General features: G+C 54.1%; 3 protein-coding genes across 4 annotated transcripts; 1 reads left to right on the top strand and 2 right to left on the bottom strand.

Annotated features, from left to right (window-relative positions):
- Window positions 1-16185: 16185 nt before the first annotated feature.
- Window positions 16186-19430, top strand: MARCKSL1 (MARCKS like 1). 2 transcript variants are annotated; one of them, XM_044424962.1, is made up of 2 exons: window positions 16186-16291; window positions 17920-19430. In XM_044424962.1, the coding sequence occupies exons 1-2, from the start codon at window positions 16199-16201 to the stop codon at window positions 18571-18573; spliced, it is 747 nt and encodes a 248-aa protein (XP_044280897.1). In that variant the 5' UTR covers window positions 16186-16198; the 3' UTR covers window positions 18574-19430. The 2 variants fall into 2 exon arrangements, with proteins under 2 accessions (XP_044280897.1, XP_044280896.1); XM_044424961.1 differs by having other exon boundaries at window positions 17917-19430.
- Window positions 19431-26320: 6890 nt separating this feature from the next.
- HDAC1 (histone deacetylase 1) lies at window positions 26321-40579 on the bottom strand. The gene is made up of 14 exons (XM_044424935.1): window positions 40470-40579; window positions 38002-38114; window positions 36613-36730; window positions 35748-35822; window positions 34770-34908; window positions 34046-34187; window positions 33050-33142; window positions 32336-32444; window positions 31853-31993; window positions 31038-31146; window positions 30782-30912; window positions 29054-29206; window positions 27771-27819; window positions 26321-27581 (listed from the first exon to the last, which is right to left on the bottom strand). The coding sequence occupies exons 1-14, from the start codon at window positions 40516-40518 to the stop codon at window positions 27554-27556; spliced, it is 1449 nt and encodes a 482-aa protein (XP_044280870.1). The 5' UTR covers window positions 40519-40579; the 3' UTR covers window positions 26321-27553.
- A 385-nt stretch (window positions 40580-40964) lies between these two features.
- LCK (LCK proto-oncogene, Src family tyrosine kinase) lies at window positions 40965-66395 on the bottom strand. Its single transcript, XM_044425101.1, has 13 exons — window positions 66212-66395; window positions 61170-61276; window positions 60612-60693; window positions 59702-59792; window positions 58932-59030; window positions 56324-56427; window positions 52947-53096; window positions 52299-52451; window positions 50746-50925; window positions 47968-48044; window positions 46628-46778; window positions 43854-43985; window positions 40965-42472 (listed from the first exon to the last, which is right to left on the bottom strand). Exons 2-13 carry the CDS (start codon window positions 61269-61271, stop codon window positions 42270-42272), a joined length of 1524 nt encoding a protein of 507 aa, XP_044281036.1. The 5' UTR covers window positions 61272-61276; window positions 66212-66395; the 3' UTR covers window positions 40965-42269.
- Between the last annotated feature and the right edge of the window lie 2464 nt (window positions 66396-68859).

The following is a 68859-nucleotide window of genomic DNA, read 5'->3' as shown; positions in this document are numbered from 1 at the left end:
TTTTCTGGTCTGAGAAGCAGCAGTGCAGAGGTTAACCACTTTGACACTTGGAGGCCGGCTAATTAGGCTTTAAACTTAACAGCCCATTACGACGGAATGAAGGAACATGGAGTGGAGTTGCCTGGGCTGCTGTTTCAGCTGGTTTTGGTTAAAGGCTGGAAAAAGGCAGCAACAGGCAAGGGCTGCCTTGTGGCCTTTGAGCTCTTCGCCTGCAAATCGCACGGCCACGGATGAGTAGTGAAAAAAGGGGGAAACGCATTGCCAAAAAGGAAGATGCCCTTTCCACAAAGGGCCCGTGTGTCAGTGACACGCACAGCTGCACATTTAGACAGAGTGACTGCACACAGCACAGCCCGGAGCGCCGCAAGCAGGAGACCTGTGCACCTGCCCGTGCTGCCGGGTGCCCAGTGTGGGCAGGCAGACTTTCCTGTTCCGAAACTCAGCGGGACGGGCTTTGTCCTTCAGGGCACCCTTCAAATGGAGGACCCAGGGCCACGCGGGCTCCCTGAAACAGAGTGGGCGCCGTCATTTCTTGAAGATTCTGGGGTAGGCACAAGGGGCAAGCAGAAGCAGCAGCCAAGAGGAATCTGTGCCGGGCCTCCCTCTGGCCCACCGGCCCTCGAGTGCTGTGGACTGCCATGCAGGGTTCAACCAGCTGCTCTTCCAGCGCTTGCAGCAGCAGCTGAAATGCCGAGCACAGTGGCCTGACAGGAAGAGGGTGCTGAGCGGGCCGGGCAGGCCGCAGAGACCCGTGCGACCTCTGTGCGGAGACGCTGGCGGCCCGACATCGACCCCTGCGTTTCACAAGGCACTGGCTACCGGGCTCACATGTAAACGTCTCCTGTTCATCAGACGCTTTCTGCACCACGGAAAGCCCCACCAGCCACTTCTTCTGGAGAACGCTGCGGTCAAATGCAAAAGAGCAGTCCAGTTTGGCAGACAGGGTAGAAAGCTGGCAGGCTTCTCGTCGCCTTTCCGTTATGCGGGGATGCATTTTCCCCCAAGATTTGGCTAAAGGGCCGACACACTGAAAGCCCCTTTCCGTGGTTAGGGTCAGGGCTTGGCGCAAGTCATCTGGCAGTCCCGTCCAGGCCCGTTGCCCTTTTCCCATCACTAGTGAACTTGTGCTGCTCCAAGGTGTTCTCCCATTTTGTAGCCTGCAAGTTTAACAGTATGTTAAACTAAGGCTCCATGTAGAAGGAAAAAAGAGAAGACACCCAGGGGACAGGGCTCGTCTCATGGAGACAATGGCCGTGTCATGGGGCCCGCACAGACGGGTCAGCCCGATCTGTCTCCGGCCTGACAGTTGCCCGAATTCTGGCCACCTTGCCTTGCCCGCTGCGGACAAGAGGTTATGCGGCTGGCAGGCTCTGCCGCCTGTCACTCCTTCCCACTCCTCTTCCCCATCCTCCATTCTCTGCCCAGACCGGCTCGGCCTCCCTCCCCCCCTCCTTTGGGCCAGTCAGATGTTGCTGAAAGGGAACAATGTGCTGCATTGTCCTTTCTGGCTCGCTGCTTCAGACCCAGCAGCACAACAAAAAGACACATTGACTTGGGAGGAGAAAGGGTCCCATAGATTGCAGAGCTGCATTTGGGGCTGGGGGTTGGTGGATGGAGTTGCAGCCTGGTGTGCCAAAGGGAAGATCGTAGAATTGCTTCCTCCCACCACCCCATCCACAGGTTCTCCCAGCTGGATGTCTCCTCTCCTCCTGGATGCCTGGTCCCCACCAGGCTGAGGACAATCCTAAAGGCGACTACAAGGCACCACACTGTAGCATCAAAGGTGCGGTGAACTTAGCCTTGAAAGCAGGTGTGCTCAGCCTCAAAACCTAGAAGACCAGGCAAAGTAATTCTTCAATGAGCCAGGTGTGCCTCTGAACATGTACAGAGTGCATTCATCATACCATTGAGTTACTGTTATGAACCTGCATGGCACATGTGTTAAGGGGCAAGGATTCCATAACAGAAAGGTACAACATCCAGGGTTGTGTGCAGGCACCAGGAGCATCGTGTTTTCCATGGCAGCCAACCTGTTTTGCGAGAAAGCCACAAGTCAAGCCCAGGACACATGCTGTCCTCATCTATTCTTCTGAGGTGGCAAGCTGATGACAGGCAAGAGCACAGGGTCTCACAGCAGGCCTGCGATTTCCTGATGGAGGAACCCTTGTGTTCCTTGGAAGACTCATCAGCTGCTCAGCTGGAAAGCTACTCACAGCAGGCCCCTTTCCTGGAAAGGTACTGAAGGCAGAAAGCTGCAGCCCTGCAGCTCATGAGAGCTTTCTGGTCGGCTGCTGCTTGGGTTATTTGTTGCTCTTCTTCCTTAGGTTAGCTGCTTTTTCTCCAAACTTTCCTGTGTATATTTTCTCATTATGCTTACCTGCTTCTGGTGGTGTGCACCAAATCCAGAAAGTCTCCAACAAAAGCGCAGCTGCCCTGAATTTGGAGAAAACTGAGGGAAGACGAGATACATTGCCCTCCCCGCATCCCTATTCCGCCATGAAAACCAGTGGCTGGTGCCTGCCTGCTCACAGACCATTCCCTTGGGCCCCGCAGCCACCGTCCAGGAGGTGCAGACTTGCGAAGCCACTCTGGCCAGAGACAAGGCCGGCAGGCACTGCCAACCCAAGACCTTCACCGATCGCCGCCCCGCCTGGCTCCGCAGCCCTGGGAATCCTGCCGGGGGGTGGGCAGGTGCGAGGCAGAGTGTTTCTTTCTGCTTACGCCTCCTGGCCAATCGCAGGCCCAAAACGGGGTTTTGGACCCCAAGCCCAGGCCCTGTTCGGAGCACGTCTTCCCTTGTCCGTTGCTTGGGCCAATGAAGCGCCGCCAGGGCAGCGGAGAGGCCGCCCGGAGTCCGTGCCCGCCAATGGTCCGCCACCGAAACGGGCCGGACTTCCCAAGGGAGCCCTTGGGGCGGGGCGGCGAGGGAGGGCAGCCCCCCCCCGCAGCAAAGCTTCCTCGCGCAGAGCCAAGGCGGCTGGCGCCGGGCCCTGGGGTCCCGGCAGGGCGGGCCCCGCCCCGCTCGCCCCGTCCCCTTGGCAGGCAGGGCCCCTCCCGACGCGCAGCGCCCCGCGGGGCAGCGGCCGGAGCGCCGGGAAGCGGGCGGGAGAAGCCGCGCTTGGCCTGAAGCGGGCCTTTGTTGCACTGCGAACCCCCCCTCGGTGAGGAAGGAGGCCCCGCCGGAGAGCTCGTCTTCTGCGCGGCGCCTGCCAAAAGCTGACTGGGCAAGGCCGCCCGGACCGCAGCGGGTGGCCCAGGGCCAAGGGAGCCCGCGCGGGCCGGCCTGCTTGCCCGGGCTGCCAGCTGGAGGCCGCCCCTGCTCTCCTGTGCCGGAGGACTCCGGCAGCCGGCCTGTCGCCATCGTGCCGCGCACGGGCGGGTGCTGTGCATCCAGCCGGCGAGGCTGTGGCGAGCGGAGACCCGCGGCGTGGCCCCTCCGGCGCAGCACGGGACCAGCGCGCCCTGCGCCCGAGGCCGCTGCCCCGAGCGGGGTGGGACCAAGGAGCCTGCGGCGCTGCACCTGCGACCGGCATCTGCATTCCACGTTTAAAATGGCTGCTTCTGCTTTCCCTTTTCCTGAGTTGGGAAGTGCACAAAGGGCCCCCCTGCCCTTTAAAATGTCCGTCGCATAATGAAATGCCAGCAGCGCGTGGCAGACCGTGGCACTGTAAGGCAAAACCACGATGCCCTGTGCACAAGGCAAGCGCTGGCACAGAAGGGTCCGGGCTGCATCCCCACATGCCGCTCGGCATGCTGACCCAGGCAATTCTGTGGCCCTCAGGAGAAGCACGGGGGGGGGGGGTGTTGGTGAGACTGGCAGGAAGGAGGACCTGGAAAAGCCTGCTTGACCTCACCGAGTGGTGCACTGAGCACCTGGATCCTGGCCAATGTTTGGAGGGTGTGGAATGGGCCTCCATGAGAGGTGGTTGAGGCCCCATCGGTGCGGGTGTTCAAAGATAGGCTGGACACGCACATGGTGGGCATGTCGTGAGCGGAGCCGGCTGGTGCCGGAGGTCAGAATAGATGGCCCGGGAGACCCTTTCTGACTCGCTCTGTTTCTTTGTTTCTATGTTTGCCTCTTGCCTTTTGGTAGGACTTCACTTGTTTTCTTTCCATAGTGCCCCTCGGCCATGAGAAAAGTCCTGCAGCTGAATTCGCGGCACATTTCCCAGTAAGCAAAATCAAGCCGCGCTTCTGCACGGAAGCAGCATGTTGTGATGGCCACTGATTTCGACAGTGCGAGAAACAGATAGCTGGACTAGACCAGCTACGCATCTGACCCAGCAGGAATCTCCTTGGGCTCTTGTGCTGAACCCACCGCCGTGGAGGTCCACTGCCCCGTGTCAGGCACTCCCAGGTCTTCTGTACCCCGGATGCCAACGCAGAATGCGCTGGGGCCAGAGGCACCGTGCTTCTCTCGCAACTCTGCAGTCTTGGCATCTCTCCTGGACAGGTTTCATTCATAATGCAACCTCTGATACAGAGAAGTCACGCCCAAACTGTCTTCTAGGGTTACTTTGAAGCTCCTCAACTTGAGCATCGTTTGCAGTGATACGCAGTTGGGGGATGAGGGACCTCGGCTCCGCAAAACTGCAAGTGAGGAGGACTTTGGAATGGCTGCAGAGGAGACTGTGTGGTGTGGCTGCAGAAAGGGCACGTGCTATTTTGGACTGCACTCATTCATTCATTCATTCATTCATTCAAGGCTTTTCTATACCATCATTTATTCTGAGAATCCCATGACAGTTTACAAAGATTAAACGATCAAAACTGTTAAAACAATTAAAAACTCCACAGTGCCAGTACTTGATATAAGATAAAATCGTTAAAAATACTATCAACAATTAAAAACTGGGGAAATAAAAAAGATTAGGCCTGGCAGCGGGACAAATAATGCATTGGTGCCAGGCACACCTCTCAGAGAACAACGTCCACAATCGGGGCACAGAAGCAGAAAAGGCCCTTCTCCTCGTAACGGCCCTCCTGGCCTCTTTCAAGGACGGCTCTCGGGGAAGGATGGTCTTAAGGCCCGGGCAGGCTCATACAGAAGGAGGCATTCCTTTAGATATCCAGGCCCTAAACCATGTAGGGCTTTATATGTCATTGTCTGCACCTTAAATCAGGCCTGAATTTCAGTTGGAAGCCACTGTAACTGGCCTAAGACCTGTGTGATCTGTTCCTATCTACCGCCCCAATCAACAATCTGGCAGCTCTATTTTGAACCAAATGCAGCATCCAGATCATCGTCTTAGAGATGTATCATTTCCAAATCCTGTGCAGTACTAGTTCCCCTTTACTCCACCCTGGTCAGGTCTCATCTGGAGCACTCTGTTGAGTTCTGAGCACCACAGTTTAAGGACGAGGAAGAAAAATTGGAAAGGGTTTAAAGGAGGGCAACAAGGATGATCCGGAGACTGGAAACAAAGCCATGTGAGGAGAACTTGGAAGAACTGGTCATGTTTTGTCTGGAGAAGAGAAGACTGAGGGGAGATAGGATAGCCCTCTCCAAGTCCTGGAAAGGTTGCCACACAGAGGAAGGCTGGGATCTATTCTCAATTATCCCAGAGTGCAGGATAACACAGAATAACCGGTTCAAGTTACAGGAAGCCAAGTTCTGGCTGAACATCAGGAAGAACTTTCTGACTGTAAGAGCAGTACAGCAATGGAGCCCGTGACCTGGGGAGGTGGTGGGCGCTCCCACACCGGAGGCGTTCAAGAGGCAGCTGGGCGGCCCTCTGAGGGGGTGGTTTAGCTGGGGGTCCTGCACTGAGCAGGGGCCGGAGCCGATGGCCTTCTTGGCCCCTTCTAACTCCCTTCAGCTAGGCGGCTGTTAGAAAATCACTATTTTCTCAGCATCAGCTGCTCCCAGTTTGCAGTTTGGGAATTCTCAGACTGTTCAGCCTTGCAGGGTTACTTGAAAGAATTGTTGAGATAAGGTTTGTGGCGTTCGTTGAAGATCTCAGATGCTTATCGGTGCTTGAAAACAGTAACAGCAGGGCACCTGGCTAGGAATTTAGTTTACATGCACACCGCTGTTACATGTCACCCTGTTCCCCAAACAGCCAAACAGACCAACAGTTGCGTCAGTGGGGGAAATTGTCAGTGGGGGAAATTAGGGTGTATGTGTGCTGAGGTTTTGAAAGCCTCACCCTTTGGCGGTACAGAAGAGTTACAAAGCCACTGCCCAGCAGCTTCCCCACCACCACCACATCCAGGTGTGCCAGACAATCTAGTCTTTGTTGCCCTCGGTGCAACCCTTGACAATATGACAAAAAGGAGGGAGGGAATCGGTTGTGCCAGGTACTGGGCCTGTCTGTCCCCTCCCTCCCTCCCTGCTCTGCTCCTCCACAGTCACCAGCTGCATCTTAGTAACCTATGACATCCCTTGGCATCCATCCTGGATAAAAAGGTCACTGTTCTCTTCCAGGGAGGCAAAGCAAAAGGCCAGATAACAGCCCCTGCCTCTTACGCCCCCAAGACAGGGGTGGGGAACCTCTTTCAGCCCAAGGGTGGAATTCCGTGTTCAAGAAGCCTTGGGGCGCATCCCAGTGGTGGGGCAAGCCAAAGCAAAGAGGGTGGGGCAAAATTCCCTGCAGCCTCTTCCAGCTCCAAGCAATCACTGCCAGTAACTCAGCCTTGCAAGAGGCATTTTAACTCTTTGCTGGGAGGGCAGTTGCACAGAGGTTAAGAAACCACCAAACAATGGGTGGTTGGGATCAAATGGGCAGGGTGTTGGCCTTCCCCCAGCTGTGCAATCCCTGCCCCCTTCCCAGTTCTAAAAATAATGGCAGCTGCCCATCCCTGTTACACCAAATGAGACCAGGGCGTCCCCGCTCAGCCTTCCCCAACCTACTATAGCCTTCCAGATGTGATGGACTACAAACCAAATCATCCCCATACCTGGAAGCACCAGCTTAGATAAAGCCTTGCAAGACTCCACACTCGGATTCCAAATGGCCCACCCTGAGGGCAAGCTTCTCTCCTGCTTCCTTGCCCTTCCAGGGCAACTGAGCCCCATCTTCATCACTCTGGGCATCATTGATATGTGACACTTCCCAGAGCAGGGTGAGTAAAAGATGTCCCTGCCCCAAGAAGGTTACAGTCAAGACCTGGCAGCATTTGGGCAGGAAACAAAGCAACAGGAATGCAGATGAGGGTAGTGGTTTGCCTCAAGGAGATGAAAGCCCTGCACCATCCTTCTCCTTTCCCATTTGTGCCTTTCAACTCCTGCAGTTTCAGCTTGGCTTTCTCCTTGCTGGAATTCACTCCCTGGAGAGATCTAATTAGCTAATTCCATTGCTATTTTTAAATCTAAAAGGAAGGCACTCTCTCTCTTTCACTCCATTATCCTGAGTGTCAGCATTTGTACAGACCACTCCTCTCCCCTAACTCAGTTCAGATCCCAGGCACTTGGGAACAGCGTTAACTCAATGAATAAATCAATTGTCTGGGGAGGGGAAAACAGTTTTTTACATTTAGTTTTAATGGCCCGCTTGACCAGTTAGCCAAGGCTGGTGGAACAGAGGCCTCTGGCTTTCGATTGCTTTGGCCATCCGTTTCAATTTTGCTAAGCTCTTTAGACAGGGACGGCTCTCCCCAGGTTCAGCTCCTTGAACAATCTTTGCACGTAATAATCCAGAATGAATTACCATCAGAGAGAACCGCACCAGGCCATCCAGTCCTTTCCACAGGGCTTTGCAGGCAGGTGTGGCACATGGAAAAACCAGAGAGCTCGTTCCTGGCATTGTTTCCCCTCCAACTCACACTTTGCAACCAGACAGCAGCGTGAGGCAGCATGCAGCTCGGCGAGGGCCACTGCGGTGGTGTGGCCGGTGCCAGGCCCAGGCTCAAGTTCCCTCTCACCCATGGAGGTAGGTCACTGGGTGACCCTCAGCTTAACCTACCTTGCAGGGGTGCTGTGAGGATGAACTAGAGAGGAGGAGGTCATCTGCAGTGCCTTGGACTGAAAGGAGGACAGATGGGCCATCAAGCAAGCAAGCAAATAAGCCAAGTCTGTACTAAGCTAGAGTGACCTCTGGACATCTCACAACAAAGGTCTCTCAGCAATTCAAAGCATGGCCTCACCACCCAAATTATGGGGGTGCTAGAGAAGCCCTTAAGGAAGCCCACAAGTGCCAGCCCCTGACCCTCCCCCCATTCTAGCTCAGTCCCTGCTCCCGGTTTTGGCTGGGGATGCCCCAGCTGTGGTGCTGTTCGTGCACAAAGCAAAGAGCTGGGAATGTGGAACAGGACCTCCTCTGTGGTTGCCCCAGCATGGAAGCCACTCTCATCTGTTATAAATATCTGGAATATTTATATTCTGCCAACCACCGCCGGAAAAAAAGGTGCAATGGCTGTTTCTGCTGCTTTTGTGGAATTGAATGTGTGTTTTGTGATACACTGAGCTCTATTGCTTTTTATTTTAGTGAGTTGCCTCATTTTCCAACTAGAAGAAAAGGCAGAACAGAGGCAGTAGCAAACAAGCAAGGTTGTTAAACCTTGTTGTGCCAAGAACAGCAGCTCAGCGGCTCAGGACAAGGTACGCTGCCTTCCAGGACACAACGCCCCTTCCTGCTCCTGCTTTGCTTGTGGGTGGGGGGTCATGGCTAGAAGTGAGCAGGCCGGATCCTGGGCCAGCCCCACTGTCAGGCAGCATGGGGCCGATGCAGAGCACCATGGCCAGTGAAGGGAGGAGTTTCTCTCGGGTCCCCATCCTCTCGCTTGCTATGCTGCCTGGCCGGGGGCGGGGAGGTGCAGGTGCCCCTTCCTGTGCCGCATAAGCCGCAGTGCTTTGGCCAGCCCTGCAGAGATCAGGCAGTCCATTGCAGCCTTTTCACGGAACAGCAAGCTCTTTTTTACCCACCAAGGCGCTCAAAGACATGTTCATCGTTCCCCTTTGCCCATTTCATCCTCACAGCCGCCCTGTGTGAAAGCTCCGTCCATGGAAGAGCCTAGGAGGTCTTTCCCAAGAGCTTTGCAGCTGAAGGGAGGGTTGAATCTGGGCCTTCTGGACCTTTTCCATGCACGAGTCTTGGAGAGCCACAGGCAGCAGGCGTTCTTGCAGAAGGGGCGTGTGTGTCCTTCCCCTGCCCATGTCTTGAGCAGGCCTCGCAGCTCATACCGAGAATTCATAGAACACTGCTCAGTAAATCCACTGATCGCGGCTCTGGGGCTGGGCACGCCGACGTGCTGGGAGGTACCGAACACGGTGTGACGTGCTGGAGAGAACGGGGACACGATGCCATCCGTAGGGGTGGTCCAGGCCCCACTCCAGCCAAGTGGGTCACCCAGCGGGTGTCGCACAGGACGAGTCAGCTCCCTGGTCAGTCCTGCCCGGTCTTGTCCACACCAAAGGGGCAGCTGCGGCGCCCCAGGATTCCAGGTGGGGTGTTTTCTAGGCCTTACTGGAGATGCCGGCATGAATCAAACCTGCAGCCACCGCATGCCAAGCGGGGCTCCAGCTGCCCCCTCTAAGGCAAGGGTGGCCTTTGCGAGAATCATCCCGCCCCGTCGCCTGCTCTTCAGCAGCGCTCCTGCCACTCTTGCTGGCGAGCATGGGGGTCTGCGTTGCCCAGCCAGGCATGGGCTGGGCTGGGCTGGGCTGGCCATGGGGCCACGGCAGACATTCTGGCTTGGGGTCTCAGCAGCTCGGAGCGTGGAGTGCCTGTAGTGGGATCGTTCTCCAACATACTCCCAGGCTGCCTTTCCGGGCAAGCACCCTCCCAAAGCAGCTTCTGCCATCAAGTTCCACACAGCTGAAACAGCAAAAATTGCTAAAAGCAAGAAATGCCAGCAGGAAAACCTTGAGCGCAGATAGTCATAAAAATATAGAACACAATGGCAGCAAACCACCCAGAACAGGCTGATAAAACAAGCAGGAAGAGGACGGACTGCCACCACGCCAGGCTCCAAGCCAGGAATCTGCTCTGAATGCTAACCCACCTTTTGAAACACTAAAAGTCGCAAGTGGGGTGTGCGCTGCACATCTTTCCTCCCTGAAGAGTCAGCCAGGATTTTTGTTTGCAGCAGTGTTTTGGTTTTTTAACCCAGAGGAGTACCTTAAAACAGACTCCACCCCAGCTGCCTGCAGGGGAAAAGCCCCCGTGTGGGGTGTGGGGGTCTCCTCTCCCCCCTCCCCTGCCTGGGAAGTGCACCCTGATTGGGCTTGGACTGCCATGGCCCCATGGCCAGGCCTTGCTTTCGGGGCTCCAGGTGTCATCTGCAACTCACCTTTCCAGCAGGTGCTATGAATCTGCCGAGAAGAAGGGGAGGGGACAGCTAGACAAGATCTCCATGTCCTTAGTTCTCAGGTGGGTCTCCAGCCAGAGCCCTCAAGATGTCACATGCACGCCGTCTCTCTTAAGAGTCTAGGACAGCCTTTCTCAACCTGGTGCTCTCCAGATGTGCTGGCTCAGAGTTCCCACAATCCCCCACCAGCACTTCCCTGTGTGGTGCTTGCTGGGGATCATGGATGCTGTAACCTAATGCATCTGGAGGGCACTAGGTTGAGAAATGGCTGCTCCAGAGCATGTCCCAACAGTCACTTATAGTAAGACAAGAAGTCTGGCTGGGTCCAACTTAATAGATGTGTGGCAGAAATACCCGTTCCGAGGCAAGTCGAATCCATGTGGGATGAGCTGAGATGGCTGCCGAGGTGCCAGTGCAGTGGGGCAAGATGCAAGAGCTGTCTCGTTGTGGGATGCTTTGGGTCACTGTGAGGAACTAGAAACCCATCTTGTGGAAGCAAGACATCCTGGAGGGCGGGGCGGGGGGGGGTTGAAATCAAGCTCCCTCATAAGTACAATTTCAGCCACCCTGGGGTCAAACGAACCCACCCTGAGCCACATCCTCCAAGCATACGTCTGAAAAGAGAAGTATTTGCCAAGGCAGACACTGTCCGCCATTTGGTGAAGTGAGTGCAGATCTTTTATGAAAAGGAAGGGCATTTCTAGCACCTTCTAAATGCCACCACTGTGCCATCAGCATGCCCGGCCCTTTATGGCATTCAGCCCCAACAGGACTTGCAAAACCTCTTGGCCAGGCAGATTCTGAGAGGTGGGGTGGGCTCAATAGCGAAAATGTGGGGTGAGCGTATGGCTGCTCCAAGCCAGTCACCGACTAGGATCAGGGCCGAAGAACAGCGACCTGCAACCAGTTTTGGAAGGGTTTATCCACTGAGTGTTTATGGCAAAGCCTTCTCCCTCCCTCCTCCCAACAACGCTGGGAGGTAGAACAGGCTCAGGCTGAGAGATGACGACAGCACGAGTGAAACCACGAGCTTCCTGGGAGAGCAGGGATGTGAACCCGGGTTGCCCCTGGCCTCGCCCAGCCACTGTGCCAGGCTGGAAGGTGGCCTTGCCCAGGTGCGTCTTCTCCTCCAGCCATCCCAGTGGTCCTACGTGTTGGCTGCCATGGAAACAGCGAGGAGACAAAGACGTGGAAAGGGCCCTCTGCCTACATGGAGCCAAAACCGGAGCCCCAGCTCTTCAGGGCCGGAGACGAGGCAGGAACTGACCAGACGAACTCTTGCTGCAGCAGCCCAGGCCAAGGCCAGGGCCAGGGCAGCCGAAGGGAAGTCTGCCTGCCCACGTCACCCGCCCTCCCAGTCCTCTCTGGCCTCCCCTCGCACATCCCGCTTCTTCTCCCATCTCATGCCCAGCCTCACAGACGCCCCCCTTCTGAGCCTCGGGACACACGGGGTGCAGCTGATCCTTGGAGAGCTTGAGGAGAGTTCTCAGCACAGCCAGCCAGCAAGGAAGCAGCAACACTGAGTCAAATTCAAGCAGGAAGATAATCCCTCTCTAAGCACCTCAAAGGCTGCCCCAAAGAGGAAGGTCGAGATCTCTTCTGGCTGATGCCAGAGTGCAGGACACGGAATAAACAGGTCAAGTTGCGACAACCCGGGTTCAGGCTGGACATCAGGGAAAGCTTCCTCACCGTCAGAGCAATGCGGCAGTGGAACCACCTGCAGAGAGAGGTGGGGGGGCTCTCCCACCCTGGAGACATTCAAGGTGAAACAGGGCAGCCATCTCAGTGGGAGGGTGTGACTTGGTTGGAGCTTGTGGGGGGGCTGGACCTGGTGGCCTTCATGGCCTCTTCCAACTCTACTACTCTATGATTCTAAGGCTGGGGGGCAGCAGAAGCACATGTGGGCAATAGCCTGGGTGTGACAGAGATCCCCTGCTCTCTTCCCTGGGCGCGTGCCCCCGGCCCAGCATGCCTCCCAGGGAACCGGGGCCCAAAGGAAAGATCCAGGGCCCCAGCCCTCGTGGGCTGTTCCAAACACAGCCTCGGTCCTGCGGTGCACACGCCAGCAGAGCTAGCAGGTGAGCCCATCGTATGCCCCAAACGCCCAATGGCCTGGAGGAGGGGGCTTCGTGGCCGGACGCCATGTCCCAGGTGCTGGTGTGGCACCTAAAGCATCCTTGCCCTCCAGGGATAGCAAGTTTTGAGTGGGCCCCTCTGACAGCAATGCAGAGCAATTGGGGAAAGACCCTAGAGACAAGTCTATAGCAATGATGAGAGGAACAATTTAATGGACACAGATGGGTTTATTCCAGCAAGGGAGACAAAATATGACCTCGGGATTGAATCAAGCACACCAACAGTTAATTGTTTGCTGTTTCATAGGCTGGCCTTGATCCTGGGAAGGTTTACATGGCAGTGGCCACGGAGGAAGTCTTCCAAAGGAGAAAGCGATGTGGTTGGAGGCCAGAAGAGCAACTGATCGCCAGCTCTCCCCACTAAGATGTTTTGCCCCTGAATCGCCACTCGCCCGGGAGGCAGGATGTTGTGTTGCAATGTGCACAACAGTGCTTGGGATGCATGCGAGCTTGACTCAGCTTCCACCAAGAAGTCAAGCAACTGAACTGTGATTAGGTCACGTCCCCTTGTCTTCTCCAAACCAGGCCTAAAACTCCCACTAAGCTCTGTACTTTTCACACATTCTGGGGTAGAAAATAGAACAGCGCACATTCTTTATTGAAGGTCATACAGCTGGGTTGATCATCATGCAAAAACGTGTGAATTCTTAGCAACTTTTCAGAGGCCCAGCACAGAATGCCAAGAAAGTCTAACAGGGGCCCAACAATGGCTTTGCTGGACAAAGGCTCAAGTCCCCTCAGCTCAGCAGGACGCTCCCAAGGGCAGCCAGTCAGAGGCCCCGGTAAGGCAGGGCACACAGCAGGTGGCTCTTACCCTGTTTGTCCCAGAATGATGAAGCTAGAGACCCTCCAGGAATTTTTCTAATCCTTCTAAAGGCTAGATAAGCCGCAATCGCCTGTATGCTTCTCTGGGAGCAAGTCCCATTAACCTCAGTAGCACTGACTCCCGAGTTGGCATGCAAAAAATTGCACTATAACCTCGAAACCTTTGGATGCTGCAGCTAGATTGTATTTGTCATGGCTTTTACACGGAAAGGTGGGAAGTCTTTTTAAAAATAGGATACATGTGGATGCCCTGAAGCTCCCTGGGTGACTCTGGCCAGTCACTGACGCTCCATCTAGACTCCCTGACAGGGTCCCCCACCCTCTGCTCAAACAGCTTACCCCCAGGCAAGCCTGTGAGGTAGGTGAGGGTTGGCAACTGGACCAGCATCAGCTCAGTATCCGGGCTTCCCTGGTCTCCAGTCATTTTCATGCCATTTTGACCCTGGATGAAGACAAGGACATTAGAAGAGCCGGGCTGGAGGAGACAAGGGTCCAGCGTTCAGTGTGCTCGGTGGCCAAGGGGAGTCAAGAGTGCCACAGGACTTTCCGTCCTGGCTCCCTGGCACCTGGGGCACGTGGACTCTGGCAGTACTTGGCCATCAGGACTGGCAGTCATTGTCAGCCTTCTCGAAAAGTGTGTCCCTTCTGCGGTTAGACCGGTGGCCATCATTAGAACGCCTTCGGTCAGCTGTGTGCTGCATGAAAAACACCTTCCTTTTATGCACCCTGAATCTCCCTCCAACGGATGAGCACTTGGGCTCCGCCATTATCAGGAAGGCCACCTCGCGCTCCGTTTGAACACGTCCACCCATCATGTCCCCCCAGGACGGAGCTTCTGCCCCACCGGCAAGCGGAGCAGAGCCACTGTCCTCAGCCTACAAGAAGAACTGGCTCCTTGGCCCAGCCGGCCGGGCATATCAGTGGCAGGGCATCTGCGTCAGACATGTTGTTCCGCCACTCGCAGGCCTGGACCAGGAGAAGGCTGGGCTGCAGCCGGAATGGTGCAGCGGAGAAGGCAGGGGGCCACCAGTGCTGCTCATGACTGGAAGCCCGCAGGGCCGTGTCCCACCTGAGCCCTGCTCTCCAAGGTGTACTCCTGGGTCAGGGGGCAGAAATCCCCATACCTACTGGTTAAAATACAATTAAAACATTCAATAATAACACAGCATAAGCAACAATTCATAACTAAAGAAAAAGAAGAAGGAAGGAAGGAAGGAAGGAAGGACGGACGGACGGAAGGAAAAGTGACTGTGTAAGCTTGGAAGCCCGCAGGGCCGTGTCCCACCTGAGCCCTGCTCTCCAAGGTGTACTCCTGGGTCAGGGGGCAGAAATCCCCATACCTACTGGTTAAAATACAATTAAAACATTCAATAATAACACAGCATAAGCAACAATTCATAACTAAAGAAAAAGAAGAAGGAAGGAAGGAAGGAAGGAAGGACGGACGGACGGAAGGAAAAGTGACTGTGTAAGCTTATTATTAACATTATTGATATTATTAAAATTCCTTCCCTGGTGCTCCACTACTGGGCTGATAACTGACTCACTGGCTACAGTGGCCACCCCACTGTTACCCTCCAGAGGTGGATTACCCTATGCTGGATGGGGATGATGGGAGTTGTAGGCCAATACATCTGGGGATATGTTGGAAAGGCTAATGCAGGCTGACGGGGCTTCTGGCAGCCCTGCCCTGCCTGGGCGGCACTGGGACTTTCTGCTCGACCGCTGCCTTCCTGCGGGAGGGGCCTGTTCACAAGAACATCGCTGCACCTGGCAAGCCAAGCCCCTCCAGGAGGACAACTCTCAGGCCCCGGGAGCCTTCCTGGTGAGGCTTTTCAAGCACTGGCGCCAGGCCTCCTTCCTGAAACACTGTGGGGTTCAGGCATCACCCTCTCCCCCTGATTGCCCCCCCCCCCAGTATCTTCCCTCAACTTCTATCGTTTCTCTTACCAAGGGAAATCTAAAGCAAACGAGGCCTCCGGATGGGAGCCCTCAGGAAGCACCCAAAGGCCAATCGAAACAAAAACAGGTTCTTAAAAAATCACACTGCCATATTTTGGTTGATGACATTAGTGGTTTTGCACTTGGAATATTTCAGAGGTTTAAATTAGAGTTGATGGTCGCTTTGGCTGCAGTTGTATGTGCTGGGAAGGGAGCCCCAGTGGACTCGGCGGGTGCTCTGTGGAAGCCCCCAGGCACAGGACGCACGCTTATGCCGTATCCTGTGGATCCTTTCCTGGGAGTAAGGCCAACTGGAATCCGCAGCACCCGCTCCTTGGTGAGCACGTCTGGGACGGCGCCGATCCTGCAGAAGGCCCACGCCAGGAGACTCGCACCGCAAGCTTCATGCACCCTTACCTGCGAGCGGGCCCCGCCCAACAAAAGCGATTTACTCCCGAGTAAAAGTCCTGCATAGGACGCGGCGGCTGCGAGGTATCACCTAAATCCCGATGAAAGCGCAGCAAAGGCAAGCAGCCGCGGAGAAAGAAACGCACTCTGCATGTGCTCCTGCCGGGGAGGCAAAAACATCGACAGTGCGCCGCGTCCCGAGCTTTCCCCAGCGACCCCCGCCCGGGCCGGGCCGGGCCAGCCCCCGCCCGGGCCGCTGGACTTGGGCCCTGGCGGGGAGGGACGAGGGACGAGGGGGAGCCCCCGGCCCGGCCCAGCCCAGGCCAGGCCCTGCCTCCCATTGGGCGGGGGTTTAAATGGCCGGCCCCGCCCCCGCCTCGGCGCCTTATTAGGCTGCACTCCGGCGCGCCCGCTCAGTCCGGCGGCGCGCGGCGCGTTTGGCAGGGCGGCGTGAGGCAGCGCGGTGCCGGGCCGGACCCGTCCAGCGACAGCGCCCCCCGACGACGCCTCGCCTTTCGAGCGTGGCCTTGGCCTTGGCCAGCAGCTCCCTCGAGGCGGCGGGGCCCCCGCCCTAGGATCGCCTCGCGCACGCCCCCCCCCGCCCTCCGTGTTGGACGTGAGCCGCTCGCCCGGGGCGCAGCATGGGAAGCCACAGCTCCAAGGCCGGCAAGGGGGACGTGATCGCCCAGGAGGCCGCCGCCGGCGACGCCTCGCCCTCCAAGTCCAACGGCCAGGTGGGTCCCTTTCCCCGGCGGTGGGGCCGCCGGCGGAGGGGGGCAGCCGCGGCTCTTGCTGAGGCCGCCCGCCGCCGCCTTGGTGGGGCAGGCTGGACGAGGTGGGGGGGTCGCCTTTCTGGCCGCGCCCGACTCTGGCCGCGTGTGCGCTTTGCAGGCGGCGGCGGCGGCGGTGTCTGCAGCTGCGGAGCTCGCCTGCCTCCTTTGTTCGCGACCTGTCGCGTTCCCTCCCGCTTGCGCGAGTGCGGCTTTTCTCTGCGGCCGCTCGTGTGAATGGGCGCTCCTCCTCGCCTTTGTTTGGCGCCCCTCATCGGCGGAAGTGGCGGAGACCCCTTCTCCCCCACGCTCCCTCCCTCCCTCCCGCGGCGGCGGGGCGGCTTGCAGAGGAAACAAAGGACGGATCCGGCGGAGCGGGCTGCGTCGCGCCGCATTCCTCGAGCGAGGGGCGCAAAAGCGCTGCCCCCTGGGGGATGCCTGAAGCGGAGGGGGGCGCGGTCGCTCAGCCGTGCTTAGCACGTGTGAGTCGAGGGGGAGCTAAGCGAATGTAAAGAAAAGAGCCGCCGCCCTTCCCTGCAATCAGAAACCGACACGGGGCGCGTGTATTTCGAAGCGGCCCAGTCGGTACAGAACCCCCCGCCGCGCCGCGCCGCGCCGCGCCCCGCCCCGCCGTCTCGTGCATCGAAACGGTCGACTGGATCTGGGCCGCGATCTTGGTGCAGTGCTGGGCGGGGAGGAAAGCGTCGCTCCAGCCCGCGGGGGGGGTCAGCCCCCCGCGCGTGCTCGCTGAAGTGGGGGAGTGCTTGCGAACGGATTTCTCGCGCCTCGCCCCGGTTTCTCGCCAGCTCCGCCTGTCGGACGGGAAAATCCAGTAGGAGCTTCCTGCACAGGGAAGAGGGGCTGTAGCCGGTCGCCCACCGCGGGGGCCTCTTTTCGTGCCTGTGGGGAGCCCTAGCTGGCCGCACCACCTCCGTGCGCGGGCGGTAACGGCTCGCGGAGCGCATTGTTGGCTGCCTGCGCCCAGGGGACCGCCCTGCGCCGGGAGACGCTGTTGGCGTGTCGGCGCCCCCGTGTGGCCGAGTGGGACGGGGCGCCGTCCCTGCCGTGGCTGGCCGGATGGGAGGAAGCCGCGCTCGGACGGAGAGCTTTGGATCGGCCGCTTCCTTTGCGCGACGGGGTAGGCAAGAGGAGTAACAGGTTCATACTGCTGCCAGGTGTAGCCTGCGGATAGTGGAAGTGAACCCTTGGTTGAAATCGTTGGTGTTTGCAGCCAGATCGCAAGCATGTTGCGTTGACTGAGTCGGTGGGAGTTGCCCCCGAACGAGAGCATGTGGGATTGGCCGGTGACATACACACTGCCTTAGCAGCAAACGACTCACAGTTCTCTGGTTCCTCTTGTTCAAACTTGTGCTGGAAAATTGTAAAATGGGAGAGACGATCAAAAAGGGATATGCATTATCCCGATTCGTTTGTTTAGGTGCTGGTGCATACATGTTTTTCAGTAGGAACAAGGGGAAGAAACTTAGCTAGTAGGCTGGATCCAAGGATGTATGACAGACAAATGGGTCTGAAAACAGTTTCAAGGGAAACCGAGCAAGTGCAGTAACGGCGCATTCTGTTTCTTTCAGCAGGAGAATGGCCATGTGAAAATAAATGGGGATGTGTCACCAAAAGCTGATGGAGAGGCCAGTTCCCTCAATGGCAACGGATCGGCGGAGCCAGTTCAGCAGGAGGCCACGGCTGAGGCGGGTGGTGGCGACGCCATCGAGCCTGCGCCCGTGGCTGAAGGTGGAGAGGCCCAGTCCGAGGGAGCTCCTGGCGCTGCGGCTTCCAAGGAGACCCCGAAGAAGAAGAAGAAGTTCTCGTTCAAGAAGCCCTTCAAGCTGAGCGGCATCTCCTTCCGGAAGGCCAAGAAGGAGGCAGGGGACACCTCTGCTGCGTCCTCTCCCAGTGAGGAGCCAGTGAAAGCGGAGGCCAAGGGCGAGGAGAATCCCGCTTGCGCCACAGAGGAGTCGGAGCAGGCTGGCATGACCAAAGAGGAAACCCCTGAAGGAAAGCCGGCCGCCCCACTTGGCGCAGCGGCCACAGCTCCAGAGGAGGGTCAGCAAGAAGCGGCAGTCAAGCGGGAGGAGGGGGACGAGGGGCGAGTGGAGGAGGAGCAGCAACAGCAGCAGCAGGCCCCGGCCAGCGGCAGCCAGGAGGACGCAAAGCCCGAGGAGGCATCCAAAGCCACCGAGGCAGAGCCCAGCCCCACACCTGGGGCTGCCGAGCAGAAGGAAGAGTAGGACCTGCCCGAGGCCGCCTGCCTTGCAGAGTGAACTTTTTGTGCCATCCTCCTCCTCCCGGGAACCCCACGGACCTGCTGCCTGGCATGCGCACACAGAGCCACAGACACCATCTCCTCCCCCGCCCCCAGTTTATTGCTGAACTGACACGCTTTTTCACTCCAGGGTTGCCCTTCCCCGTGATGCGGTTCAGGAAAGACGCGGGAGCCGCCACCTGGACACTGGGTCCTCACCGCAGCCACGGCCACCGCTCGGAGCAGGCCTTCCTAAGTCCTCCTTAAAGCTATGCAGGAATCTTGTTCCTGGACAGAAACTGGAACTTGGTCAGTTTAATGAGACTCCAAATATTAACACCAAGTTCTGGTCTCTCAGATCTTCTATTTCTACTAATCCTCAAAGCAGCTTTTTTTCAAAAAGTCCAATAAACCAGCAATTGACCGTTCTTCAAAACGGATATTCTTTTATCTCTCAGTTTACATTCCGGGTTCTGACTTCATTTAAAAGTATTTTGTGCTTTTTATACAAACCAACCGTTTAAAAGCTAATCTGGTTAGTTTTTTACAATGTCTTGCTCCTGGCTTTAAACCATAAAGCTTGTGAGTCCACTGTGTTTAATTTGACTTCAGAGGGAGAAGATCTTGGGTTTATTTTGGGGGGGTGGGCACATGGTGGGTGGGGGTGGGAGATGAGGTTGGGAGAGTGCTGGCTGTATGCTGTGACTTCCATTTTTGTTTTCTTGTCTTTGTAAATAATTTTTTAATGACCCAACTTCTGATCTGCGATTTTCTAACTCTTAAATAAAGGTTGTATGGGTCTTATTGTAACATTTGAAAGGAATAAATGGTGACCCCCCTTTATCATTGGACTTGGGCCCTTTTTAATTCAGGGAATGCAATATTGGGGGCAGTGAATGTCCAGGTGGTGAAATAAAATTCTTAAGAGCTGCATTCCTGGATCTCCCTCCACACAGCCATGCTGGAGCATCTGCCGGAACTATGATTTTGTCAGGGAAGGAGCCATCTAGATGTATTCTTGCTTCATGTGTCCAAAATTAAGAGTGCTGTGCATTAAGATGGGCTAGACACTCGCCTGCACTGATGCTGTTAGCAACATGGGCCCTGTGGCAGGGTGAGGATTTTGGATGTCTGACGTGTGCAGCAGCAGCAGCAGCTAACTTGGGAACTTCCATCTTTTCTACAGGCTGCAGCGTGCAAATGCAGCCGCTCGCCAGCAGCCTTGAGCACCATCGCACCACCATGGGTGTGCCTCCAGATTTGGGCCCAAGAGCAACAGGACTTGGCAGTGAACGCCTGGCTCTGTCCCGTGTTGTTGAGTGAGCTGGAGGCTCGTTGGTAGCACTCGCAGTGCCTCTGCCTTGGGTGACCTCCCCAACTGGGTGCCCCCAGTCCTAGCTAGCGTGGCCGATCAGATGCTGGGGGTTGTGGTCCCAAGTTAGCCAGGATGGGCTGTTCCAGGCACAGTTGGCCTCCCCACAGTGACATCGCTCGGGAAATGAGGGCTTCTCCATCCCGCAAGGCTTCCATGAGCTGGGAATGGCAGCGCCTTTGGAGCAACTTGTTGCGGTGAGCACCTGCGGAAGGACCCAGCTCCGTTGAAAGCCCTTGCCGGGTCGTCTTTCCCTACAGCTCCCTCGAATGAAGCATACATTGGATACCTCATCTGTCTCCCCCTGCATAAATCTGAGCGCCCCCATTGTGCTGAGTAAGTACTGGCTCTGCCAGGCCCACGGTGGGCCGGCCGCACCCAGATGTCTCCGCACCTGAGATGAGGCGGCCAGCTGGCTGCTTGGCGGGCAGCAGCCATGAAGGTGCTGGGTCTGGATGGGGCTGCGGAGCAGGGTCCCTCTGATGGGCCAGGCGAGGCGCTTGCTGCCAGTCTTGAAATTGCTCTGGGAGGCGGCAGCGCAGTGGCAGAGAAGCCACCCCCGGGCCGTGATCTGGCCAGGGATGTGCGGCAGCCATCTCGCATCCTCCCAGCAGGCTGAATTGCTACAGCGTGCAAGGGAAGTCCTGCTTTTCTTGCCTAGGGGGGCTGGGGGGGTGCTCTCAGCAAGCCCCGGCTGTGGGGCCTGCGACTTTTCCCGTGTGGGTCCATGCAGGGATCTGAGCCGCTTGCAGCTTCATCAGCCTTCGCAGCTGTCCTGTGCGGAGCAGGCTCTTTTGCGGTGCGTCTGGTCTTTGGAGAGGAGCAGCCACTCGTGGGAGAGAGTGGGAGAGGTGGGGCTTGCTGGCCAGAACTGGGATGGTGTGACGTGGTGTCCCGCCACAGCAGGGGCTGCGACCCAGTGGCCTTCATGGACCCTTTGACCCTACTATTCGAGGAGTCCGTGAGCTGCCACCCCCTGGTTTGTGGCACATTTGCCCTCCTGTCCCTCGGTTCTTCTCTCCTGGTCTCCTCCAGGCCTGTCCTGCCCACCTGGGAGAGTTTTGTCTTTGCTACAAGGTGTGTACACGTTTCCTCCCAACTTTTTCCAAATATGTTGGGATGGGCTACATTTCATGCCTCGCGCCTTCCAGGCCTTGCCCTCTGGAGCAGTGCAGGCACAGAGAGACACACTGCCCCCAGGGCCGCCTCCCTGTGTTGCGAACTGCCCAGAGAGCTTCGGCTGTTGGGCAGTATAGAAATTATATAAATTAAACAACGACCTCATTTCCAAACACCTTGAGCTGCAAGGTAGAAAGGCCCAGAGAGAATGCATCATGGCTAACCAACTCCCAAATTTTATCGGTACCGCTTTAAAAAGATGAAATGGTTGGGTCCAGATTCAGTACTACTTCAAGTAGTCCCACTAAAAGTGTTGACAGGAAGTAGAACTGAACCAGGATCAAACCCCCTTATTTGTATTCTCTAGTTTGATGTTTTACTAAGATCCGCCCTCCCTAAACCGGAACGAACGTTAGGCTTAGATGCCTATAGGATTCGTGTTTTAATAGCAGTAAGAACGGGAAGCACCCTTCTGGCTCGTTCAGGACCACCAGCCATTGCTTCAAACTGTAATCAAAACGGTGTGATTCACACTCAACCAGGACTGGTGGATCTGGACTGGATGCAACTTCTGGCATTTGGGGTGACCAGCCGGTTGCCTCATAGCTGCTTCTGCACCAGCTAATGCTCTCCAGTCACCCCCCAGCAGAGCCGCCACCCGCCTTGTGGGCCTGCAGCATGGTTAGAGTGGTTGCCCAACCTTTGCCAGTATTTGTTGGCTCAACCTTCATCCCAGACTCCAGCCGGGGTGGGGGAGGGGAGGGGGGTGGGCGTGTTTGGGCAGTGCGCATCCTGCTGCATCACGAGGGTGAGGGTGTGGGTTTCAGGCCAGGCCTTGCAGCGCTGCCCCCTGGCTGCACCCGGGAAGCTGGAAGGGGACCATCCGCCGCATGGGCCTCGCTTGGCCTTCCCCGCAGGACCTGCCCCCATGTGGCAGGCCAAGCGCTGCTGAAGCCTGCCCCTTTCACTCCAGGATGGCAAGGTGGGGCAGCGACTGACTTCCCTCTGGGAGGTTGACCCCGAGGGGACAATCCAGGAGACAACACCATCTAGCCCAGTGGTATCTGATAAAGCTATTTCAGGCAACCCCTTCCAAAATGGCTGGGCCCAGATTTAAGTCATGCTTAAGAGGGGAACCTCAAAGCATTGTGAGTGTGACCACCTCTGAAATAAAAAGGCTGAAAAGACAGAGAGCTCCTGGGCAAGCCTGAGTAAATAAGCATCAGAGCCATCCCCCCAACCCCCGGCTCCCCAGTGTGGAACGGCTGGGACGGCACGTCAGTGCAAGCCCTGCTGTGGGTGCCCAAGAGAGAAGCAATCTCAGCATTTACCTGGCGCCAAGCCCTGCACAGCTAGCACCAAAGGCAAGAGCTGCTCCTTGGATCCAACAGACTGGGAGCCAGTGCGGAAAACTAACTGCGTGGTTGACCTCTTTCATATCTTCAGCAAAGGGCCAGCAGCTGCCCTCGTCAGCCGGCTTCCCCACGGCTGCATCCTCCACCTCCCACCCTTTCCTAGGTCCAGCTTTCCCTGTTCTGGGCCTTGGGGCAGTGGCCTGGCCTCTTGGGCATGCCCAAAGGCAGCATGTACCTCAGAGGCTCCCTACAGAGAAAGTCTTTCCAAGCCACCTTGCAGTAGCAACACGTCGTTCCACCAGGCCACTGCTCGGGTGCCGGAACCTGTGGGAGGGCACCAATCAGTTGAGGCTGGGCAAAGGTGTGAGAGGACTCCCCCCCCCCCCCGCCTTCAGAAGAGCCAAAAGGCCCCTTCTGATGTGAGCCGGGAAAGCCTAAGTTTTTGCCAAGAGGCTGAAACCCGTGCAGCTCAAGGAAAGGCTGCTTGCGTGGCTCCCAGATTCCAGAGGCAAGCTCTGAGAGACAGGCAGGCTCAGGGTGGGCAAATAAGGTGGGCTGAGATCTACGGGCGAATTGGCTCCTATCTGTCGCCACAAGAGCAGCAACTAAAAACTTCTCGCCTCCATTTAGGCTACCGAGAGAACACTGGGGCAGCGGGAAGCCAGGTTCCCTTTCTCTGTGAAAGGGACGGATCACAGAATCCCGACGGCCCCTGCTCTGCAGATCCTAGTCCATGTCCTGCTGCGCCTCTTTTCAGCACCAGGTTGTAGCTTCAGGGAGTCAGGGCCACTTTTAGCTTCAGAGCACCAAATTCAGTGAGGGCAAAACACCCACAATTGGCAGGTTGCTGCCCAGTTCCAGGCAGAATTGAAACAGATCGTGCAAGCCCGAGCAGCTGCCCTGCGCTGCAGTGAGAGCCTCAGCTGCCAGGGCACCTCTCTTCAGTTTCAGTCTCTTCTTCGGTTAGTAAAGGCAAAGAGGCCCCATGCTGCTGCTGGACCTTAAAAGCTGTTCCCCAGTTCCTAGAAAGCAGCAGATGCCACGCCTGATCCAGCTGCGTGAGGCTGAGAGCCACAGATCGACAGGAAAGGGGCAGTCAAGACGCATGAGCCCCTGCAGATGACACCCCTGCCTAGATGCCCCCCGCCCCAAATTCTAGAGGCTTAAGTATTTAGTGGTTTAAAAATGTTGCTATCTTGCCACTCTGCTTCACCAGGCTGCAGCGCACACCTAGATGTGCGTGCCCCGGCGTCTTCCCACGCACTCCGTTCGCAATTGAACAATTAAACGTTAACTGTCCCCATCCACCAGAAAAGAAACCAAGCAGAAAAGCCAAAAGCCTGAACCAAGGACATTTTTGTGGTTCCTAAAATTTAACATTAGTGCTTGGCAAAAGAAGGGAGGGCATTCTAGCATCCAAACGCAACCATGAGAAAAGCCCAGCTCCTCTGCCTTAGCTATAAAATGTGGTGGCAGAGAGAAGAGGACAGGACTAAAGTCACCACTGGCCTTTCCCAGCAACAAGTGGGAAGATGAAGGCAGGGGTGGGGGTCCCGAAAGTGCTGCAGAACTTCTTGAAGGGTTGGCCCTCACATGGAGGGGGGCATTTGGAGCTTTGCAGCCAATTACCCAGAGTTGGTCTCAGTAGAGCTGGAGACAGTCGGCCTCATGTGAGAGCAGGCAGCCCTTAAAATCCCAAGCCATTCAGAGAGCTTCATGCACAACACCTTAAACTGTACCCAGAAACAACTGCTAGAGAGCCAGTGTGGTGTAGTGGTTAAGAGCATGGGACTGGGACTCAGACGATGTGGGTTCGAGTCCCCGCTCAGCCATGGAGCCAACTGGGTGGCTTTGGGCCAGTCACAGACTCTCAGCCCAACCTACCTCACAGGGTTGTTGTTGTGAGGGTAAGATGGAGGAGGAGAATGATGTAAGCTGCCTTGAGCCCTTTGTAGGAAAAAGGCAGGATATAAATTGAAAAATAAATAAATAAATAAATAAATAACCAGTGCAAGTACTCCAAGGCACCGATGCCTGCTTAAATTGCCAAGCCCTGGTTGAGACTGTAGCGGCTGTATTCCGTGCTGGTTGGATTTGCCAAAGGGCCCTCAAAAGCAGCCCCACACGACCATGTGTGATGCGCTGATCCAGACATTCCCCAGTTGTGGGGAAGTGTCAAAACTGGGGGCTCAGGGAGTGCGCCAGCAGAGCCGGTAGCCAGCTCAAGGGTAGCCATCCATCCATCCATCGTCCTAATGTTATGTCTAGATCTCTGTTTTTCTCCTCTTGCAAGGAAACCAAGACTTAGAAGGCTCTCCCCCCTCCTCCTCGAGCCCAGCAAGAAAAGCAAGCCGGGTGCTGGGCCCTGGCCCTGCTGAGCTTCAGTGCCGAGGGGGCCTCGCATCCAGCTCCTTTCTGCCGTGGGTTTCACAGGGAAGCCGCAGCTTGGTTACTCACTCACCAAGCCCAGGCTTGTCATGTCTGGCTGGCAGTGGCTTTCCAACATGTCGGAGGGTTTATCTGATCCCGTTCAGAGATGGCAGAGCCTGAATCTTCAGCGTGCAAACCTGGGCACCCACCACTGAGCTGAGTGGAAGCGTGTGCAATGCACCCCAAGACGCTGCAGCACAAGCCTTTGAAGGCGGCCCTCCTTCGACGGGTGGCAGCTTTTTACTCGGTGCTGCGCACTGGAGCCTGGATTCCCGTCTCTCGCACCAGAATTCGCGGTGCTGGCAGCACATGCGCCTCTCCTGCCATCGCCATGTTGGCTTTTTCACAGGACCACCGCCTGGCAGAACGTCTAAGCGCTGTTCTCTATTTGGCCTCGGGTGCTCACAAGCAGGCTGCCTTGCATCTGTGCAGAGCCTCTACCTGAACCACCAGTGGGAGCCGCCAGTCACCGAGTTCGCCTCCTTTTTGAGGGAGAGCCACTCAACGGCACCCCTGCCAGGCACAGCAGCAAGGGGCGCCTTCCGTCATCCTTCCCCAGCACCATCCCAGCCAAGCCAAGCCGTGTCATGCTCAAAGGCGCCTTGGTCCTGCAGCCAGCCAGCCCCACAAGCCTTCCCCCTTTTCCAGGCAGTAAAATTATAAATGAAAGAAGCTGCTGTCCCTTCGTGACACTTACAAGCTGCCACTGCTGGAAGCACTTCTCACTGTGTCCAGTGGTAGAGCTGAGGCTGAAACGGAATGTTTTAATTTCTCGGGAGCCATGATCCCAGACAGATTTATTTTATTCATACCCTGCCCTTTACCTTCCAAGGCAGCTTACATAACTCTCCTCCTCCTCCTCTCAATCTTATCTTCTCAACAACCCTGTGAGGCGGGCTGGGCTGCGAGCTTGCAATTGGCCCAAAGTCACCAAGGGGGCGTTGGGACTACACGAATCTCAGATTACCAGAGTCCCACTCCACACACTACAGAAAGCCATGCCTCAGGGGAAAGCTGAGATGCAAAGAGACAAGATGGAGGGGGAGGCAGTTGGGAGGAGACGGTGGCTTCCAATCACTGACTTAGAACAGCTGGAAGGGGCCGTCCAACCCCCTGCTCTGCTTCCACATGTGGTCACCCATCCGGCTGCAGGCCCCTGCCTTTGCAGCTTAGCAAAGGTGACTCAATCAGGACTTCCTGATTCATTACTGGCCATGAAAGCTTTGGAAAACCTGCAAGGGATGGGCATTTCCTGCCCATCCAAAATGACTCCCACCTTCCCTCTCTACGGCCCTTGGTTTGTAGGACTAAGGGCTACCTCCCTGGCTCCAAATGTTAAACAAAGGCCAAGCAAAATCTAGCACTATTGTTTCATTAACACCCACCATGAACCATCTAGACTTTTAGCACGCAAGCAAACTTTCAATACACAAAAGGAGCAACAAGTCAGCACCAAAAACAGAGAAACAGACCATTTTATTACAAAGATTTTTTTTCTCCAAAAAAAGAAAATAAAAAGTTATCTTTCTTTAAAAAAAACACAATATATTTATCTTCCCTGTCCCACCCCTAAAACACACAAATACAATGATCTTTAATTTCACCAGTACAAGTATCAAAGAGCAGGAAGAGCTGCACGGAACTTGCCAAAGGCTTAAAAAAATAATAAGCTTTTCCCTCCCCCTCCCCAAGAGTGACATGGCTAAGTTAGCAGCATCGCTGGGACCAACCTCACAGTGGGACTCTCTACCCCGCCCTCCAGCTCATTAGTCAAAACTGTCCCTTAACCCTGTTCTGAAGTATAAAATAACATGGCAATGTTTGTTAGGCCTTTTCCAAAGATGCACTTCTGAAGCGTCACCTCTTTTGCCAGTTTGCTGCATGCACCAGCCAAGGGCTCTTGCGCCGATGGTGAGGGAAAGGCTGCTTAGGGAGCTGATACTCACGGAGCTGAACCCGAGCCGGCTCACGTTTGCTCCTGTGCTCACCTCTACGGAGAAAAGGTGTATTGTGACCGGGAGACTTCACTTTTATGAGCGCCCCCAGCAACACTTCCCCCTCACCCGGAAGGTCCACTCCCTCCCTAGGACACAGCAACAGTTTAAATCCCTGAATGGGCGTGAAGAGATCTTCCGCTTGTCAATTGTGCTTTGGGGTGCCAGAAAGCAGCATCCCTTTGTGGTAACCTGGAACAGAGCAGATTCTTTCCTGGGTGTGATCGTTTGGATCTCCAAGCTCCACCCTCCCGCATCAGCTCTCCCAACGTTTTATGGCTGTATCCATACCGCAAGGAACTATTTAAGGAAAAGGAAAAGGGAAAGACAAAGACAACCCCCCAGAGCACAGAATTCTGCAAAGGGAAGTCCTTGCTTCCGAAGAAGAGGAAGTGCATGGGAGACCATTTTAAAGGAGGAAAGAAAACAAACACACTTGTCCCCAATGAGGCAGCAGCAGGAGCGTGAGATGGGGCACCACTCAGCCTGCACCGAAGACCAACCAGGACTGTGGCCCGAGCAGAATGCTTCCTGCCGCTCAGCCAGGAAATGGCAGGAAGGAATTCCAGCTGGGCCTCTTGTCCCCAATATATTTATATAGAAGTATCTACAGAAACATAAAATAAAAATCTTCTGGAATAAGAGGTTATCAGAGAGATCAAGCCAGGGAACCAGGGGCCAAGCATTGCCAGCTCCTTAGGTTGATTTTGTTTCCTCCTTTACCCTGTTGGATAAAAAGAGGTGTTGTATTAATGGTTGCTGGAATTTAGCAAGCATTATCAGGAGACCCCATGAACCCCTTCCAAATGCACAAGCAGAGTTCTAAATCCCATTGGCACATTTTCTAAGTTTACTCCTATGTTCCTGGGCAGGAACAAGCAAGCAGGGACCATCTGGGAAAAAGTGTTCTCACCCTTTGGGCTCCGCTGTGTCCTCTTTTGCCTTCTCTTCTTCTTTTACTTCTGCAAGAGATTTTTTTCCTCTCAGTTACAGACTTATTTACTAATATTTAAGAATTGTTACACTAGAAGAAATTTTGCAGCTATTTAACGAGCATGACAATAGAAACCCATAACAAGACTCTTCCAAATAAGGTTTGCCCCAGTTGCAAGGCTCCAGGGAAGGCCTGCAACAGCACAAATGCCACTGCCATTGGCTGGGCTCGTGCTCCAGGCGCTCGGGGTTGTGACATTCCGGGGCAGCCCTGTCCTGCTGCAGGATTCCTTGCTCTCGTAGGTGCCTTTCCCCCAGCTTTTAAGGAAGCTGACAAAATATTCCTGTTCCACAAAGGCTTTGAAGACCAAGCACTAATAACCAGCAAAATGAATCCCTGAAGATCTCCTGAAGCAAGATACAGTTTTACTAGTATGTTTTAATCAGAGTTGTTTTAAGGATTGGCAGTTTAACTTGATGTTATTATTTAAAACTAGTTGCCATGGGGGGTTCTCCTGGCTCTAAAGATGGGATAAACATTAAATCAGTAATTCAACCTCTGCAGAGTTACATGCAAATGTTCATACTTCTGGCTTAAGCACACTAGAAGCTATTCTTTTTCCAGCACAATGGGGGTAAAATGATTGAATTACAAAAGCTTCACTTGCTGGTACCCTAGGATCAAGAATGCAATTAAGGAGCCTGCATGAAATGGGCGACCAGCCACATTGACCAATTTGCTTCTCTTGCTGCCACCACAAGAAGAGTAAGACACACTTTGCATAATTAAGAACACTGGGATCCTTAAAGCCAATTTCATGCAAGTTGGGTTTTCGAAGACCAGGGGCTGCTGGCAAGAAGCAGGTGGCGGCTATTTCTAAAATGGGACACAGCACAACCACCGTCCTTAATCAATAAGAAACCAGATGATGGGAATATTAATCAGTGGCTTTTGATAAATGGGAGAAAGTACTCTGCATGTGCTCAAAGGCACTTAATAATGCCTTCTACATGGTTCCGCTTCAGACCTGGTTTTCAAAATGTATTCCAGGCCCAGGAACATGGCCTGGAAGCACTGCAGTATTGCTGGAGCTAAAAAAAACACGGACGTGGGTCAGATCCAATATAACCAGAGATCCGTGAAAGAAACCAAATGGAGTTTCTTATTTGTCACAAGCATAGACCAGGATTCCAGCAGGGGGTTTGGACCTGAAAAATAATAAATGTATGAAGTAGCACTTAATTTTGAGTCCCCCCACCCACCTTTCTTCTCTTTCTCTTCCTCCTTCTCCTCTTCTTCTGTTTTTGCCCGTTTGGCCTTCTTGAAATTGGCAGCATTTTTGCGCCCACCTTCCCCTTCATCCTCAGAATCAGAGAATTCCTCATCGCAAGCTATTCTCTTGTCTGACGAGCGGACTATAGAGGAAGCAGAGACAAAGTACATCAGCAGTGCTGGGATCTGGGTTTCAGACAGCCTGGAAGGGTTTCAAAAGCAATATTTAAACGTGTGCCAGCAAGCCTAGCTTGTGTGGACACAGAGAAGCACCAAGGACTTTGCGTGACTCGCCCTGCAAGGCTGGTGGGCTGTATGTGCTAAAAGGAACGGAAATATTTTTCTCAAGAAAAACAGGGTTCTGTGACTACTGCTGAATAATGTGTATCAGTCCTTCTTACATGTTTTCTTATTTTGCATAATTTATTTCTCCATTTTAACTAGTTCATTTAATTCATTCGGCATTTGCCAAGAAGCTACTGTGGGGCCACAGCACTTCTGTCCTTCCCCACCCATGGGAGGCCTTCAGCCCCCTCATCATGCCTCTTCCGGAATATAAATTCAGCCAGGGAGACTGGAACTTCCTCCAGGATCACAGAGAACCCATAGCCCCAGGCAGCACGACTCTCGCCCTTGCCCACCCCCACTCTCAACACACGTGCACAAGCATGCGCCCTTCCTCACCGATCCTCATGTAGGGTCCTTTTTCTCCATCCTCACTGGACTGGTCCAAAAAAAGGCTCTTCCCCCCAGACAAGCCAATTTTTACCTCCCCTTACACCAAGCAGCTGCATCCAATCCCAACATACTATTCCTGACTTAAAAGGATCAGCATTACAATACTTGTGACTTGGATCCTGTGACATCCAGGTGGCCCAACCAAGCCACAAGCGTATGAAGGAAATCCCGGCCCTGCAGAGGTGGGCTGTCCTTGGAAGATTCGGCAAGGAGAAGGCACAGGCCAGCTCACCCTTTGCAGCAATCGTACTCAGCCCTTCCTGCTCCCCACAAGCACAAGACTGAAAAGCTGCTGCTGAACATTCATTTTCAGATGTCAAAGAAACATAGAAACAGAGCAAGTCAGAAGGGGCCTCCCGGGCCATGTAGTCTGACCCCCGGCTCCAGCTGGCTCCGCTCACGACATGCCCACCATGTGCATGTCCAGCCTATCTTTTATTTCAACCCAGCACGTGCTTGTAAATAAAACTGTACAGTCCAGGCAAGTTTGTGTGCTGCCAACCAATAGCAGCCCTCTGGTATACCAGCACATCTCGGTCAGCCTATGCAGGCTGCCCTTTGGACTCTAATCCTCGGCCTAAAAGACCACCACTCTTCCTTCTAAGTGTCCAGTTTCTCCTTTAACCGGCCCAGGTCACTTAAACACATACTGTGATTCAGGGAGGGTTCAAGGGCAGAACTTTTCAACCCTGCAATGGTTGAAGGGCAAGACAATCCTAACCTGCATGAAGGATTCTACAAAAAACAGAAGCTGCAGCTTCTCCTAGGCTGGGGCTGTATGTCTAATTGTGGGGGAAAGAGTCCCAACAGCCAAAAAGTAACAGAGTCCTTTATTCAGGAACACAATCTTATTTCTGGGCGTTGCTGCTACTGCACAGACCAGCTTTGGCCAGAGGCTGCTTCTCGTAAGTGCCTGAGATGCGCACGGACATACGTGCAGCCTCCTGCAGAGCACCATCCCCAGAGGCGCCGACACTCACTCGAGATGCGCTTGTCAGGATCTTCTTCATCTTCGTCGCCACTGTCCTCTGGCACGGCATCCTCTGGGATCGGCTGCATTTGGACTCCCGGAGCATGAGGAAGCATCCGCAGGTTCTCGAAGAGACGCTGCCTACAGTGAAACGGACACAGGGACCCCGAGAGCAATCAGAAAGGGACAGCCCAAGACAGGCAGGCAGGCCTGGCCCCACAGCGCCCTAGAGGGCCGGCCCCATCGAAGCAGCGAGCACAACTTACTTGATCTTCTCCAGATATTCATTGGTGTTTTGGTTAGTCATGTTGGAAGGGCTAATGTGGAGCTTGAAGTCTGGTCCAAAGTATTCAAAGTAATCATTGTATGGCAGCTCTGCAGAGTTTTAAAAGCACACAAAATGTCCCCGAGCGGCACCTGCAGCAGGGTCATTCCAGGGCTGCTCCAAGAGGAGCCACAGAATGTTCACGCAGGGAAGCCCCCCCACCTTCCGGGCTCCCTCTTCCACGGCAGCAGCGGGATGAAACAGGCCTCTCCAAGAGCCAATCTCTGCATCTCTCAGGGAAGAAGAGGCCGAAACCTCCAGCTTGTCCCAGCCAGCAGAGATGGGACTTGCAGGCCATCCTCCCCTCTCGACGTGTGTGGGGCCACGCCCTGCCCTGAGTTCGCAAGAGCGATCCCAAGTACCGCAATGGCCACCTTGGGGAGGCGGAGGCAGTGCAGAAACTGCACACCACTGCAGTGCACCATCTACTGATGGCACGTGTGGCTGTACCCTGCCTGCCCCCTTCTCCAAGAACTCAGGGAGGCCTGGCTGTGGCTACCTGGAGGCTTCCGTTCTAGCAGCCTACGGGGCCCCAATCCCCTTAGCCTCAGCAATGGATCGGCACGGTGCGGCTTAAATGCCATTACCTGCTTCGGGAGTTGGCTTTGCTGCTGCAAAGCCACGTGGCAGCCAGGTGCGGGGTTAGGGCCTGGGCCGAGCCCCCACACACGCTGCACGCAGACCTGTCTATCTGCACCTTCCACTTCTCAAGAGCTCACCCTACAGGAATCTGCCGAGGCAGGGGTGCTGCTTTACCATTTGGGATCTCCGTATTTAGTGCAACTGCAGTCTCGTATGTCCAGCACCGGGCCACGTTGCGGATTGTGTAGCCACCGCCTCCAAGCATCAGCATCGGCAAATTAAAGCTCTTGATGAATTCGACGCACTTGGCATGGCCTGGGGAGCAGCGGAAAATAGGGGGCAGTTCTCAGGCAGACAATAAGCTGGCGAGAGAGCCGTGGGGCGGCACGCCTGCCCACACCAGCAGCCTGAGAAGCCCTTGAACAGCCTGGAGGAGCACCAGGGAAGCGGCATGCGCTGGAAAGGGCTCCGTGGGGCAACACACAACACTGGGGAAGCGCCCTTAGCGCGCACACATTCCGCAAGATCTGAAACTTGTCTCTGGCCCCTTTTGAAGCACTGCTGCAGACTGTGCGGGGCAGGTTTCAAGGGTCAAAGCACCTTTGGCAAGGCACACGTTGGCTCCCACCCTGCCCACCTGCAAGAAGTCCCTCTTACCTTTAATGGTCAGATTAAAGCAACCCAACCTGTCCCCTGACAAGGAATCGGAGCCGCACTGCAACGCGACAGCGCTGGGCTGGAAGGTCTCCATGACTTTGGACATCACCTGGCCGAGGACAACAGCATCCAATCAAAGACCTGAGTGGGAAGGCGCTGCAGCAAGCCCAGGCAGGACCTGCCCCCTTCAGGGCAACCCTGCACATGTTCACATGGCAGCATGTTACCCTCAGCCGGGCTCATCCCCGTGGAGGCACAGGACTGTGGCGTTAATCCTTGCCCTGGGACAAGCCGCTGCCCAGGCCTCAGCCCCAGGCCTTCGAGGTGGGGAAGAGTACGGGCTCGTTTGGATGCTGCCAGGCCCAGGTGCGCAACAAGCCACGCTCTCCAGCCCCCCCAGAGCTCACCACAACTGCAGAGCCCCGGCCTCCCCACAACTCCACATGCGCAAGGGAGCCAGGGGCAGCCCTCTACCCCCTTCACTGGCGCAAGGGGAAGCATTTCCCGAAAGGCAGAGCCCTGAACGTGCCGGAGCCGGCGTGGCAACCGGACATGCCCCGACAGCTCTGGCAGGCAACGGGATCAGGAGCATCCCAGCAAGACACAGCAGCAGCGGCAAAAGTGCCGGTGCTTCATCTCGGAAGGGGCTGACGCAACAGGCTTAGAGGCCCTTCCAACACTGTTATGTTGTGGTTCGACAAAAGGGAAGCTTACTGGTTTGAAGATGGCTTCATAGGACTCGTCGTCAATCCCATCCCGAAGTGGATAGTTGACTGCATAGTATTTTCCTTTGCCTGCACCAATATCCTAGAAGAATGAAGCACTGTGGAATAATACTTCAGGGCCCCCACAGAGATTGGTGAAGCCCAGGATCTGCCTGGACCCCAACATCTCCACAGGCCTTGCAGCCTCCACCACACCGGTCTCTCACTTTACAAAGAGAACCCAAGAAGACCGGGCTGCACATCGGCATCACCACCCTCCCACTGCCTAAGAACCCCCAAAATCCTGCAGTCAGGACCCCCGCATTCTCAGCTGGACTTCCTCACCCCAACACAGCCTAGGAAAGGGGCAGGTGTATTTTGCTTCAGTGCGCTGTTCAGTCCACCTTTACACGTGTGACGGGAGGACATCAGAGCAACACCAAATGCCTTAATCTAAATGAGTCCTGTCCATTCCGTAAGTGCGCCGGTTGGCTGTTTTGGCCGTTTTGCATGCAGGTATATATTTTTACACCTGCTGGTTACAGGGGAAAGGCAAGAAGTTACATGGCTCCCCCTCTTGGTCACAAGAACCTCTCCACAAAGCTCCAATGTTGAGATTTCATAATCGAGTGCTGCCCAAGATACAAGCCCAGGAAGACTGGCCCTCGGAGCACTGTATGCTCTGACCAACACCTTGCTCCCCTGAACAATCACAGCAACCTGAAGAATGTGGTGCCCACATTCGTGAGGATCTTTTCAAGCCAGGTAGAAGAGATCTATGTAGGCGTAAATTGCTTTGCAGTATAGCAACATAGACATAGAGCGAGTCAGAAGGGGCCTCCCGGGCCATCTAGTCTGACCCCCGGCTCCAACTGGTTCCGCTCACGACATGCCCACCAGTACAAAGCAGCTGAAGTGCAGGGAGCACCCGCTTTCGTAGCAGCTTTAGGATGAGAGATGCCGCAGACAACACAGGCCAGGATGTGACCTTAGCCTCCGTCCTCACCCGCAGGTCCCCTGTTCCTGGGAAGTATTCGCCATACTTATGAAATGACGCCGTCATGACACGGTCCGTGGTGTAGAAAGCCTCCTCCACACCATCGCCATGGTGAATGTCTATGTCGACATACAACACTCTCTGGTGGTACCTGGGACCACAAAAGAAATGTCAGGCCCCCCAGCCCCAAATCACACCCACTACAGCCAAGACCACAGTGCATTTCCAAAAGATCAGAGGGGGAAAGGACTGAAAATATTTACATTTAAACCTTTGGATAGGCTTGTTCTACTGCTGCAGTTTCAAATATTCTGCTTTCAGGAAACAAGAAGTCAGCTGAGGGACCGGAGTGACTCCAGAAGATTCTGGGGTCCACAGTCCCCACAGCCACTGGGCTTTACTGATGGGCCCTTGAATTAACACAGGCCAGGCTAGGCTCGAAGCTCCACCCACCTTGACATTTAGTTTTCCCTGTTCAGGTAGCAATTTTGTGTACAGGAATTGTCAATCACACCACTTGTCCCTTGAAGTCTGAAGTCTTCCAGCATCAAAACCATGTGATTGCCTAACCTGCTGTCTGCATGAACAAAAGTTCTAAAAGGAGTACTTTTAGAAAGCTGACATTACAAGGAGGTTTCATTTATACAAGTTTGAGGGGGAGGCACTGATGTTCCCTCTCCCAGAGGTAAGAAGCTCAAGTAGAGGACTGGAGCAAGCTCCTTGTTCTACATACTTCAGCAACTCCAAGATGGCCAGGACGATGTCGTTGACGTAACAGAAGCCCGAGGCTTCCGACTTCTTGGCGTGGTGCAGGCCTCCCGCCCAGTTCACAGCAATGTCCGTCTGCTGCTTGTTCAGCTTCACTGCACTGGCTGAAACAGATTTGCATATCAGTTACACCAAAGAGATGGCACAGGATGGCTATGTATTAAGAAACTTGCCAGAACAATCCTCAAAACACAGAACAAAGTATACATTCTGACACTTCTGAATCGCAGCACAAGGATCTTGCAGCCATTCTAGGATCTGCCTTGCTCTCAAGGAAGCTGATTACAAGTTTCCACTGGCATGAATAAGACTTTTGACTTTCTCGCACCAATCCACATTCACTGCCAACGATGCCTAAGCATGAGAGACAGAATCAACTCAGTCCCCACAACGTGATACAACTGCGAGCAACACACACGGCAGACTGGTTTGCAGCCACGAGCATGTCAAAACCCACATATTTCTGGTCACTCAAGATTTTGATCTGGTCCCTTGAAATATGAACCACATACAAATACCAAGTCATAAATCTGGAGCAGAAAAGATACAGGATAGGATCTTTCATTCTCTCGCCATGTTGAGATTTCAAATGACTTACAGGTTGTCTCTGTATCAATAATGCTCCATTCCCAAAGGGCGCCCACATTAATCCATTGCAGCAACACAACAAAGCATTCCGTGGCACCTTAAAGACTAACACATTCATGTTGGCGTAAGCTGTCTTGGCTCATAGTCCACTTCATCAAACACATGAAGCACCATGGAAGGATCTGGTTTCTTATGGGGCGGGTGTGTGAAGGGAGGAAGCAGAATGGTAAACGGCAAGGTACCTCGGAGAAGATATGCACAGGAGCTCGCTTTTTTAAGGGAGCTGTTTTTCACACTCAAGTTGCAGATTATTCACTCAAGTTCAAGATCTGCTTCGACTTTAGCTGTTACTTACCCACAGAGCCTCCTGTAGAAAGCTGGCAAAACTCAAACAAGCCATCAAACACAGGGCAATCTTCTCCAACGTTGACTTGAGGAAGAGAGCAGAAAGAAAACATTGACAAGGTCAGGTTAATCAAAAGAAGTGAATAAACTTGCTAGGACTGAGAGGCAAAGCCTTCAGAACTATGGAACAACTTTCAATCGAGGCTAGGTTAAGAAAGCAGCTTGGAGGATGACTGGAGGACAACAAAAGAGAGACTGGACAGAACCATTCAAAACTATGGAGGGAAGACAAGATTTCCACTTCAAAATGATTCGCAATCTAGACATAGGCGGTACAAGCTGCAAAGTGAGAAAATATACGGAGACATATATAAAATGTCCCAAGTTGCTCCATTTGCTCAAGCTTATTATTGGCACAAAAGACTCCTGCACCTGAAGGTATGAATCAATGTTCATGTTACTCACCAGCTAGGGGAATCACATGAAACTTGAATGCTCAAGTCAATTAAGCAATTCTATAAAAGTATAAAATGATCAGGGAGGCTGCAACTTATTCTCCTAGCTAGATGACACAAACCGTTGCTGCCTCTGAAGGCACTTTTTATCATCCTGTGGGAAGTCAGTATTATCCCTAATTGTTTTAGGAACTATGGTACAAGTGTCAGCAAAGCATCAGCAAGAAACGTCACTGCTGCAGGTTCCATCTACTTAACAATACTGGTATATTCTGTATCTCTGTTGAAACTTTTTGTTTGTCCTAAAAACGAGATTAGTATTTGGGAAACATTCCCTTTTAGCTAAGAACACCCCCACCCCAAATGTATCCAAGCTCCCACTGATCCAGCAAACATGAGAAACACACACTCAGGGCTTACATCGTTGCATCTGCTTGCTGTATTCAGACATGTTATCTGGACGAATTGACCGCAGAAATTTGATGTAGTCGTCGCTGTGGTATTTGGTCATTTCTTCAGCGCTAGCTTTGTAAGGTCGCTGCAATAAGAAATACTTTGCTAATGAGCCCAAATTTGACCACAGTTTATCTAACCTTCCAGTGGTATTTTGCTCAAGCGCCCGATCAACAGGGAGAAGAGACTGTTTTAGTTATGAGAAATAGAAACGAAACGAGGATTTCAGGGCAGAACAGGTAGCTCACTAAGTGCAATACGATCAAGCTCAGAAAACACATTTTTTAGATGTTTATTACTGATAAGTTTCAAGAAAAATATATTTAAAAGCAAACCTACAAATGCCCATGCGAATTAGGATCGCCTTATGGCAAGCAGTCAGGAATGTTAAAAATGTGCACTCGGTACAAATGTGTTTCTTTTTTCAGGGTTTTCATGTGCCACAAATTTCTGACACTCATATTCAGTGGCCGCACAGCAGATCAGAAAATCACAGGCTAGTAACACATGTGAATTTATCTGCTTTAAGAAAAGTACAACCAACGTTTGCATGCTTGACAGAGAATGTATTTTTGGACTGGCTCAGGGAAACCGGTGCCCCCGTCAAGGCAGGCAGTGACGTCAAATGCAATTCTAATCTCCTGTGCCGGGACATCCCAGCCCTTCCAGGGCTGAGCACATGCAGTCCCAGAGCAGGTTTACTCCAACAGGAAGTGTCAAAGCACTTTCGGAGCTTGAAGAGGACTTCTCAGCACAGGCCAGAAAGTGCTTATGCCCACTGGAATTTCTTGCCTGCTTCTTCTCATAAAATAATTCCACTGGCGAGTGCAACCCAAATGTGTTCTCTGGGGTTTGCAGGCCCTAACCCCTTTGCCTGCAGGAGTGCCCGCAGCTCCCCCGGCCCTTGGGAGACAAGCTGTGCCACGACCTTGCCAACTGCCGGAAGAAAGCCTTGGGGGCTAGCCCCAGCTCCCCAGCAGCTATTTCAGCCCAGTCCTTCCTTCCAGCATGCCTCACCCGCCTTTCTGCAGCCATTGTTTAAGAGCGCTGCGGGGGAGCACTGTCCTGTTGGACCTCCACAGCTGCAGGTCCCACGTGACTTCCAGCCCCACCAAAAGGCCATGCTGATCACGCCACAGGCGCAGCCTGGACCCCAATACACAGAATTATTTGGGAAGTGTGTTAGGACAAGGTTAACTGAAGAAGCGGGAGGGGTTGCTTATTTTCTAAAAGTAAGCTAGGCTTTTTTGCCATACTGAGAATGTTTCTTATTTGGTACTCCTTGTTGATATATTTGGTACTCCTTGACCAAAAATAAAAAAAAATATTTTAGTGTTTTTTAAAAACAAAACTTACATAGATTTCCATTTTTCTGTACAGGCCGTAGTTCAGAAGAAGGTTGTGAGTCATCCTGATCCTGTGTGGCTTCATAGGGTGACCTTGACCATAATAATAGTTTCCAATGTCGCCTGAGATGACATGAAAAGATTGGGAAAGAGAAAGCCTACATTGCATGGCAAACAAAGTACATTTTGAGAAAGGATGCAAGCAAAAGCTGCTGGAGGAGCCGTCCAGCAACAATGCCAAAAGTTCCACGTTCCATCACAGGCTTCTCCTGTTCAAAGTGTCTCCACTAGGCAGACCTCCTCCTGGGAAGAAGCTGCCAGTCAATGGCTTGCCTCAGCAGGAGGCAGTGCTGTACATGCACTGAAATTCAGTTGCACTTGTAGATGAAAACAGGACAAAGGGATTCCAGTAAGAACTTCCAGAAAGGAGAAACTGTGCAGCACACCTACTCAAGAAAGAAATCATGCGAGTTGCAGGTGAGATAAGCTAGTACCTGGACAAGCTCTCTGGTAGCACATGGGCACACATACCCACACACACTTGTTCACCACACCCAGTGAGTACATAGTGCACTCCTGCCATGCGCATAAAGCTGCCCCCTCAGTCTACCCTGATGGCTTTGAGGAGGAAACAAAAGGCAGATGCCCTTTTGGGGGAAAAACCAGTCCTGCCACATGGAAGCAGCTTTTAAAAGCAGCAGCATCTTCAGGGGTGGTGAGCTAGTAAAACCAGCAAGCCCTTTTCCACTTCCCATGGGCTTCCTACTGTACCTAAGACCAAACTTTCTGCTCTCTAGCCAACCTATTGCATTTAATCCTGCCATTTTTTTCCTCATGCAAGAATCTCAAGGCTGTTTACATAATCCCCATCCTCTCCATTTTACCTTCATGATAAACCTGTGAGGAACATTAGAACAAGAGCAAATGACTGGCCAAAGTCACCCAGTGAGTCTCACAGGAAAGTGGGGACTAGAACCCAGATCTCCTGAAACCAAGCCCATCACTCCAACCACTACACCACATCACCCGCTCCTCTTCCAAGACCCTCAGAGAGCTTTTTGATCTCTACTCTACACGAACTGCTCATTTCTTGCCTTCCCCAAGCATCCACCCCTACACTGCCACTCCGAGTGTCTTCCTTCGCTGCACCCCCAACTTGCCCCTCATGCTTTTCCAGGTCACTCACTGCTCTTCTTTCTACCTCTTCTCCACCCCAGGCATGCAAAGAGGCTCTCTCCACATCACCTGAGGTGAGCCAAAACCCTTTCCAAGCAGCCTAGAGAGGATACTTTGGTAAACTGAAAAACAATTGTGGGTGCTGGAGTTCTTCCTGGGGAGAAAATATTCCCTAAGAGTTAGCACAGGTATGTGCGACACATGGACTAAAAAGCGTGCACGGTCCGGCAACTTTCCCAGGGGGCTGGGCATGGCATCCACTGGCTCTGCTGTTACCATCATCCGTCCTTGCCCTGCTGGGAGCCACCTGCACTGTGCTCTTCCCCCGGAGCCCCCTCTGCCACTGCCAGGGCCTTCTCCGCGGTCCCCTCGTCAGCACGCCGCCCCCGAGGCACCTTCTATTACCCAAGCCATCGTCGGGCCGCCTCGCCCCCCTTTCCCGCTGTCTCCCCAGGGCCGCCTCGCCCGCGCGTCCATCCCTCTGGCTCCAGGAGGGCGCCCGTCTAACTTCCTCCTTTCGGCCCGCCAAGAACGCGGAGAGCAGAGAAGGCCCAGGGGCCGTACCCGGCCGCGGCCTCACTCGACGGGCCCGAGGAAGCGCGACCGGGCTGCACGAGCAGCCGGGAGCGCGCCGTGCAAGCCCGCGTCCCCCGAGCGCACACGCGCCAGCCCCGCAGCGCTCCGAGCGAGAGCGAGAACCTGCACGCCGCTCCGGAGCGCGGCGCGTCCGCGGTCCGGCCGCTCTCGTCCATCCCGCCGCAAGCCGCCGCGCCAGGGACTTCCCTGCGCTGGTCCCCTCCCGAGCGCCGCCGCCGCCGCCGCCACCGTCCCCGTGGCCTCCCAGGGCCGAGGCAGGGCACTGCCGCGCCGCGCCCGGGCTGGCCGCGGAGCGCTCCCTCGGCCATGACGCTCGGCGCGCCCGTCACGCTCATGCTCGGCCGCCCCACCTCGCAGGGCTGTTGTGAACGTGGCGGCGGGGGGGCGGCGGGGGCAGACCCGGCCTGCAGTCGCCCGGAGGGGCGGCGGGGCAGGAGCGCCACGAATGCCTCCAGGAACGCCGAAGACCCCCAAAAGACCCCCGCCTCTTACCCCTCCTCCACTTTCCCGCCCCTCCCCCTGCTCGCCCCCACCATGCAGGGGCAGGTAGCACACCCCCACCCCGCCGCCCCCCATCATCACCCCCACCCCATCACAGAAGACCGACCCGCACCCCCCTTCCCCCCTTCCCCAGCCTTCCTCCTCTTCCTCCTGAAGGTCCTCCGCCTCGCCCCCACTTCCGCCCCCCGGCGCCCCCTCGCCCACCATCATAGTAGTAGCAGACTTTCCGCTTGGTCCCCTGAGTCAGCGCCATTTTCCGCCGCCGACGCCTCCTCCGTCCGAACCCCGAGTCCCGCCACGCAACCGAGCCAGCCCGGGAGGCGCTTCAGAGCCCGCCCCGCCCCTCCTATCCTGGACAGCCTATCACAAGTGCAGATGGTCCACCCAGTGCCAATGAGAAGCCCCGGAGGCGGGACGAAGCGCGACAACAAGCTAGATAGAGCAGCGAAGAGTTGCCTGGACTGTACCACTTCTCCTTCTCGGAAAAACAGGGGGGTGCACGTGTACCTTTCACTCTATGAGAGGGGGTAGCTTAATTACGCGGGTCTCCCCCCCCCGAGGGAAGGTGGGGATTCCCACGGTTCTTCCCCAGGAAAGGATGCGAGCGGCGCAGCGGGACGCGCCGTTCCCGAGACCAGCGATGCCGAGCGCGGTCTTCTGGCGGCGCCTTTCGCAGCAAGGACGGAGAGAAACTTAAGCTTGGTCCCAGCTTCTCCGAAGTTTATTAAGATACAGCTTGCTGAACCTGAGCTGCTTTGAGTCTGCTTCTGCACACTGCAAACACCAAAGAAAAATGATCTTGGGTCAACCTCACCAGGGCTTTTATTGTAGGGTGGGGAATAAATCTCTAAAATCGCTCAGTCAAGAAAATACCTACATTTCTGTGGAATGCAAAATGGTGTATATCCATATATAAAGCAGCATATATTTCAGCTGGAAGCGAAAGGCAGATTCCATGTGAGACAGCAGGCTGGGGATTTGGCGCACAGCAAGTACATACAGAGTGGAGAAAACCCAGCTCACGTGCAGGGTCTCCTTCCCTCTGCACAGGCTGCCCAGCACATGCCGCTTCAACCCCCGACCCCTGCGCCACACTCGCTGTCCTCTTGCAGCCCTGCCGGTTTCCCCTCCCCGATCCATGAATCCTGGGTCCCTCTCATTTTGCCCCCATCCACAGACTGTGAGACAGCGCTCTGCGCACTCGGAGGGAGACACGGCCACAGGTTTGGAATCAGGTTCAGCACGAGTCAGCACACGCAAACACGCCACTGCAGTTTGTTATCTTTTCTCTGCTAAACCAAGAATTCAGAGCAAATAGGCTGCTTCTTGTGCCTTTAGTGGCCATATTTGCTGTGTACTATTTTCAGGAGTGCTCCTAGTGACTTTGTCCAGGACCATCTTGGAGTTTGTTTCCATTGCCAGTACTTAGTTCTGGAACATGTTATGTGGTGGTCCCAAGGAAGCAAGTGCCTCAGTGCATGGACAGAGTGCCTTCTCACTAATAAGTACTCTTCTACTGGTTAATTGCTTTTCTAGCACCATCACTCTCTCACACACACTCCTCTGCAAAAACATGACCAGGCCTCCACTCTGAGATTATAATCTGGCAAGCCATCAGAGCTGGGTTGATTGTCAGAGCACTTCACACCCAGGTGAGGGCCCCTGACAGGGCTGACCCTCCTTTTCCTTGAACAAATTAAGCGTTGATCAGGAGGAGGAAGGCAAGGGCTTGTTCTAAGCCATGGCTTGCTAGAGATTAGCCCCAGAACCTGTTCCTTCATCCTGGAATGTGTGAGCCAGTGTCAGAAACACGTGTCCGGCGCCTGCTGTGCCATCCCTCCCCAGCATCATCAGGATTAGGAGGAAGGCTTCCAAGCCACAAGGAACAGGGTTCCCGTCGGGTCCCAGGCCTTCGTGGTGGTCCTTTTCTCAGGAGGGTCCGGCGTTTATTATCATTTGCAGGGAAAGCCTGTCATTGTCCAGGGCCCTTGTTGGAGGCCCCGCTCACACCTGCTGCTCATACTGTCCTTCTGTTGCAGTGAAAAAGTCCTCCAGGACGCCTTTCAGGTACTCAAAAGTGGGCCGCTCCTCCGGGCTGTCCTTCCAGCACTGCAGCATCAATTTGTACAGCTCTTCTGGACAGTTGTCTGGCATCGGCATCCGGTAGCCACGCTCTAAATTCTGAATGACCTCTGGGTTGCTCATCCCTGCAGCCGTGACACAAAGCACTGTTAGAAAAGCTGGGGGAGACGGCGGGAAAGATGTGGGCTGGGGGTGGGGCTCAACCTGGGCCGTCTCTGTGCCGACGGCACCCCTGGAACAGACAACCCGCTGGGTTCCGAGCAGCAACGCCACTGCTGGAGAAGAGGGAGGCGGGCACGGGGTGCAAGGGGTGCGGGAGACATGGTCACCCACTCCAATTGCCTGAAGGAGGGACTGGTACCTAGAGGGGGGTGAAGGGTTAGAGAAGGAAAATGGTGGGATATAGATATGAGAAAGAAATAGATGCATGTGGCAGGGGAGCCAGAAGTCCAACCCAAAAAATCACTGGTGCTCAGTTAAAAAAAAATCCTGCTGCATGAGATGCTTCTCCATCCGGGCATCTGCCCCCACCCCATCCCACCGTGACCCCTCACTCTGAACTGCTGGCAGGTAATGCCCATGCCCATGCTCACGCCCAGCCCTAGGTGAACGCAGTGAAGGCGAAGGTGCTGCGTCCTGCTGCATGCAGTGCTGGAGTCACGGGGCCACAGCTGCATCCACGAGCCCCACCCGCTGGCTTGGCCCGGTCTGTGGCGAATCAGGCCTGGCTCACTTAAGAGCCAGTGGCGGAACAGGGGACAGAACCCTGCGGGCTAGGAGCGCGGCCGGTGCGGTGCCCCAGAGCAGCCTTTGAGAAGGATGGTGGATCTCCTTCAGCACGACTCATGCCTGAGCCAAGACAAGCATCGCCCCACACCCCCAGGAAATGCCGGACAGCTCCAGGGCTAGCCCTGGCAGCAGGAAAAGCGAGCGTTCTCCAGCAAGTTCCCTGACTTGGAGCCCTGCGTACCACAGGCCCTGTCCTCCGTCCCCTGAACTAGATGCTCACTTAGACATACCGAAGGATGCGGAAAAATAGTATCCTCCTCCTCCTGTTTTGCACCAGTCCTGCAGCAAATGGATTTCCTTTCTCTTACAAGCCCTTCCTCTTACAATTCTCTCAAATTCTGGCTATACTTCAAAGATGATGTATAAGATTAGCTTGACTTTCATCACTATATTGTGCTGTGCCTCTCTTTTAGCTTTTTCTATGCTAGCCTTCCATAGGCAACAGTTTAAGGAAATAAACTCAGTGTGGTAGATTATTTTTGAGTATCGTTTTTAGCAGTACTGAATGAATGCCCTCCAGGCTTCGATCTCCCCAAAGAGCAGGGGCTGGTGTGGCTTTGGGTCGCTGAAGTTAATTGTCTTAGTCTTTTAAAAACCAAGATCACGGCTCCAGGGCTACATGGAGCTCTGCTCGCCTCTGTGATTCAGGCTCTCCCTGTGGATACAGGATACTTTCTGTATCTGGAAAAAATGGTTTTGTTGGTGAGAAATTCTGACCTGGGTAAGGAATCCGGCCATAGGTGACGATTTCTGTCAGCAGGATGCCGAACGACCAGACATCTGATTTGATGGTGAATGTTCCGTAATTAATGGCCTCTGGAGCTGTCCATTTAATGGGGAACTTTGCTCCTGAAATACGTAAGAAGGGACGGGTCGATCTTGTGCTTACAGTACAGAAACTCTTCCGGCAAGTCCAGCCGGCGACCTTTGCTGCTCTGGCCACCAGAAGGAGCTCTGTCTCCACCCAGCACTAGTTACGGCAGGACAGCGGCCCCTTTTCCTGGACCACGCAAGTGGTAGGCACACGGTCAGCCAAGGCTCCCGGTGCACTTTGGAGTACGTGGCTTGCAGCAATGGAAAAGCGCCATGCAGCTCTTCATGAAGCGCACACAACAGGATGGCCATGTGGCTTGTTCGAGCACCAGACCATCCCCAGCCACAGCTTGCTGCGGGAGTCCTGGGACTCCAATGGGCTGCCACGTTCCCCAGTGCCAGGACACCTGCCCAGCATGGGCTGCAGGCAGCGGCTAGCTGCCCCACCATGTTCTGCTGGGGCGGCCTGGGCCACTGCCGGCGCCAGCCACCCCCAGGCCCAGCCGCACTGGGCGGGGACCGTCACCGGCCCAGTGGCCCCCGCCGTGAGCAAAGGCCTTTGTGAATTCCCTGCTGCCTTCCCCCTTCCCCTGCTTTTTCTTTCTCCAAAGAACACCCCTTCTTATGATCCCTGCTCTGACACGGCACAAGTGGCACAATGAAGGGGCTCTCAGCATTTTGCTTCCCCCTTTTCCTTTTTGCCTAATTGGAAGACATTTTCCCACCCCCATTTTTGGTTGGACTTGCACATGTGTGCAGGTCCAAACAGCAAGCCCCTTCTTGGCAGGGTCCCGGGGGGCGGGGGCGGGGGCTCTACTGTCAAGGGGCTGTCTGAACTCCCCAGAAAGGCCGAGCAGAGGTGCGTTCCCCTGCCCTGCCTTTTCTGACAGCTGCCCAAAGGCGGACTGCCGGAAGAGCCTGCCGGCGGCCGTGATGCAACCAGAGCGCGCAGATTCCAAGCACGGGAACGGCTTCCCCTTTGCCCGTAAGGCAGCGCCGCACACAAAATCCCCGCCGGAGCCACAGCTGTGGCTCAGAACCACAGCCCCCAGCGCAGCCTGCATGTGCTTACACCGCTTTGCTCACACGCACAGCACAGCCCCCTGTGGCCTCCAGCTTCCGCCAGAGGTGGCTGCTGCGCCGAGTGATGGCCACGCCAGAGCAGCTGCGGCTTTCGGTTGCTGGGCTGCAAGGCGCCGGGAGGAGCGAGGCTGCCAGGAAAGGGGTGGGCCACCGAACCCTGGAGCCACCCAGGCTCAGGGCTGCATGCGCAACCACCTCCCCGGAATCCACTTCCCAGGAACTGGGCGGATGTGTGCACAGCAGCAGGAAAACACGCGAGCGCTTCAATGAGACCATCCATGCAAATAAATCCACTGACAGTGCAACCCCCCCCCCCGCAATCCTTTCACTAGCCACACTCACTGCGCTGGAGGGGCTGGGCCTGCTGGTGAACAAGGAGGTGCACCGGATGTCCTGACGTGCTGCAGCTGAGGCGGTGGAAGAGGGTCTCTAACCCTGACCTCCCACCATTTGGCCAGGCCTGGCTGGGCATTATGAAGGCTGCGGTCCAACATGGCTGGAAGGCACCAGGCTGGGGACAGCAGATATGGAGCGACAGCAGGGAAGGGAAGCCTTTGGCAATGCGTGGGGCATGCGCACGCGTACGGAAGGGCAAGCGACACCAGTGTCCTTGCTTTCACCTGGGGAAAACACTGCACTGGAAGGGGGGCACAGCTCAGCGGGCCAGCCCTGGCCTTGCCTGCAGAGGTCCCCAGATTCCATCGGCAGCATTTCCAGGGAATGCTTAGAAGAATTCCTGCCTGCAGCCTGGGCAGCTGCTGCCAGGAAGGGGCTAGACAGACCCATGGTCTGACTCCGCGGAGCAAGGCACCAGCCTCTGCGCCTGTGCGGTGGTGTGCGATGCATCGTGCAGACTGCAAAGCATGAGCAACTTTAAAAGGTGGGCCGGGTGTTCTCTTTTTAGGCCAGGCACACACAGACACCAGCCTTGCACAGTCTACGTGTTGGAGGCGGGGGGGGGGGGGGTTGCTAGATTGCTTACCTGGGGGTCCTGCACGGAGCAGGGGTCGGGCCCGATGCCCCTCTGGCCCCTTTCAACTCTACTATGCTATGATTCTATGACACCGACTTGGCAAAAGTGGGGAGGGCAGAACCAGATGTAAAATACTAGCTCAGGGCTGGGAACAATTACCTACCACACCTTTGAAACGTACACCTGCAAGTACGAAATGTACATAATGCAAGTACAGCTCTACATCTGAACTACCACAGAGCAGGGATTCTTTCTGCCTGATTTAAGAAGAGGGGGGGAATGTTTATTGTTGCTAATGTTAAAGAAGCAGGAGTCAGAAACCCTTCCAGATTAACTTGATCATCCAGCAATCCAAATTTGGACTGCAGTCCAAATTTACAGTCTCGTTTTAGTCCTAACAATGAACAGACTGAGTGAGTGGATTTACTTGCAAGGGTGGTGTTGCCCAGAGGGCATCTTAAAAGGCAGGAGCAGACATCCTTCCCTGGTGAGAGCCCTAAAGTACACCCCCCACCTCGTGAGATGCCAGCCGGCCTGGGCATTCCAGGGCCTTCCCATCACTCTACTCCCCACAAGCAGGCATGCATCAACGGGCAGGACGCATGTGGAGAAGGCCACCCACCCTCTTGAGCTGTGTACTCATCTTCTATAATCCGGGCCAGGCCAAAATCAGCAATCTTGCAGCAGAGTGTCTCTGATACCAAGATGTTTGCAGCTCGCAGATCCCGGTGGATATAATTCTTCTTCTCCAGGAAAGCCATCCCTTCTGCTATCTTTGTGGGAGAGAAGGATGGGGCTGTAAGTCGCTTTCACAGCTTTTCATCCAACCCTTCTTCCCGCAGTGTGGCCCCCACCAATCTTCGCAACATTTCTGCCAGAGGACAGTGTGTGTTTGGCCACACTAACCATCACATGGCACAGGTGAAAATCACACATTTTAAAAATTGTGATTTAATGCGATTGCATACTGTTGCTTTAATTCTTTTATATATGCTGCCTTGAGCGAGCTTGGCCCTAAAAGGAGGCCTAGAGACCCTTAAAATAAATGAATGCATGGCAAGCCAAGATCGACTTTGCAGGACTAGAACCAGTCGACAGAAATGGCAGGGGAGTGGATTTTGACCAACCATTAGAGCAACTTTCACAAGTGAGTAAAACGGCCTGCCTTGCAAGAAATGGGACCTCCTCCCTGGGAGGAATGTAAGCAAAAGCTTAAATTACAGCTACTGGGGGTGCAACAAGGCAGGCAGCCTTCTAAGACACCTCCCAGCTCTAGATTTCACAGCTCATTCAACGGATGCGTCTTTTACTCCCCCCTTCCCCCAGCAGGTACGTCAAGCTTTTCACAGCCGCCGAACTCGATTTTGTTTATTTCATTTCCACCTGGCTCTGTGGTTTTCAGTAGCTTTAGTTGCCCAGACTTCCTGTGTGGAGCTCAGAGCTCTGCAGCCCCGGGAGAGGCCAGGCATTTTCTAACCCGGCCTGCCTCCAGGTACTGTTAGACTACAATCCCAGCACCGGCCATGCTGGCTGGGGCTGCTGGGAGCTGTAGTCCAAAACATCCGGAGGCATTCAGGTTGGGAAAGGCATCAGGTTCAACGCTCTCAAATGGAATAAGAACAAAATGACAATCTCCCGGGTTGAGAAGAGATCAGATGCACTGGTTAAGCTGTTCTGCATTTGCAACATGGGCCTGTTCCTAGTTTCTGGGTTGATGGCAGAAGCCTCGCCTCACCCTTTTGTACAGCAGCACTTTTCCCCACTTTGGAAAAATAGCCCTTTCAACCCACTCGGCCGGCCCCTTTGTGCGAATTCCCAGAGTGCTTTGGCTACTGGGCAGTAGAAAAGTCAGTCAGTCAACCAACCTCCCCATAGGCTGTTTCCCCATCAATTGCTGCCCCTCCTTCAACCTGCCAGGTTTGATTACCCGCCCCCCTCCTGCTCCCGTTCCTTTGTTCACACCTGTGCAGACATGTCCAGCAGTTTGAAAATGGTCAGCTGGGTGCCTTCAGCAGCTTTGAGGAAATCCACCAAGTTTCCTGCAGGGGCAGGGAAGAAAAAAATGCATTTACATATGTGAAGCAATCATGTGGCTCTGAGTGCCTCTGAGGGTATGCAAAGTGCCCCAGGAACCCTTCCGATGCCTGGGGGCAGGGCTAAACATTTCTGGAGCACAAGGGAAGCAGCTTGTTTCCTAAGAGATGACACAATCAGGAAGTGAGAGGGGAGGCGGTGGATCTGGCGTGTCCTTTTGAAGAGGTAGCAAAGGGAGACATCTCATCTCACTGCAGGAGCGCAGGGTGCTCACCGGGTGCTCTTTTCGGGGCGCTTCTGCAGGAGAACTTCCCTTGTGCTGGAGCTGGCACTGCTGGCAACAAGCAGGGCAGGGCAGGGGAGGCGCCAGGAAGGGGCCAGAGGAAGATGCCCCTCCCTGCCCCACAAGCCTCCTCCTGGGAGGGCCCAGCTGAGCACATGCCCTAGTCGGGCCCCACGCCAAGTGCCCACAGGGAGAAGCCCGAGGGGGCAGGCAAGCCGTGCGCAGTGCGAGGAGCGAGGGGCAGCCGCCCTCCTTCCTTGCAAGCCGCTCACCAGGCAGGGGTGGCCGGCCCGTACCAAGCCACAGGAAGCGGCCTGCTGACCGCCATCGGCTTGGCGGCTGCCGCGGCTGCATCCAGCGTGCCGGCTGGAGTTCGGGCCACGCCGCATGGGGCGGGGAAGGAGCGGACCTTCCCTTCGGCCCGTCTCGACGTATATTCAGTTCTGTGTTCATTGCCCCCGCAGCCATTCTGCGATGCGGTTTTATTCTGGGTTGCAATCCCAAGGGCATCTCGTTGTGGTGAACGGCTGACTATACCAACAGCAGGAGGCAGACCTCGTGGCTCCGCAGCGCTTCTGCCACAGCCGCCCAGGGTGCCGCGATGCAGGAGAGCACGTGCCTTCAAGGGGCAGGAAGCTTCCCCCAAATCCCCAAGCGGTTTTCACATCCTGGCACGCTGCACTCCATTGTAACCGTGTTGCAATGGCCACTCATTTCCTCCTCTTTCCCCACTGCCCTGTGCCAAATCTAGCAAGCCGAGGCGCTGCCCTCCATTATCCAGAGCAAAGGGCGATGCAGAGGAACTGTTCAAAATAACTCGGCTGGCTCAGCAGCGGGAAGGAGGGCGGAAAGACTCTCCCCACGAAGAATGTGCTCCGCTCTGCAGTGCGTCCCAGCAGGCCCAGTGCGCTTTCTGCCCCACTGTCCTAATTCCCCTCCTCTCCACCCCCATTGTGCTTGTCCTCCACTCTACCCTGCAGTTTGCACAAGCAGGTGCAACAAACAGGCGTTTCCTGTGCGTTGTCCAGTAAACTGTCGGCCATCACATACTCACAGAGAGTGATGATCCACTCACAGGATTCTTCTCGGTGGGCACCAGAAGGGCTGGTGTAAGCACGGGTGGCTGGTTGCCCGAGCGGGGATGCTGGGCTGGTGCAGGGCAGCGAAGCAGTGGGGCGGGTCCACATGGGCAGCCAAGCGGTGGGCTGTGCTCGGGCTGCCAACACCCAGGGAAAACCGGGGAGGCCACAGTCCCTTCATTACTTATTAGCTTTATTCCCTGCCTTTTCTCTTACAGCTTCCCCAGAGCAGCTGACACCATTCTCCTCGCGCTGCTCTATCTTTCATCCCCACAACAGCAGCCCCAAGAGGTGGGCTGCACTCAGGGCCTGCAAGTGGCCCAAAGCTACCCAGGGGGTGCCATGCCTGAGCGGGGACTAGAGCCAGGCCGCCCGAGTCCCAGCCCCACGCGCCTGGGCACCACACCCTGCTGGCTCCCTCCAGTTCTCCCAGGTCGTCTAAGTAACCGTTTTGCATTCTTCCAGTCTGGAAGGAGGTGCCTGAGCAGCCTCCAGGTGAGCCGGCAGTCGGCCCAAGAGCTCTTCTACCAGGCAGGGTAGTGCAGGAAGAGACAGCAGACACCGAACTGCGGATTGGGCAGCTTCATGGAAATGGGGGAGATGAGGGACTGGGGAGAGGAGCTGGGGGACAGAAGCCTGCCCTGGGCAAAAGTTTATTCAAAAAGCAATGGAGTTTTGAGATAACCTCCAAGGATAATCCCATTCTCCCAGCAGCCTGCACAAGTCAACAGATTATAGTCATTGCTCGGTGCAATTCACACGCAAAGGCCATACGCTGCCTGGAAAGGGATGGGGTATGATCCTATTCATTTTCTCTGCAAAGAATGATTTCCTGACCTTGGAAGGACAGCCGCTGACCCCACCTTGATCAGGCGAGGGGGCGCTTCCTGCTTCTGCTGGACGTTAGTGTATCATGGGGCCCAGGGAAGCAATTTCAGGTGCTTTTCAGGGTGCTGCGGGAGGCCAGCAGCAAGAGGACTGAGGGGGTGGGGCCTTTTCACATCTCCCCCAGTGCCTCAGCGCCACCCCCCACGTATGGAGGCCCAGAAGATTCAAGAAGAGGGTGATGCAATATTAGAAGGCTTACAATGCTTTGGTTATGGCCAGGGTGGCTACCGAACCTGCTCTGAGACCTTTCAGTTCACTCGTTCTATTCTAAGTAAATGCAGTGACCAGCCAGACCCCAAGGGAGTAAACTCAGGAGCCACTCAGGAAAATGCCTTCCCCTCCCATCCCTCCAAGGAGAGGCGAGAAGAGGCCCCAGAAGGAGCACCACACGAGGCCGGGCCTGGCCAGACAGGCCCAGAAGCCCCGGCTTGCCAAGGGAAGGGCCCCGCAGCTCACCCTTCTCCATGTACTCCGTGATGATGTACATGGGCTTCTGGGTCACCACTGCGTAGAGCCGCACCAGCCGCTTGTGCCGCAGCTTCTTCATCAGGTTGGCTTCAGCCAGGAAGGCCTCCGGCGACATGCTGCCCTGCTTCAGGCTCTTGATGGCCACCTTTGTGTGCCCGTTGTAGTAACCTGTCAAGGGACGGAGCGGCAGCTCAGCCCAGGGCCGAAGTCCGCCTCGTCAGGACCTGCTGAGGCCGGGGGGGGGGGCGCTGACTGCCAGAGCCCCCGGCCTCTCGCCACGGCCACTTGCCTGCTTGCTTGCCTGGCCCAAAGGGTGCCCAGCGAGCAGCGGGGTGGCCAGAAGGAGCGGCAGGCGCTGTGTGTGGTGCACTTGCCTGCCCTTTCTCTGTAGGCAGAGTGGGGCTGGCCTCTGAAGGAGGTCAAGGGGGCGATCCCAGCGGGGGGCCAGCTGGACGCAGCCGGTGCCGGCGTGGTCCGGAAAGGTGGCGCCAGCGCGGGGGCGACGCGTGCGGTGAGGGGAGGGGAGGTGTGGGCAGGCGCGGGCGCACTTCAAGACGAGGCGCAGGTGGGGGCAGGCACGCACCGCAAGGCGGGCGCACGAGGCAGTGGCTTGCTCGCTCGGAGATCGTTTTCTCTGAGCGAGCGAACCGCTGCCTCCCCCGCACGTGCAGTGGGGTCAAATGGGCATGGCGAGCCAGATAAATGGGCATGGCGGGCCAGATCCGGCCCCCGAGTCGTAGTTTGAGGACCCATGTCTTATCGAATCACATACTCACACAGACATACCGGCTGAGTGTCACAGCAAGCAACCTGCAACAGGGTTTCCATGGTTTTTTGCCTGGATGTGCCTGACAGACAATCAAGTGGTTGCTACACTAGTGGGCTTTCCACCCTCCGCACTTAGTCCTCCCACTGTTGGCACATAACCTATCAGTCACTGCGCCGCAAACCCAATCCCACACTGGGTAGCCAGAGCAGCTCCTGCAGCAGCTGCTCTTTCCGGGGGCCTCTGTGTAGCTGCATGGCAGGTCTGTGGGAACCATGATGAAATGTGGGAACCATAGAACAAACCACTGTTTCTTACGGCGGGTCCTAAAAATGAAATGTGCCATGCTGAAATACAACAGGGCTCAGACAACAGGAGAGTGCCTCCCGAGCGAGAAACCACCATGGTCTGCCATGTTGTGGGAACCTTTCCGTTAAAGGTCCAGCAGCAATGGCGGCTTAATGTGAAGCTAGCGGAAGCCAGCTTTGGCAGTTTGTAATCCTGCAAGCAGGGGAAGCAAGTGGGACTCGGTGGGAGCATCAGGATGCCTGTCACACACGACAGCATCCAGCTTTCCACCTCTGAAACTGTGTGTGGGGGGGTATGCTTCATTTAACATGTTTTAAATTCATCTTCATGGTCGTAAGGGAGAGAAACTTATGGGGATTTTAAAGGTGAAAGCTGAGCTCCTTGACTGGCTCAAGTCCACATGGGTTGGGTAGAAGACAATCTGGAAGACCCCCGCCCCTTGCTTTGCCACTGCGACCACACTTACCCATCCAAACTTCCCCGAACTGTCCTGCTCCCAGTTTCTCCACCAGCTTGAGAGTCTCCCGAGGAACCTCCCACTCATCGTGCCACCAGGGCTTCTGTGGCTTCTGGGTCTGGCAGGGTTTGCCCAGGCGGGTGCACAGCCCATCCAGGTTGTCTGTGAAAAGCGGGGAAGAAACAGACCAGCTCACATGAAGCACAAGGGCATTGCAGAGAACCAGGGGTCACCTGGTTGCAATAAGAGAACCTGGGACTGGGGAGGAATGGAAGGTCATCAGGCTGAGCCCACGATGCCCCCAAAGTGATGGCCATGCCTCAGCTCAGCATCACAGGGAAGCCCCCAAATCCAGGTCACAGGTGGCCCTGTAAAGGCACACACAAAAGGCAGGCCAGATCCCCCCAGGAGGATCAAAGCAGATTCACCCAAAAGTCACCTCAAAAAGGATGCGTGCCTCTCCGAGTCGCCCTCTCCCTGCTTTCAGCGACCCTGTCACTTCAGGAAGTGACAATTATGGCTTATCCTCTTGCCACCAAAGCCACAAAGAATCCTGTGCCAGCTTAAGGCCCCATGAATAAGTTTCTGGCTTTTGTGGACTCGAGACAAGCCTGGCACAGGCAGAGAGAGGCACCTGACCGCCATCTTTAGTCTTACACGTATAATGTTCCACCAGGTTGTGCAGGCTGTCGAAAGTGATGCGAGGAGAAATGTAGAATCCACCATTGTCCATATTTCGGACTTTATAGTGCTTGACAACATCTCCCTGGTTCTGGTCAAAGTCCCGCACAGAGAGGGAGTAGGAACCTGAGGAGACCCATGAGAAAACATGAGACCCAAGAAGAAACAGCCTGCTTGTTTCTTTGTTCCCTTCTAAGAAGAGATGCTGGATCCCCCCACCAAAAAAAGTATCTTGCCACATAGAAAAATGCTTATATTTTTGTAGGATTCCAACTCTGCCTTGCCAATTGTTGCCTTTGGCCCTGGATCTTTCCCCCTTGCCTGCACTCTGGGAGTCTCTTAACACGCAGCCCTACTCATGTGTACACAGAAAGAGAAGTCCCACAGTTCCCAGCACTCTGCAGCCACCCTGGCAGGGAAACACTGGGAGCTTCTGGATTTTCTTTCTGTGTGATGAGTATGCAGAGGGCTGTGCCTTAACGGAGAACTGCAGCATCTCCGAGGATAAACGCAACCTAAGAAAGTGCAGGAAAGCGTGCAGGGTGGGCAGAAGGAAGCAATCCAGGTCAGTGCCTCCAGTGGGGGCTTTTCCTTCAGAATGAAGTCGGCCAGTTTAAACGTGATTTTTAGAAGTGTGTTTAATATATGCGTAATGTGTGGTCTAGCCAGAGTCCCAAGAGAGGAGATCAGCTTCAGAGAATTAAAGTTGTGGGATAGTATCAGAGATTATTTATTTGTCTCTTTATTATTTATTTGCAGGGAGTGATCCCCAGAGAGAAAGAGATTCATGGCTCTGAGCTACACCCATATATGTGAGAAACCCCTGCTAGGCTTTTCCAAACTCTTTCTATGTTTCTCCCAGATGCCACCACAGAATCAGAGCCTCCAACAAGGGTAACTTCTTGGGGAAACGCTTTGACCGATTCGTCAGAACTGTGCGGCACTCTCAGAGACTGGGCAGAGGCCGCCCAAAAGACGAGCGTGGGCTGCGTGGGCTGAAGCAGGGGCTTCTGCGGCCACACGGGTTTCTGAGCCCTGTGGAGATAACCAACCACGATGCAGCGCACGACCCAGCAGCCAGCCCAAAGCTTTCTTTATGGTTGGCGCGCGCAGGTGGCCCGGGCAGCGCAACAAGCACTCGCAGTTCATTCCAACTCAGCACTTGTGTGTGTGTGGGTTCTTGTCCTGACCAAGCCCAGGTGGTGTGGCCCTCACAGCACAAGCAGGTGGCATGGTCAGGCCTAACTTTTTGATGACTTTATCCAGTGGATCCTGAAAAGTGCAGTTTAGCAAGGGTGCTGAGAGTTTTCTGACTGTGTACAGGGAAGGACTGGCTGAGACCAACGATTCTACCCCAAATTAAGGAAAACTGGTGAATTGTTCTTTTAAAATTGTTTTAGAGAGTTTATTAGACCATAATTTCTTTTTCGCTGTTTCTAAAAACAGTGCTTGGGGGGATGTATGACCAACACAGAGATGTCCATTGCCTAGGCAACTCGACTGAAGGCTCTGCTCTCGCGCTCTGCCATCTTGGCCCATTGCAACAGCCGTCTTTGCTTAACAGCGAAAGGGACACCTATTCTGCAGGCTGACCCATGCGAGCGGCCAGTGACTTTGCGTCATTAGGAGGAAGTTGCACTGGATTCAGCGGGATTTCAGGCTAAGTAAACAGGGTTCTTGCTGCGGATTTTGATTATTACCACAACATTCTTTCTATTCCTTTTTAAAGACGTGAAAGAGAAAGAGTTCCAGAATCCATATTTGGTCTAAAAGAAGTATTGCTCAATTGAGTTTTGGAATGTTTTTAACAGCACATGCAGCCATATTTGCTTATAATTAAAATGACAAAGAGCTTTTGGGACCCTGAAGGAGTAACACTCTTGTGGCATAAGCTTCCATACAGAATGCGCTTTGTCAGTCTCCTCCAGCGATCAGAGCGTTCTTGCACCACTCCATGCCTCCATGGTACAGTCACTGCAGGGACCAGTGTAATAAGCTGTTTAGAATACAGGGGTCCCTCGGCTCACGAACGCTTCAGTTCACAACAAAATCGGACAAAATTGCGAACAAAATTGTAAGAAGAAATTTTACTCAGGTCGCGAACTCCTCATCTGGTGACGACTGCACCCATCTCCCCCCCCCACCCCCTGCACCCACGATCATGCCCGTCTTCCCTGTGATTAAAAAAAATATTTACAGAATGGAGTAAACTTATTAACATTGAACTACATGGGGAAATTTGACTTGGCTCATGGCCAATTTGCATGGGGCCAGAGTCATGGAATGGACTACGTTCCTGAGCCAAGGCGCCACTGCATAAACTTTCACAGAGTGCCACAAAGGGCTTGCAATCGTTCCACTTTCTGTTTACATGTGACCAAAAGCACTGATGGAGCAGCTTTGCAGCTGCGTGCGATCAAGCCTTCCTTTCACCAGGAGAGAAGCACAGACTCCCAGGGCTCGGGCGGGCGAGAGATGTTTAGAAAGCTCGTCAAATGCAGTTGGCCTGACTGAGGAAAGCGGCTTACTGATGCAACCAAGGTGTTCCAGAAGCTCTCTCTTGCTTTTGCCTCTGCATACGGGGGCTCCGGCCAGTGAACTTGCAAAGAAGAAATCCAACGGTACGATGCTCTGGATGCTTCGGCAGAAAAAGGGCCTCCCGCTTCCAGCAAGGTCCAGCCAGTGGCTGGCTGGAATGTGCTGGGAGTCGGAGTCCTTTCCCCCTGCCTAAATATGCACAGGCTGGGAAGAGCTGCCGGGCGCGTCCTGGGCAGGACAATGTGGAGGGCTTTCATTCATAGGGTCGCCGTAAGTTGGAGACCACATAACAACAACAATCGGTCAAATATATTATTAGAAAGGTAGCGATTTTGCTAACAGTGCCTGCCGGGGGAGGCAGGAGCTACGCTGCAGGCCAGCGGTACCTGCCTCTTGCGTTCCCATTGGGTAGATCCATCCCTTTGCCCTTGCAAAGCTCAAGACGATGAAGAGACGCAACCTGATTCATGCCTGGCCGTAGTCCAGGACGGCTGATGGGAGGCTCCCCGCGCCCCGACGCGCCCCGGCTCGAGTCCCCCCCCCCCCCCGCCAGCGCGCAAAGGGCTTCGTCTGGCGCGCAGCGCCCGGGCCGGCCGAGCGCGCCAGGCCGGGTCGCTCCAGCGCGTCCCGAGACGGAGCCCGCCGCGCCCGGGGCCAGCCGGGGGTCGCGGCCCGCCAAGGGGGCGCGAAGGGGCCCCAGCGCTGTCCCGCCGCCTGAGCCTCGGCTGGCCCCGGGCCCCTCGGGCCCCTCCCCCGAAACCTCCCCGCGCGCTTCCGCGCCGCCTGCGCAGGGGGAGCTCCGGCGGCCGAGTTACCTTTGGAGGATTCGCTCTCCCGCACGAGGAAGGCGCCCTGCGTGTTGCCCGCGGCCAGGAGCTGCCGCTCCGCGTCCTTCCTGCTGATGGCCTTGAAGAACCAGCTGCGCGAAGCAAGACGGCGGCGGTTAGCGCGGGGCGCCCCGGCACGCCGAACGCGCGCGGACCCGCACGGACGAGGACAAGGACATGGCTCTGGCGGGGGGCACTGTCTCGGACTTCTGTCCAGGCCCCCGGTCCTCTGTGCACTGTTGCATTATGCCGGTTCTAGGTTTTGCGTTTCTGTTTGGTTTGGTTTGGTTTGGTTTGATACGTTCAAAATAAAACATCTTTTAAAAGAGTTTACAAAGTTTTGTTTCACTGGCTTGCCTTATGCAACAATAACCTGCTTCATTGAAAGCAAATCTAGCAAAACAAGAGCTTTTGTGATGCAGGTAACCATATTTCCAAAGGGCTCTGTTTTAATTTCATTTTAAAACGTGTATGTCATCCTTCAATGTAATATTTCACGTTCATAAACAACATATTCGAAAAACAGTTCCCAGCCACAAAAAAAGAAGACAGCGGTGACTTGCAAACCAAAAGATGCACAGGTGCAAAACTCTTTGTTCCATGCGAAGTTGCACCGAGACTGTCCCCGTGCGCGCTGAGGAGAGAGAACCTGGAATGTTCAAGGGACAACGCAAGGCTGCGAAGTCCAGCCTGAGAGCTCAAGGCTGCTTGTATTCAGAGCACATCAGCGTGGGACAAGGCAGCAGGCGTGCCCCCACGTGCAAGGAACGTTTCTTTGGATAGCTGCTATTTTTCTACTTGTCCAGTTACTATGTCTAAAGGTTTTCCTTTGACAAGGAGCTGAGGAATCCCCTTTCCCTACTGAAAGCACAAAATTGCTTGCAAACCACCCAGAGTCTGTGGGGTAGGGCAGTACAGAACTATTAAATATAAACGGATAGATATATAGATAGAAGCAGTGTAGCCCTCTGTGGCACCCCTGCCACGGCAGGCCCTGCCACTAGGTCATGGGGTGGCAAGCAGACCTGCCCTGGGTGACTCTGCTGTCTTTGCTCCCACTCCACTGTACCCTGGGAGTTTGCCTACAGGGTTCCATAAAACTGAATGTGAGTCCTGGGGAGCGGAGTGAGCCAAGGTTGCTCTGCCTGCAGAGTCCCGCCTCTTCAGCTGCCTAGCGAATTCTTGGCACAAAGGGTGCTAGGACTGCTCCTTTACTGAACATACGTCTGATCAGTACTTTTTTTGTAAAAAAAAGAAAAAAGAAAAAAAGTGCGGGAACTCACATCTTGTTAATCTTTTATTTAGGGTTTTTTTAGGGTAATCTTATTAGCAGGACCAGTGGTTGAGAAGTAATTAGTTTTTTTTTTTTTTCATTTTTAAATTTGGGGTCACACTTTTACACTAAAAATTTAAAAAAGATTTTCAATTCATCAACTTTTTTTAAAATAAAGAACTTATTTACCTTTTGCATGTAGCCAGTCACTCTACACACACATAAACATAATGGTTGCCACCGGCAGGAAGCACTCAGCGCGTGACCACACGACCGATCCCAAGCCGAGCAGCATCCCAAGCCGAGCAGCGCCCTCACAATCACCGCGGACGCACAAGCAGCCCGCATGCACTATTTTAATGATTTTTGCCACCGAGCTGCTACGCCCGACAGGGCGATTCAAAATCACTTGGAAAAATCGGTTGGAAAAATCCATCAAAAAAAGGTGCCGGAACACTGTTCCGGTGCGTTCTATGGCAACAAAAGCCCTGTATCTATAACCTAGCAGGACATTCAAATTGCTGTTAATGGGACTGCAAGGTTTAATCAAGGCAGCAGCTTACTCCGTTAAAAGAGCATCAGTCAAACAAAATATGCCCCCACCAGGTTGGAAGTAGAGATGAACATGGCAGATATCAGGAGGCGCCATATTAAAAATAGATCCCCTGTATCTTTCCTTCACACATGAGGAAATGCCTCTTTTGGAATAATGTCTTCCATAATAAATAAGTTCATTATCTTTTAAAAAATCATGTGCATCAGAAATGTTGCGTTTATGCATGTGAACACTGACTCTACAAATTAATTTGCTAAAGCTGAAATCCTATCCTACTTACGGAAATAAAAGCCACTAAACTTACTTCTGAGTAAACATGCATAGGATTCTGCTGTAAGGCTGGTATCCCATATGCATTCAGTGTAAACCCCACTGAATTTGATAAAGCAGTTTGCACAGCCAAACACCTAGGCTGGCGCATGTGCTGGTGTGTGTGGACAGCCATGTTAAACGTTTGACACCCAGCCGTTGTTTACTGTGCCACGTGAACCTGGAGGCTGAGAGTCTTGCAAGAGCTAAGGAGCCCTTGCCTAGCACAGGGTTTGTCGCAGGGCCGTTCAACCTGGGCGTTGCCAGCGGTCCCTGGGTTTGCACAGCATGACAAGCTACTGGGGGCATAAGCCACTGCGAGCTGTTCAGCTGGGCCAACCAGCCCAGTCAGACTTAATTTTGAGTAGACGTGCATAGCTTTATACTGCCAGCTTCACGCACTTTATTCCCTGTTTAATGCAGCTCAGCTGGAAAAAAACAAAATCTGTTCTACTCACGGCTCTTGTTCCAGAGTGTTCACCTTAGCAACGAAGTTGGATGGAATGAGGCCAACTTGCCCGGTGGCGAGGGACTGGGCTTTCCACCACTCCCCATTCCTAGAAGGGACGAGTTACGCATCAGCTCCCTTCCACCTCATCCCCAACCCACCTGCCTTAGAGAATGTGAAAAGACAAGCAAGAAGCAAGGGTTTGATGCTGTGGAGGGCTCTCCCTTAAGCCTGTGCATTTGAACACCCAATACACCTTTAAACCGATTTCCACCCTGTTCAGGGACTCTTCAAAACAAGGCTTTATTGTGCAAACAAACTCTCATTTCAGTGGATATCTTCAATTCATAGCCCTCCTATTAAAAGCCCACCATCTGGCATAGCCCTAATTGTCCTGGGTCCAAGCCAAACAGTTCTGGGAATTGTAACTAGACACAAGGGGCTCTGGCCCCATGGCAAACTAGCAGCTTTGCATGCAAGAAGTTCCAGGTTTGCTCATTCCCGGCATCTCTGCAGCAGCCTGGAAAAATTCCTGCCTCAAGCTGCCAACCAGTGCAGATCATTCTGGGCTAGCTGGACCAGCAGACGGTTCAGGAAAGGGCAGCTACCAGTGTTCCCAGTTCAGAGCTCCTTCACAAAACAGTGGTCACCTGGATCTTTGGCGGAGCCGTGCAGTGCAGAATGCAACACACAGGGTGGCTTGGGCTGCCACTGGACGGAGAGCCCACTGACTGATGCCCCGGACGCATCGGTGGCATTCCTGTGGGGAAACAGACTTACTGTTCCAGGATCCGCAATTGTTCATCCTTTCGGAGCACCAGGTCTCCCTCATGGGTTGAGTCGTAATCATACAGAGCAACCACCAGTTTATCTAAAAAGGAAAAGCAACTCATCTCTAGAAAACAAAAGATGCTTCTGGACTAGTGAGATAACCCTAGGCAACTTTAAGCCCCGAGTAGCCTCCCTGGGCTTAAGGCACCATCCAAACCCACCCCGTCATCGAATGACCGAGAAGGCTGCAAGCACCCCAAGGTCCCCTTTTAGGGCTCCATGGTCCTCAGGGGGCTGCTGGGCCTTTTCAGTATTGGCACCAAAACTGTGGAATGCCCTGCATAAAAAGATCTGGCAGACTCTTTTGCTTCCAGTTTCAAGGAAAACACTCATGGCCTGCTTGTTTAAGAGGTTGTTCAGCCTCATACAGTAGATGTTGCTGAACTGTTTTGCCTTATTCTGATGCTCTTTCCATCTAATTTTAGCAGGCTTTTTAGATGTTGATCTTCTTTTATTCATCTCTGTCTAATTCACATCCATAATACACCATTTTGAATATGTTCACATAAAAAGCAACATATCCATGTAGAAAATAAATAAAAAGGCCACCCCAAAAATTTGGCTCAAAGCAAGGTTGGGTGCTTGGTTTGAGGCATGCCAGGGGAGGGCTGCCTCTTGGGATCCATGGACACACCCCAAGAATGCCCAAGCACACCGCTCCCAGGACAGCGATCACGCCGGTGCAGAGCTCTGCTCGCTGCCGGCACACCAGCTGTGCCCCTTGCCCTGGCCAAGGCCCTAGATGTGCCCGTTGGCCCCTCAGTTTGCCAGCGCCGCCCCAAGACGCCACAGAGGTCCCGGAGGAACAGAACCCCAGCAGCCTCTGCACCCTGAAGGAGGGGACAGGCAAATTTTTAACCTTGAAGAGGTGAGCTGGGAGGAGGGAGTATCTCGCCAAGCATCAGAGGATCGGACAGATGGGATCCATTCAGAGCCAGCCTCTGCAGAGGAAACAAAGGCAGTATTGAGCAGCTTTTGGTAGCAGTGGCCTTAAGCGTCTCACCAGCCCAAGACTTTAATCTTTTCTTTCTTGACACCTTCCTGAAATGTGGAAATTAATGTGGATGAAAAGTGGGGGAAGGGAAATGAATTAAGAATTTGCTGGAACCCATTTTAACAAGTGGGTTAGGCAATTCAGAGTTCACATCTCTCTGCATCCTCCCCCCCCCCCGCCCCCAGGAAACCAACATGCAGCGGCACATCTGAACGTCAGAGTGTGGCTAAAGAGAGCACTGGCCATGCTGCACTGCAGGCTGGAGGAGAGGCTGCGGAGGCCGCGACGGATCGAGCTCATTGCGAGAGTGAGGAGAACAGGAAGAGTGGGTGCGAAGTTCTTGCAAGAGTGCGCACTTCAGCAGAGCAGGGATGCAGTTCTTCCAGAGAGAAGGCAATCGGAGCACAGAATAGGGTTTCGTACCTGGGGCCTGGTGGCCGGGTCGATAGGGTAGTGGCACTCAGCACAGATTTCAATGTTTTCAGCCCAGTCATCATCAAAGTCTGAACTGCAGCAGCAACCCATAATCTCTGCAAAGACAAAATGAGGCGGCCAAAGCAGGCAGGGCTTAAAACCCGGTTCGGATCACGGTTCGGCCAAGGAGGGCCTGCAACAAGCCAGGGCAAAAAGGTTCCACAAGAAAGTCTGGTCAGAAGGTCTCCAGAACGGTGGGGCTGAGGCTGGAGAGAAGGAGAGCGCCTTGGCCACGGCGGGTGGTGCGGTGGGCAGCCAGCAGGTGGCTGGGGCTGGGGCTGGGGCTCTGCAGCATTCCAGCACTGCCTGGGACAGGGTAGCAAACGTGGGCAAATCCCATTTCCGCAGCTTCAATATATTGCAGTTTAATATGGTGGAAATGTGATGTCCCTGGAGAGGCTGGATATCTCTGAAAGCACTAATTCAGTGACCAGTTAGAGAAATAAACTGGGTGACAAAAAGGCAGGGAGGGGAAGGGTAATAGTGAGGAGGCGTTCCTGCGTGGAGCGGGTCCCCTGCCTGAGCGGGTCCCCTGCCTAATCTTATACCCACCTGGCATAAGATTAGCATAATAGAATGATATCAGTTGTGTACAAAGTTAGCATAATAGAAGGCTTTGTGTATTGAGTTAGCATAATAGGAGGCTTTGTGTATTAAAATAGCCTAATAGGAGGTTTATCAGTTGCCCCAGGCATATACAGAGTGTTACTTCAGAAAATGGGCAAGGTTTATCAAAGGCGTAACTACCGCAAAACTGTCTCGCTTCTGTATCATGCTAGCTCGCTTAGGTTGCCAATAATAATTTTCCATTCGTTTGTAACATGGTATAAAAACTCCGCTGTCCCTCTACGGGGGGCCGGCACTCATCCCATCCTTGTGTGAGAGTGCTGGTCCCTGCGCAGGCAATAAAAAAACTCCTCTTAAAAATACCAACTGGTCTCTGGTCTCATCTGTAAAACCGTGGGACACAACAGCCTGATGCCGCCTCGTGCTCATCAGAGCCACGGAGGGGCACCGCGGGGCCAAGGCCGTCCACGCCAGCAGCCAGCCTGCCCTTTTCTTGTGGTGCCGTCCGGGCATGTTTCGGCAGGAAAAAGCCCTACAGCGCCCACAAGGCCTGGCCAGCATGTGCGAGCTGCAGGCCTTCTTCAGTCTCAGCAGGCACAAGCCCAGCCTACCTGGTTGTTACACTATTTCAATACAATAATTGAATAGACATATTTAGACAATTGAATTTCAGTTGACCTTTTTTCAGCATGCAAGCAGAGCGTTCCACAGATGGTAGCAGTTTTGTAGAAGCCCTCAGCTTTTGCCTCCTGTCCAGCCCCGCTCTTGACGCGACAGACTCGGCTTCTGGGCTGGCATTCCCTTGCTCCAGGGACGAGGAAGCAGGTCATGGTGATGGGGAAGCGGCCTGTCTCCTGGACTTCCACACCCCTGGAAGGAAGCCTGGCAACTCTGCTTTAAAAGCCTTGCCTAGGAGAACCTAGAAAGCCCCACCTGAGGAATGCTCAGCAGGGGCTGTGAAGCTCCTTCCAAGTGGATATCCAATTTCTTCCTTGCATAAATTCAGGATTGCAAGTTATACAGGTGGAAACTGATTATACAGGGACTGAAGCAAGAGCAATTTTGGTTTTTTATACGTGGCATTGAGAAAGTAAGGCAGTTTGAAAATGAATAAATTATCCTAAACCACTGTTACATATTGCATGTATTTTCCTCAAGCCCAGCAAGTCTTGATTGTGAAGAATTAGGCCAATGAGCAATAGAAATAAAGAGTCACTTTACTGGATGTGTGTGTGTGTGGGGTGGGATGCAGATTTAAGATTTCTCCAGTGGACCAAACGAGCACTAACATCAGTTTTGTCAAAATATGGCTTATAATTTCATTAACTGACTTTGTTGACTACCCAGAGGAATCAATAAATATAAAGCATTCTGCTGTGCTTAAGGAGGATATAAATTCGAAGTATTTTTAATCACTGGCTACTACTACTGGAGTGGATGAACTCATTGATCGAGTCCTCCAGAGGAGAACAAGATTGCAGGCTGGGAACCATCCTGTACATTTCAGAAAGTTACCAATGGTTCTGACTGTGGCCTGTAATCCCTTACCTGTGTGCCAGAGAATAAGTCCCATTTAACCCAGTGGAACTTACTTCTGAGTAGACAGGCACAGGAGTGTGGTGTTATTGTTTTACACTGGGAATTTACATCAGTAATCAATTCAGTCCTTGCAACTGAAATTATTAAAGAGTCAGTCCCACCCTGCAAATAGTTTAGCATTGATGTATTTGTTGTGGTGGAGGACAAGCAGAAGACTTCCCATGTTTGTCTTTGTACCAGACTTTAAAGGGGGGTGAGCACCCTTGACTAAATAAAACAGTTATGCTTCCTTGGAAAATTCTGTAATTTGGGGGAGGAACAATTTTAAAATATCACAAATCATATTGTCTGTGGTGCTTATGCAGACACAGAGGAGAATTCCCATATATGGATTAAACCTAGAGCATTTGTTCTGTTCTGTTCTGTTCTGTTCTGTTCTGTTCTGCTCCACTGTTTCTTTTGCTTTCATTTCAGAAAGTGGGAGAGGGACTTCCATGCAACATGGCGCCCTGCCTTCTGGCATGTGCAACGAGGGTCATGAAGAAACTGAGCAGGAGGGAAGACAGGAGCGCATTTCAAGTCACTTCCCTTTAAGCGATCTCAGCAGATTGCGAAAGAGAAACAAAATGGCCCCTCTTTTCACACCCTTCGGAGACGAGGGCAAGTGCCTTTGACAGCTGTGCAGCAGGCTGAACTCCAAGCATCCCCGTCACTGCTGCCTCCCGACTGACCCTGCCAGATTCCCGTGCCTGGAAGGAACAGAGGATGGGGATAATCCTACGCTTTGCTGAGACAAAAAGTATACCCACAACAACCGTCCTGGGAGACAGGCAGCTTTGCCTGGTTTGCTTTAAATAGCTCAGTTTTAAAGCATTTCAAATTCTGATTTTTCTAAATGGTTGGAAACATGAACTGTATCAGCAACGACAGCAAAAGGATGCATGTGCCACGGACAATTCCTCTCCCTGGGCAGAACCAGAGGTCACATCAAATGTGCCTCTAGCAGCTAAATTTTCTGTTCATCTTTACGTAAGAGGAGGGTGCAGGCCATGGCGCCCTACTTCTCATTTGAGGGTCCTGATTTTGATGGGCCTACTCTAAAGAAAAGATAAAAACAAGACGTAGCCGCACATGCAAGCGTTTTCTGAGATGGCCCTGCAATGCCACTTCCAGATACCTGAAGGGCTACAATCAATCCCTGCATCGCTTTACCATGAACCGAAACCCCGTAACTGGCAGAGATGTTCCAGGGACCTGATGGGAGCAATTCACTCCAGTTTTGTTATATTAATAAGAGGAATCAGCTGAGGGAATCTAAAGAGGGGACAAGTGGTTAGATGCTGCAGCAGAAATTGAAGTGAGACTGAGGGAACTGGGTCATCGCAGCCTGGAGAAGAGGGGACTCTGAGGGGATCTGTTGGCAACATACAGGTATGTGAGGGGGTGTCACATGGAGGTGGGCAGAGACCTGTTCTCCCCTAAAGAGGAAGGCAGAACCCGCTCCAACGGAGCAAAGCTCAGGGAACCAAGGTTCCATTTGGGTGCCAGGAAGCACTTCCTGACAGTCAGGACCCCGAGGGTGTGGAATGGGCTTCCCCGGGAGGTGGGTGAGGCCCCATTGGTGAGGGTGTTCACGGATAGGCTGGACTTACACATGGTGGGCATGTCGTGAGCAGAGCTGGCTGGAGCTGAGGGTCAGACTAGATGGCCCGGGAGACCCTTCTGACTCGCGCTGTTTCTATGTTTCTACATTCTGTGTTTCTAAATAATTCATACACAGGTGGTGTGTTAAAGGACACGTCAAAAGGGAGCTTTTTTCAGACCGATGGGTGTAGTGGTTACCTAGCCCTGGTGTGGTGCAGCGGCCAAGAGGAAACATCCAGATTCAATCTTGCCTCAGCCACAGATTATTTGGGACCGTCATCTTTTGTCATTTACCTCTGAGTAAGACTTACTGAGGACACGGGACTTCCTTCCAAGAAACATGCCCCAGGTTGTGCGGTTAGTGGCCGGAGACCCCTTTTGCCACCTGCAGCACAACAGGACAGAGGAATCCCTGCCTGCCTGATTGGGGTGGAGGGGTCACAAGGCCTGCAGAAAGGGAACGTAGTGATGTATTTTGAACATCCTTGCAGCAAAAGCACAAGGAAGACTATGAGAAGAAAGGCCCACTAAGTCCCATGGACCCGACTTCCAGGTAAGGAGTATAAGGTTGCAGCTCTGAAGTTCGATGAAACTATTAAGTGTTACCATTTGGTTAGACCTTTCTCTAATCTGCAGCTTACTTTTCTGTCTCCTCTTCCATCCTCTTCCTTTGTAATTTTCCCTGTTGTCTTTTTATTGTGATTTATGTAGCATTATCAATCATGTAGCTGATACTTTATGTTTAACCACCATACATTTTATAATATTTCCATTTGCTTCATAAATATACATACACATAATGCACAAATACTTATAGGTATATATCTTAAAAGGTAGAAAGGGGGTGATTCTTTCTTATTTTAAACTCCCCCCTTTTTGTTAGTTTATAGCCTGTTTTCAAGGCCCTTAACAGCAGCCATAAAATATTTTTAAAAGACAAATGCATCCACAGAAAACAATCAAGCCATCACACAAAAGAATGTAAGCATCAGGCAATAGCCTTTGTTAATAATCCATTCACTTATCGCTGGAAGCTTGTCTCCCCAGAGAAGGAAGAAAATGTTTCACTGCCCATTCAGAAGTACAACCCAAAAGGAGCTGGGCAGCTGCCTCGACAGGGAATCGCACCAACGGAGCGAGTAGGAGACAAGGGGAGCCCTGGCCGCAGGCTAAGGCACGCGCTCGGCCTGCTTCTCGCTGACGCCCCGCGTGGCAAGGCCCTGCTCGGCTCCATCACCTACCTGCTAGCAAGGATGGCAGCAACCGGCTCCTCTCGGGTTCCCAAAGCCTGGAAGGGATGCAAGTGATTCTGCATCACACTCCACACTCAGTCGCTTTCTGCCGGGCGTGCGGATGGCTCCATCCACGCCGGGGTGCACAAATCCTCCTTCGCTCGCTCTTTCTCTCCCCTGCCACCTTCCTTGCTGATTTCCTGCCCTACTCAGACAGCCCTAGCAGCTTGTTCTCAGCACTTGCTTGACCACAAAAGGTTCAAAAACGACATGAACAAACCCAAAGGCTTCCTGCCACCTTCAGACTCCTCCCTGCCACTGTGCACTGACATGGCTGGATGCTCTGCCAGCCCCGTGGATCCCCAAGCCATGCCGAGTGGAGCGCTCCCCTCTGAGGTGGACCCCCGCCCCCAGAGAGGGCCCGTGGGGCAAGGCAGCCCAGCTCCACTGAGGACGCTGTCGGGGGCCCCGTCGTGTCTCTGTGCCACACGCCCCCGTCTCCCGGGCCAGCGAAGGAGCAGAGGACGGAGGAGCAGGCTGGGGAGCCGCGCTGCACCTCCTCCCGTCCGTTTGCTTCCCCCTCGCATAGCCTGGGCTGCACAGGCCAAGAGGGGCCCCGGCTGCTGGTGGAGGCCCCTGGCGAGACGACTGGGACGTCCTGACAGAACCATTATCCACCTCCTTATCTTGAAGAGCGCACCTGCACTATAAGCAACTGTGTCATATCTGAAGGCACGAGCTTGTACAGGCCACAGTCCTCCCTGCCAGAGGAGAGAGCAAAGCCTGGCCTGTCAAGGCCCACACTCTTCAAATGCCGTGCGTTCAGATGATGCAGACACGTTTTTGACAGGCAGGCAGGGCAATGCCTGACACAGCTCTGAAGCGGCATCTTTACAGGATTACATGCAGGGTCAACAAGCAGCATCAGGATGTTATCAGTGTCACTGCCCCTCGTGAGTAATATTTGCCTTCTCTGTGCACAGCCTGGGGGAGGCAGAGGCACACTTGGCCTGGAATCAAACGGCACTTTTGTGCCGTCTGGAAAGAATTGCTCTTGGAGCACTGAGGCAGACAAAAGGCAGCAAAACCCTCATCTGATCAGCCCTCCCATCAAACTCCCCGTTGAAGCAGCCCCGCCTGCTTCCCGAGCGAGGGCGTGCCAGTGCCATGCACACGTACACTGTGAAGCTGCGCCAGCGCCAGCAGACTCGCTCGCTCGCTCGCTCGGCCCTGGAGATCTGAGGAAGGGCTCCTCAGCTGTCCCGCCCTCCGCAGCTTCCCCCATCGAAAGCCCTCCCTTGAAGCTGTTCGCTCCTTCGCTGTGCCTGGAGCCCACCAGCAGAGCAGGGCGCAGCTGCCCGAGGTGCAGGGGGCGTGTGTAGAGCCAGGGGAGGCCGGACGCCTGGTCCTGCTCTCCCCCAACGCCACCACTTCGCATTTGGAGACAGCCGGGGCTGCACGGTGGTGCTTGGGGGTGCTGTGAGAGGGTTGGCGGCCCCGGGGGAGAGCTCCCTCTCGCGCCTCATCATGTTTTGATCCACAAAGCAGGACAAGGGCCGCCCGCTTTTGTGTTGTAATGAGCCACTGCCCGAGCGTGCCTTTCGCTCTCCTCCGCACCAGCGTTTGTGCCAGCCTGGCAGCCCTCCCAGGCCACCTGGCACTCTTCCCACATCCTCTTCCCTGCCTCGGCTGCAGACGCCTTGGCCCCCCTTGGCTGCCAACAGGCCTGCCTCCAGGTACCATATTGCAAAGCCGTCCGCTAATACGGTGGGGGGAAGCGAGCCGGGCGGAGCCGGAGCCAGAGGGCGCTCCACTCGGAGGGCCCCTGCAGCGGGAACGCTCGCCTGCCCCACGCGCTCCCAGGGCGGAAGAGGGACTGCTGTGCAGGGTTCTGCCCATCTGAGCATGCGCCGGGTGTGTGCAAGGCAGGCGCTGTTCTTTTCTCACAGTCCGGTTCTGATGTTTTAAAGCAGCGCTCCTCCCGGGGCTGCCCAGCATTGCTATGGCTCTTCCACACTCTCTCCGTGATCTGGTCTTTTCCTTCGGGTACGTGCCGCTGTCTGCCCATGGCGGAGGGCCAGGGGCTTTGTTACATACAGTACTTGCGGCATCGTCCCGATTCTGCACTTACAGCTCCTCAGGGTTCTTTGGGCAACGTCATGGCCCTCCTGTTTTGCTCCTGCTTTTGAGAGTACTTCCCCAAGATTTTTTTAAGAGCAGGGGAAATGGGGTATTATTTCACAAACAAAAGGAAAGCTGTTTTTCAGCCGACATTGTTGTGCTCTTCTCCTGTAGCACGGCACCACCTAGAGATCAGGTAGCAGGAGAGCAGGAAAGGAAAAGCACTTGGTGGGGAGTGCAGGTCTCAGTTCCTTCTCCTGCGGCCCAGCTAGCTTGGACGACTGAGCCCACAGCCAGTGGTGATGGATCATGGGACTTGTGGGCACAGCCCCTGGGCAGGGTCAGGTTGCGCACCCTGGCACAACTCGGCCTCGGGGGTCCTGGCACCCTACCTTTAACAATGGGGGGGGGGCATTCTGCATCACACCAGGTACCTGACAGCATTAGTCATGCCACATCTTGGCTGAACAGCGTGGGCAAAAATTCCCACTGCTAAGACTTGCCTGCGGGAGGAAGGGCAGCTCTTCTAGCATTTA

Source organism: Varanus komodoensis, unplaced genomic scaffold (genome assembly GCF_004798865.1).
Source record: "Varanus komodoensis strain SLA01 unplaced genomic scaffold, ASM479886v1 scaffold15, whole genome shotgun sequence".
In the NCBI taxonomy this organism is placed as follows: Eukaryota; Metazoa; Chordata; class Lepidosauria; order Squamata; family Varanidae; genus Varanus; species Varanus komodoensis.
The sequence above is the reverse complement of the archived record's forward strand: the minus strand, read 5'-3'. Positions and strand labels throughout refer to the sequence as shown.

Coding starts and splice junctions, on each gene's coding strand:
- MARCKSL1 (XM_044424961.1), top strand. CDS start 16,199: ATGGGAAGCCACAGCTCCAAGGCCGGCAAGGGGGACGTGATCGCCCAG. Junction 16,292..17,916: donor CCTCCAAGTCCAACGGCCAG/GTGGGTCCCTTT, acceptor TGTTTCTTTCAG/CAGGAGAATGGCCATGTGAA.
- HDAC1 (XM_044424935.1), bottom strand. CDS start 40,518: ATGGCGCTGACTCAGGGGACCAAGCGGAAAGTCTGCTACTACTATGAT. Junction 35,823..36,612: donor CAGCAAGCAGATGCAACGAT/GTAAGCCCTGAG, acceptor CTCTTCCTCAAG/TCAACGTTGGAGAAGATTGC. Junction 29,207..30,781: donor TCCTGACAAGCGCATCTCGA/GTGAGTGTCGGC, acceptor CTTCCTCTATAG/TCCGCTCGTCAGACAAGAGA.
- LCK (XM_044425101.1), bottom strand. CDS start 61,271: ATGGGTTGCTGCTGCAGTTCAGACTTTGATGATGACTGGGCTGAAAAC. Junction 60,694..61,169: donor ACCCGGCCACCAGGCCCCAG/GTACGAAACCCT, acceptor TTTCCTCTGCAG/AGGCTGGCTCTGAATGGATC. Junction 53,097..56,323: donor GGAGAGCGAATCCTCCAAAG/GTAACTCGGCCG, acceptor GGGTCTCCTCAG/GTTCCTACTCCCTCTCTGTG.